This window comes from Cryptomeria japonica, chromosome 1 (genome assembly GCF_030272615.1).
Source record: "Cryptomeria japonica chromosome 1, Sugi_1.0, whole genome shotgun sequence".
In the NCBI taxonomy this organism is placed as follows: Eukaryota; Viridiplantae; Streptophyta; class Pinopsida; order Cupressales; family Cupressaceae; genus Cryptomeria; species Cryptomeria japonica.
The window spans coordinates 344,930,646-345,002,734 of record NC_081405.1 but is presented as its reverse complement, the minus strand read 5'-3'; the positions used below and the strand labels follow the sequence as shown (position 1 = coordinate 345,002,734).

General features: G+C 35.7%; 1 protein-coding gene across 1 annotated transcript; it reads left to right on the top strand.

The window, feature by feature from the left end:
* The first annotated feature begins 17,433 nt into the window (after nt 1-17,433).
* Nucleotides 17,434-60,212, top strand: LOC131043591 (uncharacterized). The gene is made up of 10 exons (XM_057976822.2): nt 17,434-17,916; nt 18,318-18,374; nt 18,484-18,543; nt 19,017-19,085; nt 19,253-19,345; nt 43,810-43,914; nt 44,267-44,344; nt 59,071-59,202; nt 59,341-59,446; nt 59,527-60,212. Exons 1-10 carry the CDS (start codon nt 17,773-17,775, stop codon nt 59,712-59,714), a joined length of 1,032 nt encoding a protein of 343 aa, XP_057832805.2. The 5' UTR covers nt 17,434-17,772; the 3' UTR covers nt 59,715-60,212.
* The last annotated feature ends 11,877 nt before the right edge of the window (nt 60,213-72,089 follow it).

The following is a 72,089-nucleotide window of genomic DNA, read 5'->3' as shown; positions in this document are numbered from 1 at the left end:
ATTTCTATTGTAAGATTAATTGTACTTTTGCATACCTTCTCATGCCATTTTTCACAATAGTAATTATTCTTTCTTTCCATAATCAACTTAACACAAACTTTTGAAGTACAAAGAAAGAGAGACACAATATAAGAATAGTGCGGTCTAAGAAGGCAAATAATATGTTCAACAAAGGTTACAAAGAAAAAAATTGTTCAAAAGGGCAAAAAAGGAAAGAAGACAAGGTAGAGAGAGGAGAGTATAATTTTAAAATTGGGTAGAGATCTAGTTAGAAGAGAGCCAATGAACCATATAATGCTCTTAAACAATGTAAAATGCAAGTTATTTTTTTGTGACATGGGATGGCTGGACTATTTTAAAAGAAATGACAAATTACAGTCAGAAGGATAATGTTGCCATGGTAAAGGGCCTTCTTATAGATGTTACAGTAGTAGCTATTATCAAGGTTACAAGATTGTCAGTGGTAAGGGAATATTTTTAAGAGCATCATGATGTGATTTATGCTCATGCAAAATTCAAAAGGCTAGATGACCCTTCATCAGAATCTTCCTCTTAGGGCATACAATGTACTTCCCTATTGTGGAGATGGACATGTGCCACTACACATTATCAAGTATTTAACTTGTTAACGGGGGCTTTATTTATTGTATTTAACCCATTTCAAATTAATATTTCACCTTTGACACAATCACCATGTCAATGTTATAAACTACCTTTGTCACCTTCTACCTCACATGGTTGTGCAATTCCAAAAAGGTAAGGAAACTGATTTTTCCCATCATTATCTAATTCAATTTTTAGTCAAAAGAGGTTTGAATCCTCAATTTTGTGACATGTCATTTTCTCTAGTCACCCCAAATGTTTCTTTTAGTATTTTCCAAACATCAACTTCAAAATCAGAAAACATCATTAGTAGTTAAATCTTAAGGTAGAATCAAGAAGTCTATATACCAAATACTAAACACTTGTTTTACAATTATTGGGGAACTTGATAGTCTAGGACAAATTGTGGCAGTGAAATGGTCAGTCAAATAATGTTTGGGAAATAGGCAAAAATTATGGGTAGAGAGGTTTTTGGATTCTTTGAAACATAGTGAAATAAATTGATTGTTGATTTGAAGAGAAATGAACCACATTCATTGTATAATTAGCATGCAACCATTCAAAGGGCACAAATGCATATCCAATTAGCTAGAGAACATGATGAATTGCGGTTGCCTCTTATGTTTCAACCACCAATGTTATGGTGACCTATTCCACATTGGAAAGGGAGGTGTACCATATGATGAGGAATTCAAGGCATATAGATATAATAGAATAAAACATCTAAAAGGATTCTCTTGAAACTTAGAGTCATAACACAATGGCAAATTGCTACCATGAGAAACTTTTAAGAGTTGGCATTGATGCATAATCAATTGCCTCCTCTTGTTTCAAGAAAGGAAAGGTGTTAAACTAAGGGAAATTATAGGCCTTTTTAATTAATTTATTTATCTCTTAATCCTCCAAAGACTATTAAACTTTTTTAATGTTTCTCCAAAAAAGTTAACTACTATTAAGAATTATATCATATTTTTTAATGAAATAATGAATACTTACATGTATATGTGTTTATTAGTAAAAATGTGTTATGTATTTTGATTTATTTTGATGTTGAACAAGTGAAAAAGCTAACGTGTTTCACAAATAAGACGTATGATGTGGAATCCCTATAGATCAATGTTCATAAAGAGCAATGGCCTTATAGTTGTGTATACCATGGGTCTACAATGATAAGCATGATGAGTGATGAGGTTTCCACCTATTAGGGTTTAGGTAGAATGAATAAATAAATAATATTAAATATAATATAAAATAAAAGAAGAAAAAATAATAATTCACAATAACACAAAGATTTAATATGCTTCATGCAATGTGGGCTACATCCATAAAAAAATAGTTGTCCACTTTCTTTTATTATCCAACAAAGAGCAAATTGCAATCTAATAATTTTTCACATTCCACATCCATTTATTTATCAAGCCTTTTTAGCAGTTTATTAAGGTCGGTTTACATGCCAAAATAATGGCCAACTCCTTTATTAAATAATGTGCAATTTTTCCTTAAGAGAATTGCCCTCAAGTTCCCAAATGGGAGGGAGTTTCCCCCTATACTCCCTCCTAATTGATTTTGAAAGAAAACATGGTTGAAAAGGTCACCAAAATGTAATCTCGACAACATGATCAGTTTCCACATACCAATAATATCTCACTTGGGAATTGATCAAGCTCCACACTAAATAATCTCCCACTTGGAGACTGTTCCTAAGCAACATCACTGCATCGGTAGCTCCCACTAGATTGATGCATGTGTTCTTGGCTTGTTTCTCATTTTCATTATTATTATTCATGAAGGCCAACAACAACTAAGTAGGAAATTAGTTTCTCCTTACTTACTACCTTTGTTAACATATCTACTATGTTTTGGCTAGCGTGCATCTTTTCTAGCTTCAACTATCCTGTTAGTTCTGATGCCAATTGTTAATAAGATGAGAGGGGGGGGGGGTGAATCATACAAACTTAATCTTCAATATATTCAACAGATTCAACCTCGGTAGCTTTAATAGATATATGTAACCAAAACTGTAAAACATGCAAACTTAAGAACACATAATCATAACAACACTCATAACACCAGATTTAACATGGAAACCCAAATAGGGAAAAACCACTATGGGATTTCGGACCCACTAAGAAATATACTCTTCTAGAGTATGCTCGGTTAAAAGCAAATCCCATTAAAGATTACAAACACATTGCTAGATGTGACCCGGTTAAGGGATTTCCCTCATATATGTTAGGATCTTCACCTTGTTAGAGGTGACCTTGTTAAAGGGTTTCAAACACTCAATCAAAATGTCACCTTGCTAGAGGATTTACAAATAAGACTGTTAAGTCCACTCGGTTAAGAGATTTTCTGTCACTTACAAATAAATAACAGTAATGAGTATGTCTGCAACTTTGCATCTAAAATGCTAAAGCAAATTCTTATTTGCTCAATACAATCTAGTCATAGGACTTATCTTGTCCCTCTATTGGGCTCCTTACTCTATTATTCAAACAGGTCTTCAATCTTCTGTGCTTGGTAATCACTATGTAGCATCCTCGTGCTTACACTTGCCCACATACATTGTTTATCAATAGTTCCTTATTTATAAACAATTTGCTAACCGCTTAATCTCTTTGATCACATTTCCCATGATCAATAATAGCCATCAGATCTTCAATCTTGACCAAGTTCAATGTATCCTTCGATCTGAAAATGTTTTACCTCGCCTTGGAACTTGCATACATTTCTTGGAACTTGTGCTAGGGTATTGCGGTTCAATCTGAGCTGTAGATCTTCCTGCCGATCTTCCATTGCCATAGATCCTTAACAAACTTCATACACGTTGTATCAATCATTTAATCATAACCAGCTCATCAGCTTCCATCATTAAATAATGCATGTATTCATCCATTGCATTTTGTTATTACTCGGTTGCAACTCGATAGATACTAAACTTCACTCGGTAGACATTTCGCCTTCATTAACCGATAGCGATAACCTTAGGGTTTACCGACTAGGTTCCTTGCTTGGTAACATAGTATAGCATTAACCTTACAAACAATAGCATATGTAGGATATCAAAACAATCTAAACAACATGATCTCATCATTGTCTAACTCGGTAATAGTTGCCCATTGAATAACTTATTCCTCCCCTTATTCATCACATTCTTTCTATCTTTTACCAATGTCTTAATTCTCTTCAAAACATACTTCTTAAGATATGGCAACATCATACTAAATCAAAAAATCAATTTCTTGACATCAATGACAAAATAATATTGTGAAGACAGTAAACATCCTTAATCAGTTATATCCATAATTATCAACAACCTTCTCAATATCCTAATTGAAATGCCAACAATCTCTTATTGTCTGTTATAATGCCAACATATCCATCTTCTAAAATTGATTGTATGAAATGGTACATGCGATGTATATGTAAAGTCTTAGAATGAAGGGTTGAGTCCTTGGAAAGATGAATGACACTTTGAATATCACTATACAATTTACTATTCTCTTGTTATTTCTTCAATTCCAACATAAACCATCCTAACCAAATCATCTCTTTACTGGGGAATAACATACTCTGCTTCTATTGTTGAAAGTGCATCAACATTTTTCAAGCATAGAATTCAACTAATTATTATTTCATTTATACTAAATACATACCATGTGGTGCTCATCCTATTGTCAATATCACCTACCAAATCTGAATCAACATAACCCTATAGAGTAGAGTTTGAACCTCCAAAAAATAATGTCTAAGTAGTAGTATCTCTCAAATACCTAAGAATCCAATTTACTTCATTGCAATTCTCTTTTTCAAGATTGTTCATATAACTACTCACAACTCCTATTGCATGTGCAATACGTGGTCTTGTACAAACTATAGAATACATCAAGCTACTAACTTCTTTAAGAGTATGAAAAATTAGACATGCATTCCATCTCCTCTCATGTCTTGGGACACCTCTTCTAAGTCAATTTAAAATTACTAGGGAAAGGTGTACTGACTGTTTTTTTGCATCTTGCATCTAAAATATTTTCAACATCTTCTCTATGTAATCACTTTGAGACAATGTTAATGCATTATTTTTTCTATCTCTTGTTATTCTCCAAACTAAGGATTTGTTTTCTGCACCCAAATTCTTCTTAGAAAATGAATTTTCTAATTTCTACTTAAGCTCGTATCTATGTCGCATATTAGATCCAATGTAACAAGAAATTAATCAACATATAATAATAAAATAATATAGATACAATTATCCAGTCTCTTAAAATAAACATAATGATGAAAATAAAATATATTGTAATCTTGTTCAGGCATAAAAATATTAAATTTAAAATACTATTTCTTGATTGCTTGCTTTAGGACATACAAACTCTTCTTTAAATTGCACACTTAGTCTTCCTTACTTTTGACCTCATATCCATGTGATTGTTGCATGCAAATTTCTTCCTCCAAATATCCATAAGAAAAGATTATTTTACATCTAGTTATTTAAGATGTAAGTCTTCTATAGTCACAAGTCTTAAAATAATCTTGATTGAAGTTGTTTTTATAAACGAGAAAAATATTTCATCAAAATCAATACATTTTTTTGTGCAAAACCTTTTTCCATAAGTTTGGCCCTTTATCATTTCTTGCATCCATGTTCTTCTTTCTATTAATCCTATGAAGATCTAGTTAATACTGAGAGGGGGGTGGGGGGGGTGAATTAGTATTAACACCAACTAAAACTTTGAACTCAAATCAAACTTAAATCAGATATGAAACCTCTTAACTAATATATCTCAACTCCTATAATCAGATCTAACAATCTCTTAATCAGATTTGCTTAAAACATTAATCACAACCATCAATACTTTTGTCTCTTAAGCAGTCATACCAATTTGATCGTACACCAACTAATCAATCTTATCAATATGATCAAATGCTTTCTCTAACTTTTTCTTATCAGTATCGGTAATCTTTGATAAACTTTAAATAAAATAACATAACCGGTGTCTCAAAAATAATGCATGAAAATATAGACAATATGAAAAGATATTCCACACATGAACACCAAGATTTTTGACGTGGAAACCCAAATGGGAAAAACCACAGTGGGAATTGGTACCCACAACAATTTGTACTCTCTTGAAGTGCACCTTGTTAGGAGCTTAGCCCAGTTAGGAGCTTCTAATACACCCGGTTAAGAGTAGACCCTGTTAGGAGTCACCCGGTTAAGGGATTTGCCTGTCACTCCTGCTAGGAGCTTAATGATCTGTTAGGATCAACCTTGTGAGAGGATTTTAACACCCTTTTTGAGAGTTGCCCTGTTAGGGGACTTAAGTGACAAAGGCTTGTTAGGACCTACCCAGTTAAGGGATTTATGTTGTTGTAACTGTTAGGGAACAATAGTGAAAAGTGATATGTTACTTTGCACTTTCAACTTGCAAAATCAGATCCCGTTATGCTTCATAGTCTACAACACTCAAGCAAATCTCTATCTTCTCTGGGATAGCTTAACTCATTCTCCTAATACTACCGACACATAAAACATTAGTTGTGTCATCCTAAATAGCCATCACAACTAAGTCGGCCACAAAACCTAATTACATCTTGAATTTAAAATACTAATCATATCAGATCATTATCCAGATCATTACAACAATTTGCAATGCAATATCAACCATTGATTGATCACAACTCATCACAAAATCTGATTTGTACAGAAGTCAAACTCTTAGAACATTCCGCTAAGCGCTTTGCACATTCCCAAGAAATTCCACCATCAATCGCGCCAAAACATAATTCAAATCATTCATGCGGGTTGTGCCATGTTACCACCTTCATGTATACTTGCCACCGATCACCGACATAACAAAATTCTTTACCAATTAAGTGAATTCATCACCGGTCCTAAAACCCTACTAAAACCCTAACACATCTTCATCAGAAATTCAAAACATGCCTTCCGATAATCAACACAAGATGCGGTTCCGGTCACATACACAAATCCATCATAAAAGCTTATGTTTCAAACCACAAGTCTCCAACCATCACCGATTTCCTGATTCCATCAAAATCTCTGCTTTACCGGTTGAAGTCCTAATTCTCAGTCTAGTCGGTAGACCCTATCATACTTACAAAGTCTAACTCTGGTAGACCAAATCACTTATCAAACATGTCAGACATCAAAATCCATCTGTAAGCATCATCAAACATTAATTGACACCGATTGCCATCAATGACAACACAAGTAACTGATCATGTCTTCTTTCCTCTATCGGTACAATCATCAACTCATCTGCATCAGTTATGCCAATCATGCCAACACTTTCAACCTATAAACCCATTTATTTGGTTTAATTCTCTTTTACCTTCGGGAAGTTGATCTAAGTCCCACCACTAGTTTTGTATCAAAAAGTCTATCTTTTGCTTCATTTCTTGCTCCCACCTCTTTCTAGTTTCTACCTACATTTCTTTTTCATAACTTTTTGGTTAGCTAAAATTAGTCAATAATACATAATATAATAAAGGAGAGTATCTTTCAGGGGGTCTACTTATTCTGGTAGATCTTTTTTTAGGAGTTTAAGGTACACATTATTGTTGTGGTTGTTGAATGTTTTGATTTTCTAGCACCTTTGGAACTACATTTTTTGGGATTTTATCAAGCATCATATATTTAGTGTTTTCATTTTCATTTTTCTTTCACTGCAACCAATCTATGTATATGACCTTCTCATTGAATATGACATCTCTACTCCTAATGATTTTGTGATTTTCACAATCTCATAAAAGTACACTTCTTGGATTTTGCCTCAAGCTTTGTTCTATTTACTATCTCAATATGAACAAATAATTCACAATCAAGAGTTTTTAGAAAAGAGTAGTTTACATTTTTAATTGTCCATGCCTCTTTTGTAATACCACCATCTAAGGAACTTGAAGGACCTCTATTTATTAAATACTAGTATCCACAAAATTTGTCCAAAGTTGTAATGGCAATCCTACATGCAATCTCATACTCCTTGCATGCTCCATGATTATTCTATTCATCCTTTTAGACACACCATTTTGTTGTAGTGTTCTTGGAATTGTATTTTGTCTATGAATCCCATGGTATGAATGGTAACTATCAAACTCTTTGCTAAAGGATTCACCTCCATCATCTGATCAAAGACACTTCAACTTATTTCCTATCTCATTCTCAACCAAAGCTTCCCATTTATTTTCTTTTTTTATTGTTTTTTTATTTATTGGTAAAGCTTCCCATTTCTTATAAGTATAAAATACACCATATTTACTGGGAATGAAATAAACCCAACTTTTTCTAGTTGCATCATTAATAAAAGTAAAATAATAATAAGAGCCACTAAGGGATGATACTCAAGTTGTTCCCCATACATCTAAACGCACAAGTTCTAACTTTTCACTCTTCTTTTCTTTCCCAACTCTGAGAAATTTGTTTTTCTTTTATTTTCCATAAACATAGTTTTCACAAAAACCAAATCAGCTTTCTTCATATAAGGTAAACAATTCTTGAAATGTAGAATCCTCATTCCGTTCTCACTCATGTACCAAAGCCTATTGTGTCATAATATTGTATCTATTCCTATGAAAGCTAAATAAATAGAAAAATCAAAATTACCCGTACATAAACACAATGTACCTACATTTTCTCCTTTTACTGTTATAAATGAGTCTTTAGTGACCTTCCATGAATTATCTATAGATGTAATTGTACAACCTTCACTTCCCATTTGTCCTATTAAAATTAGATTTTTTCCATTCCCCACCTCTTTTAGCAATAATTGTTTTTTGTTTGGTAATTTTATCTTACTTTTCAACAATTTTGCGTGGTTCATCATCACCCAAAAAACCTTTCAAAAATCGCCTTAAATATATTCTAGAAAATATTTCTTATGGGTTGCGACATGAAATGAAGCCCTCGAATCTAACACACAAGAAATAGTAATATTATCAAAAGAAAGAATTAAATCATCTTGTAACACATCACCTACTACATTAGCTTCCTTGTTATTTTCTTGTTATCCATATCCTTGTTTTCCCTTTTGAGACCAACAATCTTTCTTTAGGTGTCCTTTCTTCCTACAATGACAACACTCTAGTCGTACGCTAGATTTGGAAATTTTTTTCTAGATGTTCGATGATTTGTTAGGCTCTTTCCTACTCCCTTCATCTTTCCCTATTTTCCATAGGCAAAAAATTACATAATGTCTCACCTATGTTTTATCTCACATTTACTTGCTAAGGATAACACCAACAAAATCGTCAAACTTTATAATGTTTGAACTAGAGACATAATTACTTAAAGCCACAACTAAGCTATTCTATCTTTTTGGAAAATAACCATAAAATCAAGAGAGCCCCAAACCACATCATCATACATTATTTTTTAGAGCTTAATTGACTAATTACCATATTAAAATCATTTAAATGATCAACAATAGTCCCACCTTCTGATATCTTCATATTAAATAAACATCTCATAAGAAATTGCATGTTAGAAGTTGAGGGTTTTTCATACATTGTATCAATGTCAACATTAGGTATGTTATCATTTCTTTTGTTATACTAAAATCCACCGGCGTTGCAAGGCACAACCATATTGTTCCTATTGCCTTTTTATTAAGAATCCCCCATTTTGGATTTGTTATATTTGTCATCTTCTTTGGTTTTTCACCCAATGATAAGAAAATATCCTTTTGATATAGATATTCTTCCATTTGCATTTTCCATAACTAGTAGTTTTGGCCATTGAACTTTTCAACCTTAATTTTGTCTTCTTTTGTCATTGCTCCTACTGGAATCTAAAATCTCCTACCAAATGAATAAAATACACAACCATGATACAAGTTGTTAGGGTTCAGCCAGACTCTAGACCAACAAACAATGTTAAATTTAATGCAAGATAAAATGAGAAAAATAATATCTCATAGTAACATAAATATTCAATGCAGTTCACCCAATGTGGGTTACATCCACAAATAAATAGCCATCCACTTTTATTTATTGTGTAGTGAAGAGAAAATTACAATTTGATCATTTTTCACATTCCAAAACCACTTGTTTCTCAAAAAAATTTAGTGGTTTACAAAGGTCATTTTACATACCAAAATAATGGTCGACCCATTTATTGAATAATGGTAAATTTTTGCTTCAAGCGTGTTTCTCGTAAGCCCCCAACTACACTCCCCCATAATTGATTTGGGAGAAAACATAGTTGAAAAAGTCACCAAAATTTAAGCCTGGCAACATGACCAATCACTACATACCAACACCAATAATGCAATATTGTCAAACTTCTATTACCACTAGATAACTTCAACATTTAAGATTATTTTGTTATTAATGTTGTTTTGTTATGCATTCATCTTAGTCATCAAACCTTCTTTATGATAAATGCATAACTTTGCTAAGACTCTATTTTTATTTTATAGTTATGCCTCTAGCAAATAACCCTCTTCCTAATCATTGGAAATGACTGACATATTAGTCTTAGGTAGTAAGAGTTGTTAAGCTTATAAATGTGATGAAAGAAATAATGAATTAGATCAATAATATTGTCTTAAATTTGTTTTGGACAATATTGATAGTTGAATTTTTGTAGTTGATACTCCCAAGAATGAATACATATATAAAGCATCAATGAAGAAGGAACTATATTTGATCATTTCAATTAGCGAGTGTAGTTACCCAAGTCAGGGCCTACTTGAGATAATGTGTCACTTATAATTAGTCTAGTAGGATTAATATGATTTTATTGATGTTTATTTTATTCAATAGTATACGTTTATCGTTCTTGTAGCAATTAATTAATTGTGCACTGGTGTATACCTTCAACTTGTTGGAAAGATTATGAACTCATCATGAAGCTGGCTACACTTTAAGGGATCAACTGGTAAGAAACTATCCAACTACATGAGAATGTTGCAAATTGAGTAAGAATTAATAATGGAGATCGAAATGAAATTCTAGGCAAGAACTTGCTATGAATTGATATATTACAATGTACAAATGAGCTTTCTCATGTAGACAAGAGATGATGATGTAGTTATAATTGCCCTTGAGACAAAATTAAATGTATGATGCTCCGTGAGACTAATATTAAATAATGATCTATGACTCATCTCTATCCATAATGACACCTAAGATAACTAACATGGACAGTATTAAATGAGTGTTCCATGTGACAACTAGGCTATCCAAAGCAAGCTTAACATGTGTGAATAGGTGCTAACTAAGAACTAGTTAGGATATGTCCTTATTCACACCAAGGTCCTTCCTCAAGTGCAACTTAGGGAGAAAAATTATTATGCAAATGATCCAACACTAATATGAAGATGCAATATATGAGTCCCAACAACTTAGGTCATGTTAGGTACCCATGTAAAATTAATCATGCAACTAACTTCTCACAAATGAAGAAAGGGAGAAAACCTTGTGGGACAAAACTCCTCTCCAAAAAAAAGATAATGAAAATGAGGATAAGTGATAAGATGAGTGATGAATGGAGGTATCAACACTGATACCCCCCAAGAAATACATCCATCACAAGGATACAATTGATGTCCCCCCAACCCCCCACCTTGCCCATAAGAGGGAAAGAGAGAGACTAGGTAGCCCCCCATAGTGAATAATCTCCTATAAGAATTGTAAGTGATTGAAGACAAAACATAATCCAATACGTACAAACCACTTGTCTCCCATTAGGAAGAGATAAAACCATGTATAGATGTAGGGTTGCTTCCCATTTTGGATATGCAATGAAAGCGGGAAGCATAAAGAATGAAGATGATGACATCTTGGAGTCTATTGTTGATTTTGAGTACTATTATTTACCTTTTTCTTACTTTATTATTTTTATCTATAATTGTCATTGTTGATAACTGTGAATTGTTGTTTATGATTTTAGTCATTTACTAGTTTAGTAATGTTTAGAACTAGATTAATGAATTTTAATAATTTTAAATATAAAAGAAAATCGAGTAGCTCCTAGTGTATTCTATCCACATAATTCATCTTAAATTTATGATCATGTTCGATAATTAAATGTACCATGTGCAACTAATGGTTGCTTAGTTTAGGACAACCTTATCCCTAACTTGCAGAGCAAGAATATACAACCCTAAATCATTAGTTGATATAGGAGAGCAAACATCATGTTTGTTATAAGCTATATCGTAGGACCTACAAAGGTCAATCACCTTGAACTAATATGATGGCACATCTTATCTATGTTTTTTGGTTGTATCCACATGTACCCCCCAAGGGCATTAAACACCTTGATAATGCTATAGTAGCCTAGTGTTTATTATCTGTTTGAGTATCAATCCATGCATTGGATACATTGTCACCTTGGTCTTCTATACCTTGGCGTATAACATCCATTACTATATCAAAATAATGTTTCTCTTCGTATGCCAACATGATAAGGATTCATTATCTTCATTTCATCCATTCACTTTTCTTACATCTATCTCTTCATAATCTTCATTATTATCACTTCATCATTCATCATTTAAGAGCTCGTTCATCTAGCTTTTGGCATGATTTACCTCCTAGGGGGCGTATCATCATCCTATCATTCCCTCTACTTGACTGGCGAAATATTATTAGTTTCTTCATATCTCATCTATCTCATCTTAGCTAGTTTTCTTTTCTTTGAGACAATGTTACTTTGAACATCTTAAAAAGGGGCAAAATGTAGACACCTAAAAATGTCACTTTCACCTAATTACTTGTTTCATCCCATCATATCACCTAATTCATTTTTTTCATCTAATTACTTGATTCATCCATTATGATTTTGTCATTTGTCAATCTATTAGGTCTTAATTCCACTAATCATTCATTTCATTTAATCACTCTCTAACCTAGGGTATACATTATCACCTAACACCTAATAAATTAATTATCCACAATTATTATATGGCATTTATCTACAATTATCCACATATTTATCCACCTAATTAATAAATTATCCACACATTATCCATTAGTAAAGTAATTTAATAAATTAATTCAATATTAATTTCTACCTCATGTGCATTATAATTCAATTAATTAATTCTACCTCATCCAGTTGACTCCCTAGTCTAATAACTTCACTTAGTGTCACTCCTAGTTCACTCATCAATCAAATCCACTTCACTTACCCATGCAATTAGTTAAATCATCCATGTAACAATCAACTCCCCTCAATTCTCCCATGCACTTAGTTGAATCAATCATATCTAGTCACATTGAGCTAGTTATTTAATGGAAAGTCAAAATAATGTGCAACTATCTTATGCATGCCACTTCTCCCCATTAGCCCTCAAAATTATGGGTTAGATATAAAGTTCTAGATTTAATCCTAGCCACTTATCAAATCCTCTTGCAAATATGTAAATTAAACCATCACTCATCAAATATTCATTCTTTGTCCAAATCGTATCAATTTTTTTTCAAGGAATGCTAATGTTACATAATTGGTGAATTGATCAATCCACATATCAAACTATCCAACCATACAGAAGATCAATGAAGCAACATTAGACTTTGTGGAGGTATTGTTGTTGTTGTTGTTGTTGTTGTTGTTGTTGTTGTTGTTGTTGTTGTTGTTGTTATTGTTATTGTTATTGTTATTGTTATTGTTATTGTTATTGTTATTGTTATTGTTATTTGATGTAGTGTTCTCATGCTTTATTGTAAGTGATTGTTGAAGTTGAAATTTGGTACTTGCATGGTATTATCCTTATTTTGCACGTTCACATTTCATCACAAAAATTGTTTAATCATTTTCAATTATCTTGGATTCACGATTAACTTGTTAGTTGGACATTTACTTTGGTTAATTGTTTCACTAATGATTCAGTTGTGGGAGAACCTAAGAGTCACGCTTGCTTATTTTTGTGTCTTTAGATAAGTTACTAATAATTAATAGAATAAATGATTGAAAATTATTCCAGAATTCTAGAGTAATAAATGACAAATGAAATGAATTTAGACCAATATGTGTTTGTACTTTTTAATTTGCAAGTAATTGTCAGTTAATCTAATGATAAATAATAAACTAATTATGAATACAAACTAGCATCTTGTTAGGTTTTTCACAATCTTAAGAAATTGCACAATTAGGTAAATCTAAACTAAAATAGAGGAATGCAAAAAAATCTCAAGATACCTTTTATTTTTCTTTGATTTATAATTATTTAAAAAAAATATATTCAAAGAGATAACTTTTTTTTTTTTTTGCATTTGTCTATAAGCCAAACATTTTCTTGCTATTGTTTTGTATAATTTTGATCTTTGAATCAACTTGGTGTTGTTTGCTTGAAGGTAGGTGTTTGGTTTTGTTAATCTCCACTTGATAAATGTGTTATTTAAATATAAACATCTACATCTAAATTACTAATCCAATTTTGATTTCTATACCAAATCTAGAGATGGTAATTGGATCTTGCAATTCTAAAGCAATGCGAAGATCTACCTATCTCAATCATTATATATAAGATATGAAAAGGAACTTTTGCATGATCACAAATAAAAATTAGGGAGTCCCACATCTAGATTGTAAGTAGTATAATATATTGTGGTATATGTCTGTAGGGGCACAACTTGGCAACTTTATTCTCTTTGAAGTTTCCTCTTGATGGAAAGAAAATGGGAAGCACAAAACTAAGGAAAATGAGATGCACAAAACTAAGGATAAAGGAGAAAAGGCCTAAAAGAAAATGTTGTTGTAGTGGCTAGTTATAGAGCATATAAGTTGGCAAATGATACATTGAGAAGCTTAGGGATTTTATTTTAAGAAGACGTATGAAAAAGAGTTGGAATTTTGATTTAGTTCCTTGAAATAAACACTATGCATGGAGAAGAAAAAGTACACTTATAAGAGAAGTAATAAAAAAGACCCATGCAAATCTATTTGGGGAATTATTAACAAGGTTAGATCCTTAATTAGGTATGCAAACAAGGAGTCTTCTCTCTTAGGAGCCATCACAAGTGAACTGGACTTTAGTTTGGAAGCTAATTGTGATACATGAATGATATATGCAAAGAAATCACAACGATAAGATTCAAATGTCGAATCACCCACTTCATTACTAGAAATTATCAAGGCGATTACATAATCATCGAGATAATTGTTGTGATTTGACTCTAAAAGGGATGATTTTTTCACTGTAAGTGTTCAAACTTGTATGGACCAACATGGAAATTCAATAATGAAATGATGATCCAACGTATGATCCATAAAGGTTTAAATTACACTTTCTCTCAATAATTATAGGCTTGATGTCACTTTCCCTAACTAGAGGGTCACTTAAGAGAGACCTCCCCTTAAGTTGTAAGTTGTAAGGTTGATATTTAGATAAAGATTTCAAATATTTCAATTAATTAAAATAATTTAAAAAATAAGATAAGATTTTAAGGATTTTATTTAGGTTACATTTAGAATTAAAGAATCATCCATAAGAGTTTAACTACAATTAAGGTCTGATTAGGGTTACGATTATGGTTCAACTAGGGTTACAATTGAAATTCAATAAAATTTAGGGCTAGATTTATTGTTAGCGTTAATGTTTAAAAATGGTTACAATTCAATTAGGGTTATATATAGTGTAGACACCTAAAATTAATTAAATTAATATTTAATTAATTTAAGCCTATCAACATAATTAACCAGTTTAATTGTGTTAATTCCCTTCTTCTTAAGGTTAATTAAATCAAATTTAATCAATCTTATCACTATAGTCCAATAATTAATTTATGAATAGATTAATTATTTTCCCATTCTTCTAAAGTCACCTCAACCATTATTTCCTCTAAAATCCACCTAGTTAATTAATCTGAGTTAATTAACCTAACTAAAGTGATTCCTACAAATCACTTCTTATAATCTTCACTTAGCCTAATTAATTCTTCTTTAATCATGCTTATCATTATTCTCCAATTTCATATTCCTCCACTCATTCTCTCTCCTCATGTCACATCCTCTTAACTTTCTCTAATCACTCATTAAGCCACCTAATCAATCCCCTTAATCATTTGCACATCCCTAATCACCTTGATCCTTTCAAGGAAATTCAAATTCTTTGAATCTCCCCATGCATCCTCTTCCCAAGGAAATTTTAATTCCTTTATCCATTTAGTCTTCCCACACATACTCTTATTTTGGATTTTTTAATTCCTTCTTCCTTCCCCCAAGGAATTTTATATTCTTTTTTCTCTTCCCAATGTACTTGGGAGCTCTTCCCCATGAACCTTGAGAGGCATTGAGATAAGAAATGCCTTTATGACATATCTCTTGAATCCCACACCTTGTCCTCTCAATCCATGTCTTCCCTCTCAAATCGATCTCAACCCTTCATCCCAAAATCAATCTTGGCCCTCCATTTTGGCCTCCTCCAATTTATAAATTGGAGTCTCCTCTCCTCACAAATCGTGCACTCCCATCATACTCTCATGATGTCCATTTGAAGATGAAAATCACCTATCATGCCATCATAATGACAAAATCTCTCCATAGTCAATCCATATCCATCATCATTCAAATCCAAATCTATTCCAAATCCACTAATCTTGTTGTGTGTGGAGAGCAATCCACATCCCATCTTAGAGTCAATCCAAACAAGCTAAGGAGGGGCGTATCTTTGGCTTCATCAAAGGGTCTATCAGAGGAACAAGAGAGAACCCTCTCTTGCAAGGTATATGATTTGTTGGTTTAATGTCTTCACTTGATTTCTTATGTTTATTTGGACTTAAACTAACAATCTAACCTTGCAAGTGGTTTTCCCTTGCTTCATATAGGATTCATATAGTACAAGTATAGGTTAATCAGGTCATAAAGTACACAAATAGTAAGATCAATCTTTGTGTCTCAACATTTTTATGGTGTACAAGTTTAATCTACATAAAACTTTAAAATAACTCTTGCAATAAAAATGAAGTAAATAAATAAAGAACAATATAAATATATAAAAATAGGTGTCTCCATACGAATGTTCCTTAATGTCTTAACATAGATTTTTCTAAATATAAGTATGCTAGTTTCTAATGTACTCATGCAAATATATGCCTAAGCCAACAAAGTGGCACAAGAGGTGCAATATCTCCAAACTTTGCTTGATTGGTGGGTAAGTGCCCCTTGCATCATGGCTAGGGGTTTGATTACTTTGTTTGATTGTGTCAGGTCACCTTATTGGGATCACCAATGTGACTAAGTTTTGAGTCCTCTTAGTGTGATCTCTCAAGTCCTCTCAATGTCACTATCACAATTGTATGAGAGGCTCCACTCCACCTTTGCCAGCATCGACCAAGCAACCTTTTGATTAGACTCTATTGCTTGACTGCTAAGGTGGGTGGTCACCATCTCCTTATCACTCTGGTCCATCCTTTCAACAATGTGGATGGTCCCTTGTTGGATTAGGGTAATTTCCTTCACTTGTCTCTTGTTATACATCTACTAAGGATTATGTAGAATCAACCAAAGGATGATCCTAAGGAGGGAGAAGAAGAGACTCTTATTGGTTGGAGGCCTATGGATGATGCAATAGTTGGATAGTAGAATAACCCTGACAAGCAATACCCCAAACCGATACTACAATTTGTTTTACTACTAAATACATTTGTCTCCTATTTTTGTTACTTGCTTTGTGAACATATTTTATTCTTAGGAAAGTTTTTAATTTTTGAAACCATATATTTATTTTCTGACCAAAATAATATTATTTTGAAATATGTTCCCATAAGACCAACATTTTTATTATTGAAGATTATAATTTTACATTTTAACTAGCTATTAAATATATAGTCCTTTTTATTAAAAATATAAAAATCATAGACCATTTTGCTCCTCAAATCAGTTAAAAAGTAATCCCAAAATTTTTACCCAGCGCCTGCTAAATTAAAATGGGATCTCTGGTATTGGTTGCCAATTCGAATGGGAGTGAAAGCCGAAGCTGTGAGTAATGATGGCTAGGCGACAAGTACCTATTACTTGCAGTGTTACAAGTTAACAAATTGCACGAACAAATTTGAAGAGCAGAAGCAGTTCTTTCCATTGCAGGGCTATCTTAGCTGCTTCGTTCAGATACCACTAGAAGTAACATTAAATCAACGAAAATAGTTTGTTGATTTGTTAGAAAAGTTGTCCCAGAGAGTTGGCGTTACTAGGGTTTAGGGTTTATGGCGGAAAGTGAGATTCCTGAATCAGCCGAAGGGCTTAATGGTGAATTAGCGGAGCCTCTCAAACATATGCCGCCTGTTGAATTTGCGTTTGCATATGGATCTGGAGTTTTTCCTCAGCCAGGTCGTGTTGTCAAAGATGAGGTTAGAAATCAATATCTATGCAATGGATAAAATGCATGAAAAACTCAGTGTACAATGACATCTTTATGGTTTTCTAATTTAGTTTTTATTTGTATTTGGTAAATTCTTTGGTTATATTACCTACATTCTAGGGTATATCTTCCCTCAAATTCATCTGCGCAGTTGCATATCCTGCAGCTAGATAGTTGGATGATGCATCTTGTCCAGTTTCAAACATCTAATCCATATAGTGTTTTTAGCCATTTCAAACAACTTATCCAGGGTCTTTGGATTTGACACGGGCGCTCTTAACTGAAGGCCAATAGTTTTGTTGTTTGAGCTCATCCCATTTCACATTGGATATCATCGTCAAGCTTTTAAAATCCTCTTTTTCTTATGAATTTTGCCGGTTTTCATAGCAGGAGCCAATGGTGGACTATATCTTGGGCGTTGCAGATCCGATACAATGGCATACAGAGGTAACTAATTATCATAATTATCATTTTCTGGCTAATTTTATTTTTTCTATGTAAAGGATTACTTAATTCATTACTATAGAGTCTTATTACATACGCATGTGCTTTTCAGAACCTCCAAAGAAATAGAGATCATTACTCATTCATAATGGCTCATTTTGGTTCCAAAACAGTGAGTTCTTCTTTCCTTGATAACTGATGTTATTTATTTTACAATTAATTATTTTAATTTATTTTAGGGGCAATGGTTTTTCAAGAAAGCAGGTGAATCTGTGACAAAGATTTAAGAAAAAAATTGTTTTTGACCCATCACCAGAATGCAAGATTCTTTTAAGTTATTAGTAAAGTGTGATTTGAATTGTCAATTTTCTTAAAAAAATTCATGTCTTATACAGAAACCTATTTTCAAGATTAAGAACTAGAATTAGAATTTTGTGATTTTAATATTATAGGAGAAATCCATGCGTTTTGAAAGGAAAATTGACATAACTTTCAATGAAATTTGTTTTATTTTGAGAGCACAAAGGCAATATATTATTCAATAGTAAATTATAGGGAAAAAGACGTGAAACATAGCCCAATTATAGATAGTACCATGCTTTTCTCTGAATTGATCATTAATTGCACCTTTTCCCTGTTTGCCAGGTTACAGAAGTTGCAGAGAAAATTGGAGTCGGAGTTCATTTTAATGCATTTGTGCCTTGGAAAGATAAGGTTGGTTAACATTTCACATATTTTGTTGCATATTTCTGATTTTTATTTGTCTTATATTTGGCTTTGGTCATTTGGTTTATCCATTCCATGGCCCACGTTCATGTCAACTTTAGGAATGATTTGTCTACACTCTGAACTTATACTTTGTCTGTTTTTCATGATTCCAGAAAATCAAGTATGGTGTAATTCGCATGCATTGGTTGATAAGAGATGTGCTGAATTGGGACAGTTTATATATAAGCGGTCGTCTTCAGAAGCCTGTACGTGTAGTTCGCAGGTGTGGCTAGATTGAGATAGGAAAGTGCATCATTTTATGTAAAGTTAAACAGATTTCTTTACAAAGTGCTGTTGTTATCTTACTATCTAATATAATTACAACATTTAGCATTTAGATGTAATATATTTGCATCATTCTCACATGTTAGAAAAATTCATCTCGAGAAGTAGGTTGACTGTTGGACAACATGTCCTAAATCTCTGCATTGAACTCTACCTCAACCGTGTGTGCGTTTTCTGTGAACCTATACTGTTTTTGGGATCAAAATTGTAAATTTGAACCGACTCACAAAAGATTGAAATGCTTTGTTTAGAAATATGGCATATGCTAATAAACATTCTACAAGAAGTATGCCTCTCCATTACATGTCCCCCCACATCTCCTGGTAACTATGCTTTCAATGAAGCTGAAGCAGGAAGACAACTAATTCTCACAAACTGTGAGAGCTGCAGTAAAATGCTTCTAAAGGATGTTCTGCAATGCCATCCTGCTCATTTTGGTGAAGTTTTTTCAAGCAACTCTTCCCAGATCAAAAGTTACGAGTTTAATATGTATCCCATTGGAAAAACTCTAAGCCTAAAGTGCACCATAACTGTACAAAAACAATTAAAAATGGCGAATTGTAAGAATTGAAGCGAAATACATCTGGGGGATTTTTCTTACAAAAGTATTTTCCCATGTTGGCAAACTTTCATGCCAGACAGCCCATCAGATAAAAAGATACAAAATTAGTTTGATCTTTCTGCATCAACCAAAATATTTAAGTTTAGAGTATACAACTGTTTTAGAAATATCTTAAAAAGGTGAACTCTAAAATATATTAAACAAACATATAGAAATGCTGGGCTGTTTTAACACGTTTTTACTATCAGAAACATGCTATCTGATCTCTGCAGTACTGGGTACTAGTGAACAGAAAGGATCCAGGATTCTGTGAACCATGAAAGGCTTTATATTAAAAAACATACCAAACTTAATATAAAGGCTGCTGTTGCATGCTGCTCCTCATGCCGCTGCAATCTCTTTGTTACTGCTGCTACATGCGGCACACTTGTTGACAAACTTGTGGCAGAAGGCTTCACTGTGGTTCTCAATTATCTGCAGAATGCCACACACCATTTTAAAATTCGTACAGATTTGTCTCCAAACAAAGATCTGGATCATCATAGATGTTAAAAAAAGAACAAAATATGGAGAGTGCAGTTAAAACTAATACCGAAGCCTTCTATATGCAAGCAACAACATATAAAGCTAGTGCCAAATTTTTTAATAACTACTTTAATGTGCAAAAGTACACAGAGTCTTCTAATGCCAAGAAGAGCTGGTGTATGAAAGCAACCACCACATTAATTTAACTAGATTATCAATGAAGTAAAGACTGTACAGCTGCAATAGTTTCACCCTTATACCACCTGAGATTTATTTCTACAATGTTCTCGTCCAACTGAAGCTTGTTTGAGGTTATGTCCACATCAGCTGTGTTAATCTTAACAAGTGCCTCTTACAAAGGTCTACCACCTTCATGCTTATTCCATGCTCTCATTGAATCTGTAGCACTGAAATGGCTCTGATACTAAATGATAAGGATCAATAGAACCCATATCAGAATGCTGTTGTTAATTTTCCAGTGATGGATAAACTTTTTACACATGAAATCTTCTTATTTTTAGACCTAACAACTTTATCACCTAAGATGCCACATCACTTACTATTATAATGAGAATAGTAAACAACTAACTTTTTGTTGAAAACACGAATGCGAGCAGTTCTAACCTCCCTTTATTCTATCAAACCTTATTGATGTAACAAATCCTAACATGAGTGAGGTATGAATGCCCAAAAAATGAATGAGAGGCTCCACTTGGAAAGTGTGAAATGCCCAATAAAAGTATTAAGAGCTCACATTTCTTTATAACTGATATTGGAAACTTTTAGCATTTGTTTTCATTCATTTTTCTATTCTTAGCTAAATTTCCTTGTTGTCCCATTGTGGTTTGGACTTACGAAAGAGAAGAAACAGTGTAAAGTGTTACCAATTTGAGTAGTCTAGTAAGAATGGAACATAGACAGCTAATCGGAGCTGAAACTGATTCTTTCTGACACAGTGGGGATTGAACTGACACTCAATTAATGTTCACTATATGGTCGAGCCCTCTTTCATTTGGCATAAATGTTCTCTTTCAATTGAGTGCACTCCTCTCTGTTTATAAAATCTGAGAGCTTGTATTCCATTAGAGGACTGTCAACTTTGTCCATGACCACCTTCTGCTTTGTATCAGGCTTCTTTCCTCATTCTAAAAACGTTTGCAATCTCTAGAGTTTATCTGCTCTCCCTAGAACTCACCACCTATCTTCTGCACTACCAAATAGGAGAGGAAATGATCACCATCCATGTAACGTCCTGTTCTAGAACATTTCTTATTTTTGCCTTAAAACAATAATTCTAGCTCAAGATGTTAGTTGCATTATATTTATAAATATTAATTTATCTAAAATTATAGTTTTTATTATAATATTCAAACTTAAAGCTTATGAAACATTTCTAAAACTATGACTTATCCTTATTTTCTGCTGTTGTTTTTCCTTCAATTTGCAGCAATTTTCTTTTTACGAATGTCTGTAATTTCTGGTCAAGTTATGGATTTTCATCCTTAAAATTTGTCCAACCTTGGAGGGGTTTCGTCCTCTTTGGCTGTATGATCCATGTGGAATATGTCATAATATTTCTTCACAATTGATTGATACTTCTCTTTTTTGGATTTCTTTATATGCCTTTTTTCCTTAAATGGGCATGATTCTTCACATGCCCCTTGACTTTTGATTAAATTAAACTTTAACTTTATATTTGATAATTGTATTATATTTTTTATACTTTAATTTATTATTATTATAATCTCATTTCAAAAAGGGCCATTACAGTCTGCCTTTCCCAAAATTGGTTATCCTAAGCAATCGCAAACTAAGGTGCTCCAAAAAATTCTTCAATTGACTAAGTCTTTCTTGGAGATATGAAACTCAAATCAATGTTGGAAGTATTATGAATCTCTCTAATGATAGTGTACTTTGTTAACTGCATATCTGTTGCTAAGTTTTGTTGAACAAATTTGTCTCTCATGCCTTCAAACAATTTTGTCTGATGACTCATATTCTCCTGCAAAATTTCCGGAGTCATACACAACTCTACTGATTTCTCTATCCCTGCAACCACTAACTTTCTCAGGGGCTGTTCTTTATGAAGAACCAGTCACCATTCATCTTTCATTGCCCTACTTTGATATCTTCACAAGTTGTGGAACTTGAACCAAGATATTTATTTGCCTTTATTTCATAAAGTGGATTATCTTCCTTGATCTTCGTCTTTTTCACAAGCCATTGCCCCATTGTTAAATCTTCATCAACAGAAATTGTCTTTTGCTCCTCCCTTTTTAGATACTCTTCAAATTTTGTCATAGGTTTCTCCAAAGATTCTATATGTGTCTTAGCATGTTTCTTCTCTATATTTCTTTGTTAAAATTCCTTTTCAATGGCCATATTTGAAGAATTTTTCAACAAAAAATCCATCATTTGCATATGCTTGAATCTAGTTTCTCTTCCATCTCTTTAATACCAACCATAGTTGCAAGACTCGGACTCGGCTCAAACGCGGCAAGCTGATTTCTGATTCGGACTCAGACTCAGACTTGGCAAATTGAAAAACCCAAGAAATTCAAAGGTTTTAAAGGATTTAAAACTTGTTTCATTCATCCTTTAATAAATAATCCTTAAAGACATAATCATCTCATCAAATAGAAGCTACTTTGAACACATACACAGGTTTACATTGATCACATAAGTATAAATGCCAATTTTAGGCTTGAGCTGAAGGAAATGAGTTAAACTAAATAGCACATTAGAAATATAAATAGTGTCAAATGTCTACAAAATTCATGAAATATGAAATCCATGGCATCAAAAGTTCAAAACATTATTAAATTAAAAGCTAGAGCCTAGAAGTCTAAGGCTCAAAGTAGCCAATATCAGTGATCACTCGACCCCGCAACCCTCCTACATGTGCGCCTAAGATAGGCCCCGGATAGTTCTTCAACCATGATATCTGCCTGCGTCTTAGGCTCAGCCTTAGTGACATCCACATCCTCATCCACATCATCCTTGGGGTCCTCCAATGGGTCTCCTCGTTCTCTAGCCTCCTCCTTTACCATAGCTATTGCCTTTGCCTCTTGATCCACCTAATCAACCCATTCGAAGTCTTCATCATTGAAGGAGTGTGGCAAGAAACACCATTGGAATATTTGTATTGACTCTGTATTTGTGCGAGGTAAATATGAATGTCCCACCCAGAATTCTCATAGAGGCTTGCACTATCAAACTACGAGAATGAATCAACACCTCCTTCATTCTCCTATCCTTAATCTGTCCTATGAATGCCATTTGCCTCTTACTTGCCACCAGACAGATGGGAGATTCTATATTAAAACCCTCTAGAACTCCTCACTCCTCAAATATATACCTGCTCGACTTGAAAGACCAAGGCCAAGCTCTGGTAAATAATGCCAAAGAAAAGCCTGAGGAATGATTTATAGAAAAGGACTCTCTGCCCTGCCAAATCTTAGATATCATAATAGCCAAATAAATGCGGAGCATATAAAACTCCTTGAAAATCGGAATCAAATCATTCACAAAGAGTAATCTTGTCATTCCTTAGGCTATCGTAGCCCAACTGTCTATCAGCATTGGTACAGGAGCACCTGGGCTATAATGATGCCTTACAAAGGTTTTTATCATGTCATTTTGTTTTTGTGTTGAGTCAAGTTGTAATAGGGTCCTATGGACCATTTGATGTCATTTCAAACCATTTGTAATCATTTCATATCAAGTTATAAGTCCTTTGATGCCATTTGTGTCACGTAGTCCTACAAAGTCTTGATTGGGTCAAGGATGGTCAAACCACTCAAAATGTATCCACATGATGTGGAAATGATGTAATTTGTGTCTTGAAGTCATTTTTGACATGTTTCAGAGGTTAGAACCAAGTTTGAAGTCAATTTGATAAGTTATGTAAAAATTGTCAGAAAGTTGTAAAGTTGTCATGACACCTTTACAACTTTCTTATGTCACTAATGTATATTTCGAATCCCAACGGTCCAATGTAGTTGGGGACAGTTGGGACAGGTCCATGCAAGTTTAAATAGCCTCTTTTGGGCAGAGGCATGGTTGTTGGTGAGTTTTTGGTTGAAGAGAAGAAGAATAATACAAAATTAAAGCCTTGTTTGTAGAATTTTCTGTGTTTTTTGCTGCTATAACGTTCATAACTCTCTTGTATGATCTAATCAAGATGTGAGACTGGTGCCATTTGAAAGCTGGTTGAATCACCTTTCTAAGGACGCAAATTTGATAAGATTTCATTAAGATTTGAGTATTTTGTGAACTTTTTTCTAAAATATGTCCTGAAACCCTACTTCCAAGGGTTTGATCAAAGAAATGTAAAAATCTCTCCATTCCACTGAGGGATATTCATCAAACTTGGTGGAATGGTAAGGATAGGTCTTGTACAGATGAGTTTTTCTTCATTTTTGCAGGGGCCAAGGTTGGATACATCTTTGAAGCAATGAATGTCTAACATCTCTATGTGTTAGGCCAAGGAAGTGTGGGTTTGAGTGAACATGTGTTAAATCTGATTGTTTGGGTGCCCAAAACCTATTGAATTGGTGGTTTGGGGTTGTGTGACATCTATCCATATCATTGTTTGAGTTGTGGAGTGTAAAAATAAGGTACTTACTTTGTAAAATAGGGCTAACTGGGGCTCTAGAACAACGGTAAAAGTCAATTTTTGATGCATACCCTCCATAACACCTGTTGATGTGTTTTTTATGCACATGTGAACACAGAATAAAATACCAAGGTATCTTATCCTCTCTTGAACAAAGTTATTCGAATGCTGAAGATTTGTCCAAGGATCAATCGAAATAACTCCAAGGTTCTTATATGTAGGGTCTCTACGTGTGGATAAGCTTTGTTGGTGTGATGTGATTATGCTGGAATCACAAGGGGACTTTCATTCGAATGCCTGAATGCTTGATTAGCTGGAACTTAAGTCCTAACTACTGACTGCGAAATAAAGAAATATCAAAATCATAAGGTTTAGAGAATCTATTCTAGGACCTAGAATGTAAGAATATAGATGAACGACTAGGCGGAGTCCTACTAGGCTAGGTCTCACCATCAAACCGAACAATTCAACACCAGCTCAGTGCAATCTTCTAAGGGAATTTTGAAGATGTTCAAATCATCACCATCAAACACTGATCACTATTCAAGTTAATGCATAAACAATGGACGCATAACAATTTGAAGTTAAGCTCATTCAATGCCAGTTGACCATGTAGGGCACACTTACAATTAGTAGGAGGCTAGTGGTATGGACTAGGCATTTCCACACGAGTGCATTCAACAATTTTCTCCATTCAATCTAATTATCTACCATCTAATATGAAGATTCAACAAGAAACCATGCACATTGCAAAGGGACAACATATTTCACCATATCTTCAATGAAAATGGAATCTTTTACAATTAAGGCAACAATTTCTTGCCTTCTCCTCCTACTCTACTCTAACTTCTATTCTATTGACATTAACTTATTGACTATTGGCTGTTCTAACCACTATTAATTAACTATTAACCTTTACAAATGAAGAGCCAAAGCTTTATTTAGAGAGCTCTTTACATTTCAATGGCTCTGATTGATTTACAATCAATGGCTAGGATTTCAAGATGAAAACCCTAATTAGGGTTTGTTACAACAAACTCCTCTAGCCAATGATAAAATTACATTCAATGCATGAGAACCAATAGGAAACAGGGGTAGGTACATCAGAGTTTGTGCCTTCGTGCATAAGCGTGATTCACTGAATTTGGACATACTGATGTGGACCTTTCTCACTGGAGGAGTAGTGACTGGGATGCCACCTTGTTTGGTACTTGCTCTGTGATGACCTTGGTCGATCCTCCATTCTTTGATGTACTTGATGAATGATGTACCCTTCCTTGACTCTCTTGTATTTGCCTATGAGATCCTCTTGAAGAGGTCTTCCTTTGACCTTGATGTCGAAATATCCTTCTTGAGATCCTCGTTCCGATCTCCCTCCAACCTGGTCCTTCTGATTTCTTTCTTTTCCTTGATGAACTTCAGCTTGTGGAGATTGTTGTCTTGTAATTGACAAATCTGGAACTCACTCCTTTAATTGTTGGTGGATCTCGTTCTTTAAGTTCACTTTTTTGAATCAGGTCTAAGTTGGAGACATGTTAATCCTTTCTTGAGAATTCGCCTCTTGACTGTTGAAGTTCGCTCTTCAAATCTGATCTTGTTGGATTTAGCTCCTTCTAAAATTCGCTCATTCTAAAATTTACTCCACATCAGCTGATGAAAATTCGCTTCTTGATCTGCTTTTTAAATTCGATCTAAAGAAGAAAGATTGGATGAATGATGAAATGACTAATGTGTGATCTTCCTTTATAGGCACCTACATAGGGGTTTGCACCTTCTTGATGACAACCGACTTGTCCTAATGAATAAAATTAATTGCATCCCTTCCAAAGCTGGCCGACTTTCTCATATGGAATTCAAAATTGTTCTTGGCGCCAAAAAGGTGAAATCAGTTTTATCAATGCATCAAATGTTTTGTAGGCCGACTTGCTTGCTTAGTCTTTCCTCCATTCTTTCAGCTTATATCATGAAGCACTATACCCTCTTCATAACTTTTCTCTTGTACCTTCAAGAGGTACATGTCCTTGATAGCATTTCGCCTCGGTACCTTAGATAGGGACACAAGCGATTTTTGAAAAATGATGAAGTTTTGTTATCATTTGGTTATTTAATGGAGGCATGCGTAGTTGTTATGATCTTTAGGACGTTTGGGCACTTGAAATTACCTTGAAGAAATCCTTTAACATGCCTTTATTAGCAAATCATTCACCATTAATGCATTTCACTTTGATACCTTAGAGAGGGACACAAGCGAATTTTGTTCCCAGCTGAATTCACACTCAATCCCTCCTTTATCTTGCCTTAGACTTGATTTCTTAATTCCTTTCTCACCATGATCAAGTCAATTCACCTCCATCTTAGCTTAAAACCAGATCTTCTTAGTGCATTAAGTGAGATAGGGGGTCCTTCTAAGAAGTTTGCTCTTGTACCTTTGGAAGGGTCAGGAGCAAAATTCCTCCTTTTTTGATTCAATTCATCCCCCATTCAACTTTTGAATCCCTTTTTTACCATGATCAAGTCAATTTGCTCCCTAACTTTGCTCAGGATGATATCCATTCAATGCCTTAGGTGAGATGGGAGGTCCTCTAAGAGATTCGCTCCTGTACCCTTGGAGGGGTCAGGAGCGAATTTCTTCTTTTGACTGAATTCGCCTTAGACTTTAGCTTTTAGATCCTTCTTCCACCACAATCAAGGCAGTTTGCCCTCAACTTCACTTAGGATAAGATTCGTCCAATTGCTTGAGTGAGGAATTAGGAGATTTCAAGGATTTCGCTCCTGTACCCTTGGAAGGGTCAGGAGCGAATTAGAGGTATTAGGCTTGGATATCTATTAAACGTTCTCTTCTCACCTCCATTCACGTTGCCTTGGCCTTAGAACATGCTAGCAAATCACCTTACGGGGTCCCCTTGTTCAAAATGTTGGATCAAAGGCAAATCTTAACAATTTCGCTTATGTACCTTAGAGAGGTACGGGATCCACTAGGAAATTCGCTCCTGTACCTTTGGAAGGGACAGGAGCGAATTAGGCAAACTTGCACAAATTCCTCACTTTGTGTCAGTCAACTTGGTTTGAATTCATTCCCAAGGGCATGTATAAGTCAATTCCTTCTCTTTGTCCATTCTTTCTCCAATCCAGTCTTCCTGATCTTAGCAAGGTACATGAGCTTGAATAACTTCGCTCCTGTCCCTTTGGAAGGTACAGGAGCGAATTAGGAAATTCACTCAAGTGTTCAAATGAAGTTGAAATCCAAACTTGAAATTTAATACATCCTTTGCCCACTCCTTTCATTTCATCCATTCAAGTGCCTACATCGCTCCCAACTATGAGCAATGGAAGCAGATTTTACTCCAATCAGGGAGCACTTCCTTTCAACCTGCTTCTCAATGTAAGTGTAATCAGATCTCTTGAATGGTGGAGGAAGTTATTTCTGAATAACTATCTTTTAGATTGATGTTGTCGTGACTTGTCCTCCATGCTTCCTTAGGTGCTCATATTTCTCTTTTCTTCTATCTTCATATCAAACATCAAATCAGAACCTTGGAAAATGATCTAGAATTCCTTTGAAATCTGCCCTTTGCCTTTGTATCAAACTCCAATTCTGTTTAAGGTGTTGAATATCCTGCATTCAGCTCTGTAAGTGCATAGTAATGGTCTGATCCATCTTCTTCATGTGATTGAATTTTGATATTGTCCCTTTTCAAATGTGGATATTGATGTGTGAGTCCTTGAATTCAATTTGCCTGAGTGTAGTCTGAAACCATCTCTTTATCAGCTTCCGATCCTCCTATCAAAACCTGAAAGACATATAATGAATCAAGAAACATGCAAACAAAACAATTCTTCACACCCTTAATGCATCATTAATTCAAATCTGGGAAATAACAATGAGTTCTGATCTGAATCTTGATCCTCAAATTTGTAGCTCTGCCTCTCTGTCTGCTGCAACTTGCCTTAAACTCAAATTTGTTCCAATTCTCCTTGTCAATGTATGTTTGATCAATGAAATGATCAATCATTTTATCCAGAGCAGATTGTATAAATTGCTTTGATCGATGCCTTAGAATGAGGATGAGTGTCTTCTTATATAGCCGGTGGATGTTAAAGGGTCTGTTTTCTTCTATCTTCACTAAAGTGACACATCTTCATTAAGGGCCAGCTCCTTATTTTGTGTTACCACACCTTGCAAAGACTGATGAGGTGGATACCTTTTTTTTAATTTTTTAATTTTTTTGGATTTGTTGGAATAAGAGAGATCTTGAATATCTCAGATTCAACTTGAAAGCTCAACTGGTTCCAACCTGCTTCCTTCTTTTTGCAAGTCCAACTGACGACTCGGCGATCACCTCCTTTCTTTGTACCACTTCTGCTGAGCATTGAGAAAACGCTCTCCACTGATCTTCCTTGGATTCAAGAGTTCGCATTAGCTATCATGTTCCTCTAATTCTGCTTCAATTCTGTTGAGCGTGAAGAAGAGGGTAAAAGTTTTGAATAACTCTTGATAAGTTCCACTAATCACGGCTTGGCAATGATCAACCCTTCTAACACCAATTCTGTTGATGTGTATTTTATGCACATGCGAACACAGAATAAAATACCAAGGTATCTTATCCTCTCTTGAACAAATTTATTCGAATGCTGAAGATTTGCCCAAGGATCAATCGAAATAACTCCAAGGTTCTTATATGTAGGGTCTCTATGTATGGATAAGCTTTGTTGGTGTGATGTGATTATGCTGGAATCACAAGGGGACTTACGTTTGTATGCCTGAATGTTTAATCTGCTGGAACTTGAGTCCTAACTACTCACCAGGATAATAAAGAAATAACAAAAGGTTTAGGGTTTAGAGAATCTAATCTAAGACCTAGAATGTAAGAAGGTAGATGAATGACTAGGTGGAGTCCTATTGGGTTGGGTCTCACCATCAGGTTGAACAATCCGACACCAACTCAGTGCAATCTTCTAAGGGATGCTTCGAATATGTTCAAATCGTTACACCATCAGACACTGATCACCATTCAAGTTAATGCATGAACAATAGACGCATAACAATTTGAGATTAAGCTCATTCAATGCCAGTTGACCACACAGGGCGCCCTTACAATCAGCAAGAGGCTAGTGGTATGGACTAGGCGGATTTCACGTGAGTGCATTCAGTAACTTCCTTCATTCATTCTAATTATCCATCATCTAAAATGAAGATTCAACAAGAAACCATGCATATTGCAAAGAAACGACACGCTTCACCATAACTTCAATGAAAATGTTCATTTACAATTTAGGTAACAATTTCTTGCCTTTTCTTCCTACTCTACTCTAATTTCTATTCTATTTGCTATTCTATTCTACTTACTATTAGCTATTAACTATTAACCTTTACAAATGAAGAGCCAGAGCTTTATATAGAGAGCTCTTTTTACTTCAATGGCTCAGATTGATTTACAATGAATGGCTAGGGTTTCAGGATGAAAACCCTAATTAGGGTTTGTTACAACAAACTTCCCTTAGCCAATGAGAAAATTACATTCAATGCTTGCGAACCAATAGATGTTAGGGGAAGGTGCCTCGAAGTTTGTGCCATCACTGGCGAGTCAAGTACATTGAATCTGGACATGCTAATGTGGACCTATCTGTCTGGAGGAATAGTGACTAGGATGCCACCCCGTCTTGCGTTTGTGCCTGGTCAAGGAACTTTGTATTTTTTGATATTCAATGTGATGATGATGAGAAGTTAACTTTGATTAACTCTTCTAAAACTATCTGCTTCTTCAACGTACCCTTGCACTGACTTTGGTTGATCCTCTTCCGTCTTTGATGTACTTGATGAATGATGTACCTCTCCTTGGCTCTCCTGTGTTTGATGAAGCTTCTTCATGGTCAAGTCACTCCTTCTTTGGTATCATATCTCTCTTTGAAGTGTTTGTAAGATCATTCTTCTGATATCTTGTGAAGTCCTTTGAGGATAGTTCTAACACTTGAAGTCCTTAATGTGAATGAAGCTTGAAGAAGTCCTTCTTGTCCTCATTTGATCTTCCTTGAGCTTAGTCTTGTTGATCTGCAAAACAAACAAAAGATGATTAAGTATACATAATATATTCATTCTAACATAGCATTTCTTACCTTAAATCATCAACAAGAAGGCATTAGGATTAATTTCACTCTGGACCCTCTGCAAGGACAAGACCTATAATGAAATTCGCTCTGGACCCTCTCCAAGGACAGGCCCTATAATGAAATTCGCTTTGGACCCTCTTCAAGGACATGCCCTATAATGAAATTCGCTCTGGACCCTCTGAGAGGTACAGGAGTGAATTTAGCAATTTCACTTAATTCTCTAATCGTAACTCATTCTTCAAGGCATTAGACTTCATAATTGCGCTCCTTCTAGGTATAGATAAGTCGTTTGCTCCCAAAAATTGCTTAGGAACAGGGTCATTCAAGTGCTAAGGCAAGGTACAATGTCCATTGAAGAAGTTCGCTTTGGACCCTTTGGAAGGGTCAAGAGCGAATTTCTTCCTTTAGGTCGAATTCTTCCTTCTTCTTACTTCAATTTGCATTGATCTTCACCTTTCAATCCTTCTCTCGTGAAGACATCATTTATTTGACCCCCAGGAAGGCCTATAAAAGATCTCGCTTGGGTACCTTTGGAAGGTACATATCCTCAAGAGGAATTCGCTCTAGACCCTTTGGAAGGGTTAGGAGAGAAATTTTGCATTTGCTCAATTTTCCTTCATAGAACTTTATTTCTCATTCTTTTCTCATCAAAAACAAATCTTATGCCCTAAAAAATGCTAGGAATAGGTTTAGGCAAGGTACAAGACTTCTAAGAAAATTTCGCTTTGGACCCTTTGGAAGGGTCAGGAGCAATTTTTGTCTTTTAGTCTCAAATTCATCATTTCCTTTGCTTCAAATCACTTCTCAAGGCAAGTATACATCAATCTTCTCTCAACCATGCCTTAGGAACCAAGATTTCGACCCCAAACAAAGAGCAAATAGAAGTTTAGGAAATTTCGCTCTGGACCCTTTGTAAGGGTCAGGAGCGAAATTCTTCCTTTGATGCCATTCATCTTCCATTCATCATTATTTTGCCTTGAACTTAACTTATCAAACCTCCTCTTATCATGATCAAGTCAATTTGCCATTGATTTAGCTTAAAACAAGGTCCTTTTAGTGCATTAGGCGAAATAGGGAGACCTTCTAGGAATTTCGCTCTGGACCCTTTGGAAGGGTCAGGAGCTTAGATGAATTTCGCTTTGGACCCTTTAGAAGGGTCAGGAGCGAAATTTGCTTTTCTAGACTCTATTCACACTCAACTTGACTTGGACTTGTCTTTTCCACCTTTACCTTATCATAGTCAAGCCAATTTGCTCTCAAAGTGATGTCTTTTGGAGGATTTCGCTCTGGACCCTTCAAAAGGGTCAGGAGCTTAAGTGAAATTTGCTCTAGACCCTTTGGAAGGGTCAGGAGCGAATTTTGCCTCTTAGCTCAAATTCTTCTCACTTTCCTCATCTCACTTGGTTGCAACTCACTTCAAAGGTATGTATGAATCAACCTTGCCTCAATCACGCCAAAGATTTTGACCCAAATAAGGAGATCAAAGGAAATTCGCTCTGGACCCTTTGGAAGGGTCAGGAGCAAATTTGGCCATCTTGGTCAAATTCCTAACATTTTCATCATCCAATCTTGTTTGAATACGCTCACAAGGCATAAATAGGTCATTCCTCATTCAGTCAAGGCATAGGAGCAAGCCTTTTTGACCTAAGTTAGGAGATCCAAGGAAATTCTCTCTAGACCCTTTGGAAGGGTCAGGAGCGAATTCTGCAATAATGCTCAAATTCATGACCTTTTCTTCAAATTACCAGGTCCAAGTTTGTTCAAAGGCATCCAAAGGGTGAATTCAAGCTAATTTCCTCCCAATCTACACCTTAAAGTGAAGGTTTTGTCCAGAATAGGAGTCAAAAGGGAGCTAAGGAGGATTTCGCTCCTGTCCCTTTGGAAGGGTCAGGAGCGAAGTTAACAATCTAGCTCAAATTCTTCACCTTTTGTTCAAACTTTTAAGTCTAGACTTAATCATTAGGTGCTTTGTAAGGGCAAAATAGGTCAATTTTATACCAATCAATGCCTAGAGTACAAGAACTCATCATCTATTGACTTGACCAACTCAAACCTTCAAAGGGAAAATCCTTGATTACACTTACTCACATATCTTCATTCACTTCCTCGACTAAATGACATAGGTCTTAAAGGCAAGACTCCTGGACTTAACACAAAGACTTCCTTAAACTCAATCAAGACTCTACCCTAGAAACAAGACCCAGACCTAACCAAGGGGAGGCTTTCAAAGAGACCTTGACCTGGACCACCTACTGACCCACTTCAATTCAAGCAGACCCCACTATCCTAATGATCTCTCCGGCAACTCTCCAATGCAAAGATTATAGCCAAGAGCCAAACAACTAAGCCAAGAAAACTAACTCTAGAAAGCAAAAAGCAAGGGTCCCCATTTGCAATGGGGTGATGTTGTGAATACGTCACAACACCCTAGGCTCATTTTGAGATATGTTTTAGAACTCCAAAAAGGGTATCCAAAAATCATTTCACAGTCTTTATATCTGGTCTATAACAAAAGATATTCATGACAGTCCTAAAAGGGGGGGCTACTAGGAATTTGGGGTGGTTGTGAAGCATGTCATTATTCCACATGTCAAAGAACTTTACCAATGCATGGGAAGGGTCTGTACCAATGTCCTAAGGTGTTCTAAATGGCTGCCCTTGAGAATCCAAGTGTTTTGTGAGCCCTCACTAAGTTAGTTCAGTTTTGAGTAGGTCTAGGGAACCTAGTGTGTTGGATGAGTTGGGAGAAAGAACTCCCTAATTGTGTATCGTCCTTATTGACTTGTAAAACTCAGTTGCAGACTTCTCCAAGCCTCCTCCCACCACTACATCAAGCATGCTGCCATTGTCTAGAAACATCATTACTTGAGCCTTTCTATTAATATATATGTATGTTGTTTTTAAAGCTTTTATGACACCCCTGCAAGCTATATATTACCTCGAGAGGAAGAGGACTAACAACTTCGAAGCATGATTATGCCACATCGTCAAAACACCGTGGATGGGTGAGTTGTCCACCTCACCATCTAATCCTCATTTTAAATTTGAAATGCCTTCACGCTCACAATATCCACCTTGTGGAAATGTATTATAAAATAACACTTAACTGCTCCTAGACAACATCTACCCAACAAAGCAAAATCTGACTATGTTGGCATACCAAAATCCTCGACCACCTCCTTGTCTGCTCCCAAATTCACTAAATGGTCAGCTGCCAATTTTGCCTCCCTATATATATGATTGATAGTGAATGCCTTGAAATATTTGAGCAATACCAAGGCTCTACCTAACGGGGCATTAAGTCTCCAGATCAGGGTAGAGCTGGTTCTAACTACTTTGACAACCAATGCTGAATCTCCTTTGATTTCAATCTTCCTGATCCTGAGATGAAGGCAAAACAGAAAACCTTCTATAAGAGCTTTAAACTTTGCCATGTTATTAGTATCCTCCTCTAGAGGTTTAGCCAATCTAGCCAACACCAAACCATCCCAATGATGAACCACACACACCGCTCCTGAAGCCACAGGATTTCCCCTAGAAGCTCCATCAAAATTCAATTTATACCATCCATCTTTAGGGGGAGCCCAAACACTATTCTCTCTCATCTTCTTGTTGTCTTTCCCACCTTTTCCATAGAAAGGTGGAATTCTTAGCCCAATCCATTGCCCCCTGATAATCCCATCCCAATTAGTGAATTGGGAATCTTTAATGAAATGCTCTTCAATCCTACAATTTACCACTTCCACAATACCTGCCTCCCCCACTCCATCTTCTTGTCTCTAAAAAGTATGCGATTCCTCTCTTTCCAAATCTCCCATATAGTTAGAGAGGGACTTACCACCCAAATCCCGCCGTATAAACAATTCTTGTTTAATCTAAGCCAACACTTCAACAGACTTAAGATATCATTGGGAAGAACCGTAGTCCAAATTTAGCGCATAGCCACCTCCAACATTTCTAAGAAAAGGGATAGTGTAACAGGATATGATTAACTATTTCTTCATCTTGTTCACATAGAACACACCTCGAAGGACTTTCAAAGCCAATCTTCCTAAATCTCTCAATCGTGAGAATTCTACCTTGTATAGTTGCCCACGAGAAATTATCTGCTTTGAGACAATTTATTCTAACATAATTTAGTGGGAATGTCCGATTGTGGGAAATGTTGTTTCTTAATAATAGTGTTGGATCCATCTTTGGAACTATAATTGCTAGACTTTGCTCCCACCCAAACAAGTTTATCTTGACCATTGCAAAATGTTAAAATCCTACCCTTCAAAATGTCCTTTAGTTGTCGAACTTCTCCATCCCACAAAAGATGCTCATAAGGTTTCCATTTCCAACCCAATGAGGGATCTCCATCAACAAACTCCACATAATCTCTGACATTGGTCCCCAAGCCTTTTCCAAAATATTTCTCATCCTCTCCACATCCATAAGAGAAGTAATGCATGGATAGCCTCCCCAAGAATCCTCCCAAAATAACATTTCTACCATCAACAATATCCCAACATAAATTCTCAGTAATGATATCCCTACATTTTAGCTTAAAGCTCCATACTCTAGACCCCTTAGGTGGGTTAGGCCCTTCATAATTCAAACCCATTTGAGATGAGGATCCTTATACATCTTTCACACTAATTTTGCTCCTAGTGCTTTGTTCTGCCATAATTGATTTCTCAATCCTACACCCCCAATCTCTTTTGGTTTGCATATCTTATCCTAGGCTATCATCGCTATCTTCTTTATCTCTGTCAATCCTTGCCAAAAGAAATTTTTTATTTTTTGAATTAGTTTTGAATGAGCTTGCCGAGAGAGAGGCAAGACATCAAATAGATAGGCATTGTTGAGAGGACAGCTTTGAGCATTGTTACTCTACTTGCCCAGGATAACCGTTTCCCTTTCCAAGAATTCATCTTTCGGTCCATCTTCTCCCCCATAGGTTCCCACACTTTAGTGGACTTAATTACCTTATCAAGGGGAAGGCCTAAGTAAGTGCATGGTAATTTTCCTAGTCTAAACCCCAAAATGTTCAAAATGTCTCTTTCCTCCCTTGGTTTAATGAAGAAGAAAAAGATTTCTGACTTCTCTTGATTAATTAGCTAACTAGAGGGTTTCGAATAAAGACTAAGAATCTTCTTAAGCTGTCGTACCTCCAACTTATTCCCATCTCCAAAAAGCATAGTATCATCCACGAACTATCGATGAGAGATAGCTGGTTGCGCATTTGTAACCCGAATACCTTTGATCAATCCCACCTCTTGAGCCTTCATGATGGATTTGCCTAGAGCTTCTGCCATAATGATGAAAAGAAATGGGAGATAGGATCTCCTTGCCTTAGGCCTCTGGAGGACTCAAAAAAACCTTCTAGGGAACCATTAACCAAGATTGAAAATCTAGGACTTGAGATGCAATAAAATATCAAGTTAATCCATTGCCTACAGAAACCAAAGGCTTCAACATTTACTTAGGAATCTCCAATCCACTTTATCGTAAGCTTTCTTTATATCAAGCTTTATTAGCATGCTTGGCTGTTTATTGTTGTGGATGGAGTGAAGAGCCTCTTGAGCTATAATCACTCCATCAAGAATTGATCTTCCTAGCACAAAACCTGTTTGTTTTTTAGCTATGATTGTTGGAAGGATATTTTTTAGTTTATTGGCCAATGCCTTAGCCAAAATTTTATGCAAGGTATTGCATAAGGAAATCGATCTAAAGTCATCTAGACTTATAGCATTTTCTTTCTTCGGAATTAACACTACAAAGGTGTTATTTATCTCTCTTACAAACCTTCCTACTGCTCTAGCAACTTCTAGAGCTTCAACCAACTCCTCCTTGTAAATATACCAACATTTTTGGAAAAAGTCTTTTGGGAAGCCATTTGGACCAGGGATAACTGTATGCAGTTACCTTAGAGACATTTCAATCTCTGCCACCGAGAATTTTCCTGTTAGCATCTTGTTTTGGTCCTCTGAGACCAATTTAGGAATATCACCCAATAATGCTGACTAAGTTGTCAAATCTAAACCTTCCCAATTATTCAAAATGTTTTTGAAGAGGATACTGCCTCTCTTGCAATACTCCCCGGGTCTTCAATGGGATTGCCATCATCTTCTCTCCGTCTGAAAATCCTATTAATGCTCCTCCTCATCTTAGTGTTATTATGAAAAAACTTAGACATTTTACCTTCTTCTGCTAGTCATATCTCCCTAGATTTTTGCCTCCAATAAATTTCCTCCCTTGCCAATACTTCCTCATAATCTCACAAAACCTACTTCTCTTTAAGGAATCTCTCTTCATCCATGCCTACACTAGTTACTTCTAAATTCAACATTTGCAAAGCTTCCTCAATGCTAATCTTTGTTTCAAAAATATTCTTGAAATGTTCCCTATTCCATTTTAGGAGCTTTTGTTTGATCGATTATAATTTAGAAACAAAGCAAAAGAGCTTTGAACCCTCAAATTGTTCCCCATCCCACCAAGTCTCGATTAGCTCAAAAAACTGCTTGTCCTTCATCCACATCTTTTCAAATTTGAAAGGGCAATTCAAGGGTCTTTTATCCCCTACCAAAGTTAATTCCACGGGATGATGATCCGATCCTCAATAGGCTAAAATCAAAGAATTCATCTTCCACGGCAAGGATGTCATATCACCTTTAAAGAAAAATCTATCTGACCTCTCTTCTATATAGCTAAAACTCATTCTTCTATTATGCCAGTTAAAGGTGTCATTCTCCAAGGCCACCTCCAGTAAATAATTTCTAAAGACCCATTCCTTAAAATCTTTCTAAGGTTGCAATTCCTTCTGGATCCCCCCTCTTTTCTCTGATAACTGCAGAATAGCATTAAAGTCCCCCAATTATAAAATGTGCTGAAGGAAGCCAATTTAAAAATCCATTTAACTCTGACCACACCTCCTTTTTCTCACTGGTGGCAATAGGTCCATATACATTAATAAGTACAAATCTCAGATTGCTAACCACACTTCTAATCACCCCCCCATCCAGTGCTTACTTTCTACAATGGGTTCAAAGGAAACCCTAGTTGAATTCCAAAGGATAGCTAACCCTCCTGAAGCTCCCTTCGCCTGAACATCTGCTCCTCCCCACAACCCTATTATCTTCTGACAACCAACCATTTCCTCTTTGCTCAATTTTGTTTCTTGTAGAAAAATTACCTCTGCTTTGGCCAAGGATATTCCATGTTTGACCAAACGCTTTTTTTAGGAGCATTAAAGCCTCTAACATTCCATGATAGGAGCCTCGTATCTCCTTGGGAAGGAACTTTCCCTTCCCTGCTTTTAATAAACTAGTGATTTTAGTTTGATCCACAACAGATCCATCCATTAGTCTAAGCTCTACCAAAGATTTCCTACCTCTCCTCTTGTTTGTAGATTTCCCAGAGTCTGGTTTGCCCTTATTGGGGCAATATTGACAAATGCCTAATATTTCTTGCCCTTTAGCCCCTTCCTCAGAGTCCTGATTGAATTCTTTTGCATAAATTATTTCCTGATCTGCCTCCTCATCCGCCTCTTAACTCCAATATTTTTTGAATCAACATTTGTTTTTCTTTCAGCTGTTCTTCATTTTCTTCTATTTGCAGCTGAGATATGCCTAAAACGTCACAAACTGCTTCCAATTCAGGGGAAAGATTGCTGCACTGATTGCTGCACTCTCTGCCATTCAAGCCCTTCTCTCCCCCGTTTTGCTTATCTCCTTCTATAGTTAAACAAGAATCCTTCAATGCCTCCTTATGTTCTCCGTCTTTGTAGTGAGTATCTTCTTCAGAAGACCTAATATATGGCATCTCTGCATTAGAACTTTCCATCTGTCTCTCTGGTGTTTTGATTAATGACAATTGTCGATTGATATCCTGACTAAGAGCCTCAGCCTCAATCCTTAGTTTGGAAAGCTTCTCTGTTAAAATCATCAGATTCTAACTACTTCACATTCTCCTCTCCCCTTCCAAAAGTTCAATCATTTAAGAACCTGCATCTACCCCAGAGATAGTATCATCCTTTGACGCTACTGCCTTAACTCCACCTACTCCATCTTTAGTTTGATCAGTTGGAAATACTGTTAATGTGTAGCTAGGTCGGATCCCTTCTAGGGCTGACCTAGCACATACAAATGCTATTTGGCGTTTTGGCCTTATCATTTTATCATCATTCCGTGTTGCATTGATCAGATTGAGGCTGGTCCTATTTGGGTGGATTATGTAACTTGTGGTTAAGTCCTGATCCAAAATGTATCTTTTTGTAAGCTGGCGGTTATTTGTAATTATAGGTCAAGACCTATTCAAGAAACTTGTAAAGAACTTGAATTTACTGTTACTTGGTGCCAAAATTGTATAAGGCTGACCAAGATTATTTATTGTATGATTTCCTATAAATGTAAGGTGACTTGTAATCGCAAGTCAATCAAGTCATAAGAAAAATACATCTATCTCTGCTATGTACGAACTATCTAATAGCAATGTGCATCAAACATCAGCGAATCTGATCTGCAACCTTCAGAGAACTTGTTTCTTGGTGAAGCGAATCTGATCTAGATTGAGCGAATCTGTTCCAGGCTAAGTGAATATCATTCTAGGTCTGCTGAAGATTGTCTAAGGCTGGCAAACCTGCTTCACACTGCCAAATCCCTGTGGTTGTGGTGCGATCACTTTCAAAGAGCAAGCGAACTTCAATCTAGGATCAGCAAACTATATTCTGAGCTTCATTGTCAAGTTTGGATTTCTGATCAGTATCATATATCAGATAAGTTGCATTGTATGCCCTAGAAGGGTAATGTTGTAATTTGCTGTTGTTCCTAATCTAATCGGATCTGAGATTTTCTTGCTGGGTTTTTCACCTCCAAGAGGGAGGTTTTCCCAGGGTATTACTGTGTTATGTGCTGCATTTATGTTTTCTGTTATCTACTTTCAGTCTGATTGCTAAAATCAACAAATACAAAGGCAGACCTATTAATACCCTCTCCATTCAGAGGAGATTTGCCTTTTGCATCTGCCACTCAGTCCCCAGACTCTTTAGGAATTGAATAAGTTGTCTCACCTACATCCATACATTCTCTATTCTGCTCCTCTGCCAAAACTCTGGTTCCTGAATACTCTGTTATCATTTTTTCCCTTAGGAGGCATTTACCTAGTTGTTGATCCCTTAAAACTTGCACTTTCTGGTGCCATCTTCCCAAATTTGAAAGAATCTCTAATTCTCTATAGACTCCTAGATCTATATCTATCTCAACATTAATGTTTGCCACATCCCCTTTTTTCTCATTGAGGAAATCGTCTTCCACCCCCAAAAATGAACCTAATGCATCTCCTATCCTCAATAGGGCTTCCCCATTCCAAAATTCTGCTGGGAAGCCTATCGGACTAATCCACATTGGGGATTTCTTGAACTTATATTGTAATGGATTGAAGTTGGGATTCCAATTGATTCTATGAAAACTTGATCCTTTGAAGAATATGGATTTTCCATACAATATTTATGCTTTCAAATTTGAATCTATACATTCAATGAGGAAAAAATTGTTTTGTAAGGTGCTTATACTTAACTTACCAGGAAAAGATTCTCTCCACCATTCCATGATCTCGGCCTCACTCCCTCCATCTCCACACCACTTCACCAAAAGGGCTCTTTCTTTTAGTCGTTGAGCATTCAGAACTACTAGGTTTGAAGGCATGACAAACAGTTTACTTCCCAGGTTCTTTCTCGGCCTATTACCTTCATCTTTATTGGATTCCTTAGGATTCAATATTCTTCGATTAGTCCACCCTATTCCCTGGCTCCTTCTCCAGAACCCATGCTTAGCTTGAATCATCAAGCTTCTTTATCTATCCGCTCCTTCCCTGCCTACTTCTGATCGATTATATTGAATGGATGATCTCTTGAATGACTCCCGAGGCTTTGAGTCGAAAGCCTTCCCCCTTTCCCAAGAGGAATTCTGTTCGAGCCTGTTACGAATGAGGGCAAATTTTGATCTGATACAAATCCATTAAAATTTCTAGAACCACCTCAATGTTGAACCTGGGATTCCTTTTCTGGATTCCATGTAGAAAAACCCCCGATCTTCCATGGTCTCCTTTGCCGAGAGCGAAAAGTTGCAGAGCTCTTCTTTTTTTATATTTTTCATTTAATAAACTTGTTATTTATTAAGTTTAATATAATTTAGTATTAATTTTATTTTTACGTGTATTTAGTAATTTATTATTTGTAAATTTATAATATTTAGTTATAAAATAACAAATTATATTTAATATATAACTATATAGCAATATATTTTTATTCTATTCTGATATTTTTAAATTTGCATTTATTCTATTTTTATTATATGTAGTTCCATATCCATATTTGGGGTCTTGAATCCATCTCCATGCAACTCTATTCATAAATAAAACTATTAAAACTTTGATAAGGAAAGAGTTTAGAGTTGTTCAGCTAGCAAAAAATATTACTAAATGGTGTGCATTAACAAGCATGAGATCTTCCATAAGATTAACCACTGGTGGATTTTGGAATGGACTGTAATTCTCATTTCTACCACACTTAGTGTTGACAATTCTTATATAGACTTATCTTAATTTTTCTTTTTAATGTGAAGAAATAACCAGTCATCCTCTGCGGTTGAAGACCCAAAACAAAGTTTTACATTTTATAAGAATGGATTTTATCTTCTTCTATCACATTTTGCAAAGTAGATTGTAATTGAAAATTTGAAAATTATTAGCATCAAGTTATCATTTGTGCATCACGAAGTGTGCATAGTGTAATCAACAATATGAACATAAATGAAAAAAATCTATATTTCACAATTCATGGGCTAAACTCTTATTTTATTTGCTTTCTATATCTCTCTGTGATTATAATGCCTTTAAACTTTAAAAAACCAGGTTTATCTCTTTTTTCTTTTTCTACATTTTCTGAAAACCTGATTTTTTCCTGATTAACTCCCATTTTTTGAAAAAAACTTCTACTTTTGGTTTGTTAATTTGGTTTGTTAATTTCTTCCCCAAAAGATTTTTGTGCTATTCTGAGAACCAAGAGTTATTTACCACCTCCAAGACTAAATCCATCCTAATAAGTTTAAAACCAAATTCTATGAGAAGCTTTTATGTAAAAGACCATCTTACATTATCATTAACCTATTGTGTCCAATTTAATAGCTATCATATTCTGTGTAATGCCCCCGCCTAAACCCCAAAACCCAAAGTTAAAATCTGTGCACATCTATTCCTATAGGTCTTGTGAGATTGATGAGCACTGATCATAAAATGCAAGTAGATGCTGGGCAGCAACAAATCCTTTAAAATTAATATGTCAGCTGATTTAATATTCGGAGTTTAACATGTTGTGCTGATTCACATATTCAATGATTAATATTTATAGTATGGAGAATCCCAGCAAAGTCATGTGATTTACTCTTGCATCTCTGATTTCCTTAAAAAGGGATTAAATGATAAGAAACTAAAATTAATTTAAAGTCTTGTCTTAATAAAAGTCAAAGGGCATGTGAAGGCTTATGACTATTGGATAGAAAAGGAATATTAGGAAATCCAAAAAGGAGAAGGAAGGATCATCACGGTGCTATATTCAAGAAACAATGAGAATGTTAGAAACAAGTGATGGTGGATTCCAACTTGTAAATTTTTGAACAGTTGGATATAGATCAACAGTTCCAACACTAGTGATAGCGATTTCACTTGTCTACAACATCTCTTATTGAATTGCCAATCCTTGTTTGTGTCTTTAATATTTGCTTCACCCATAGCTGACTCCCACTTAACAATCACTTAATATTACTTTGCTTTCTCTTCATCTGCTCATGGTCATGCCTTCACTAATTATCCGTTTTTCTTTCTTATTTTTGAATGTGGTGAAACAATTGGAGATGTTATTGTCTTTTTCCTAGTCTCTTCTTTTCAGATGTACTTGAATTTCTGCCATAATTGAAGCCACTAACTTTCTATTTAAATTTGCATGGACTGCAATAATTGTCTCAATATTTTTCATAGAAGGTCGGCAAGGTCTCTGCCAAAATTAAGAGTTTTTGAGCTTGTTCTAATAATTCTTTCCCCTGTATATCCAAAGGGTTGAAATTCCGAGTCCTTTTAATGCTATAGTTTCTTATGCCGTTCCTTCAATATTTTTTCTGTGGACCAGATCCATTTCTTCATTTGCCTCATTTTCTTCTATAATTTCTGTTTGACTTATTGGTCATGCCACTGATGTTATCTTAGTTTGTATTGTGAATATAACATAAACATTCTTCTTTAGCCTACTCAGCAGGCATTCACATGTTTTCTGCTTTTGTAGATTTGATTAGTTGGGTTCATGTTATTTGCCAGGGAGTCTGCTTTCCGAGCTCCCTGCTATTATATTTAGCAACAGCCAAATGTCCAAGATATGCTTGGTAGTTATCAAAGATAAAGCAAACATGATATTTTTGTTGGGCAGGAACTTGATTATTTATCCGTATCAATACAAAGAATGCAAGTCTAAAGAGCTAAGCACAATAGTATACGGGAAATTTAATTTTGATCTAACAGGCCTTACTTGTTTCACTTTCTAGGTTCATATTCTTAGAGATAACTTGAATCTAGAAAATGTGAATGCGGCAAATCTCAAGGGAGCTACTGCAGCTGCACTTCTGCTTTTGCCACCTGAATTTTCAGAGGTGATTTCCCTAAGCATTTGATCTTTAATTAACTTTTTTCAATCTTGTTAGGCTTACTAATCATTCTTGCTTTCTCCATATTCAATTGAATCATTCAACTTGTTAAGCTTACTAATCATTCATGCTTTCTCCAGATTCAGTTGAATGATATATTTTTTAAGATTTCTTCTTTTTTTGTTTTTATGATTTTTACCTCAAAATCAAATAGTTTGTACTTTATGGTAATATTTTTTGGACTTTTTCTAACAGAGTGGAAGCAATTGCTCTTTATGATTAGGCATAAATTTGGGGCCTGTTAAGATGTTTTAGATTGATAACTTATTTCTTTTGATATAATATTATCTCAATACAGGAAGATCTTTTTGTCAAAATATGTGGTCTCTCGTACATGGGTGATTTGCGCATGTTCTTTGCAGAAGACATACACAAAGTAAGCCATTTAGACACACATTCATACTCATTTCCTTAATCTTTTCTCAGTCTAATTGTTACTGTTGTTAAGACTTATTTATGAGAGAATATCATTGAATGGTACTACTGTTTAACAAAGTTGAAAATGAATTATACAAGATTATTTGTTGTTTGTTGTTTCTCTAAGTGGATGCAACATATTATACCTGTTTTTCTAAATTCTAGTATTCTCATAGGCACAACATGTTTGGCAGACTGGTTGCTTAAGGTCTATGCAAGCTCTTATCAACCTCATGTGATAACAGTTATTTGCATGGTTTTGATTGCTGATAGACACATTATATTCATGAGAACGAGGGATAGGTGGAGAGTTTAATTTGTATGATGGTTCCTATAGTGTTTTTCATTGAAATTCAAAGGGTCATTTTGGGGAGAGTATAAAAGAATCAATATTATTGCTGTATTTCTCAGTTCCAGTGTGTTTTAAAATTCCATTCTATGTTTTAGATATCATTAGGGTAGTTTAAGTACCCAAGCTCATGCTCATATACATGTAAGTACATGTTTTTTATGGAATAGCTGTGAGTTTTATTGGGGCCTGTACCCTTAGAGAGAGCTTACAATAAATCAAAATGGCAACAAATACTGCAAAGCAGCACTGCCAAAAACTAAAATAACTTACAATAAATCAAATGGCAACAAATACTGCAAAGCAGCACAGCCAAAAACAAAATTATAACAGAACAATGCAGACCATATTATATCTAATTATATATTAGAGAATACAGCAGCTGCATCATAATCATTTTCAATGATTTGGACACCTTGTTCAAGAGAATACTTCAATTGTGTTCAGAGGAGACCAACATCTGAAAGATTTGGGGTGTTGAATTTTCTTGTAATATACAAATAGCTATGAAGTGTAAACTCTCAAATAATCAGTCATCAATGCTATGTCTTTGTGGAAATCCTTAACTTGGTAAATTCTATTATTCACATTTTTAATACCTCTTTCCAGAGCCTCTATCCATTGCAGCTCTATCAATGATGGCAGAGCTTCTACAATGCCATAATGATCGCTTGCTGATACTTAATTTGGCACTTTTGGGGTGAGAAGTGCAGAATCCGCCTACAGATCTCCTTGTCCTTGACCCTCAAGTGAATGTTTGCTTCAAACGTTTAAACAATGGAATCCCTGCTACATACTTTTGCTACATATGCAGACACAACCCAAAATGGATCATATAAACTGAAGTGTAGGCTTGTCCTGCACAGTAAAGGCATTCTTTGAATCCATCTATCACTGGCCTCTTCTCCCCATGCATCTTGCAAACACCTTTCCTGTTTGAAGGGATTCATTACATCTTCATTCTGAACACTATGCACCCCAACTTTTATCAAAGATCTTGAAAATTATTGCAATTACTGTCTCCATGCTAAGCTGTATAGATTGGACCACCCATTACCATTCTCACATGCCCTTTCAAGTCAAGCAAACAGGCTTTCAACTCCTTTTTACTAACCATAATTACCTTGAATGATTTGATGGCAATCTGAAATTTGGTGGTCATGATGGGGGGATCTATCGCATGTCATGTAAGATTAAGACATCAATTGGCCAATTCTTGGCTTCCCTACTTACCTTATCAGCAAAAAGGATTTTGATTCACCACACGATTTGCTAGAAAATCTACTTCTCTGTTACTTTCTCTTAGGCAAAAAGAAAATTCAATGCTATCAGAACTTTTAGTAATAGTCATGACTTCATTTTCTATATTCTTGATGTTTCTATCTTGAATCTCATCTTTCTTGCACTCGTTTATTATGATTTGAGAGTCTCCTTTCACTTGAAGCTTAAGACAATTGACAACTTTAGCCATTTTAAGGCCTTTCTGAAGTGCTTCCACCTTTGCTGCATTATTTGTTTTTATATTAAGACAAAATCAGCTACTATATCAAATGTGCCCAATTCAGATCTTATCACAGCTCCTACCCTTGCCAGACTTGGATTACCTCATGCAGCTCCATTGAGATTTGAAGTTAATTTGCCAAAAACAAACCCTTGGTTTCTACACTATTATTTCTTCTATTAATTTTATCCATTATATCTCATGACATTAATATATTTTTATCAAGATCCAAATGAGGAGGTTTAATTTTCTGCATAAATTGCATGAAACTAATTATTGAAATTCTTATTTTCTCTTCACATCTTTCCCTAATCAAGTTTTCAGCTCCAAAAATCCTATGGTTTCTATCTACCCACAACCCCTACAAACTACAACTGCACAGAATTTTCCAAAAGCTAATCTAAATTATATATATATGTGTGTGTGTGTGTGTGTGAAAGATCCCCAACCCAATTCTAACCATATCTGATCCAAATTTTAAGGTTATGTGCATTGTTTTTTTGCATCTAAATCTTTGGCCAATGTATTTTGAAAGGGGTTTGACTGGTTTTTTGTTTTGTTTTTGTTTTGATTGGTTTCGAAGTTTTATGCAAGATTCTTGAATATGATATAAAGAGATTGCTGATTTAATCTAGCATAATGCATAACACACAAGGAATGTAATTAAGAAATTGTCATTTGCTTAAAAGAGCAGAGTACATACCATTAACATGAACTCATAAGTCTGATGCAAGTTTCCAGACAATAGAAATATAGAAATCAGCTCTAAATACACTCTAGGGTTTGAAACCCTTCTACCCAAAATGGAGCAGCTAGCTGAAATAGAGCTGAAAAAAGATGTGGAAATGACCTTTAGAAGGTCAGCCCTGCAACTGATTGAAGAAAACCTGCCCTCTAACTGATAGATCTGCTAAAAAATCCCCAAAGAAGGCTGCCATATGCACCCTAAAGCTGATTTCTGATGGAAACTGACACCTGGAGAGATGGGTTTTCATCCAAATCCCCCAATTCTTCCAGAAGTTGGCATTCCTGGAAGCCCAAAGCTGCTGAAACCCTCATGCGAGCTGCTGATTTGAAAATGGAGATGTAAGAATAAGAGTAATTGTTATGAAAGTTACTTTTTATAACTCTCCAAGAAGTTCGATCCACGAGGGAGTCACTTTTTGGCCTTTAAAAACTTAAAATGAGCTTGAGGGTCTATTTTCTCATTGACAATTTGGCCCCTTTTTAAAAACAATTTGAATTACTAGGTTGGGGTCACTTTTCACTATTCATCCTTATGTTTTTCAATTACTATTCACTTTCCACTATTCACATAAGGCCAACATTAGAATTTCAATTTTAACCGTAAATATAACTCCCCAAAACCAACTGAAAGACCTGTGAAGCTCCCAAACTAAATCCCACAACCTCAGGTTGGGTCCCAAACCACCCTACTGACCTACGGGACCCCAATAGTGGGTCAACCTCCACCTAAAATCTGAGAGGACTAAGGAGGGGACATTACAATCCTCCCTTCCAGGAATTGCTTGCCCTCAAACAATTGTAGGGCTGGATGTTGAAGTATCCTCTCACTTTCCCACGTGGCATCCTCCAATGGCAAGTCCTTCCAACGTACTAAATACTCCTTGATGACTCTGTTCCTTAGCTGCCTCTCCCTCATGTCAAGAATCTCTGCAGGAATTAGTATCAACTGACCTTCTTCATCCAAAGGAGGCAAATCTAGTGATGAAGTAACATGTTGTCCCAGAGTCTTCTTCAAACAAGACACATGGAAGCCATTATGTTTCTTGCTCTCAGAAGGTAGCTTAAGCTCGTAAGCAACCTCTCCAACCCTCCGAAGATCTCTATATGGTCCATAAAATCTAGGCGTGAGCTTTTCAGCCCCACTCTTGAGTGTACTCTACTTGTAGGGTTGTAGACGTAGGAAAACCATATCACCTACCTCAAAGGTCCTCTCAATCCGGTGCTGATCAGCGTAAAGCTTTTGCTGATTTTGTGCCTACTGGATGTTATCCTCAAGTACCTTAAGGATATCCTGACTTTCCTAAAGTCATTCACGGGCTCTAGGTGCTCTACTATCACCCAGTGCCAAATCCACAAATGACAGGGCATCATAACTATATAATGCTCGGAAGGGAGTCATGCCAATGGACATATGATGCGTAGTATTATAACAATACTCGCCCAAGAATAACCATCACACCCATGCTCTATGCTGGCTCGACACAATTACGTAAATATCCCTCAACCCACTTGTTGACAATCTTTGTATGCCCATCAATCTGAGGGTGGTAATTGGTACTAGGGGTCAACTCGATACCTATAAGTCAAAATAGCTCCTGCCATAATATACTCATAAATTTGCTATCTCGATCACTGACAATGGTCCTTGGAAGTCTATGGAGACGAAATACCTCACGAAAGAATAACTCTGCCACTTGTGAAGCTGTGAAGCTTGCTGCAATAGGAAAGAAGTGTGCATATTTTCTCAATCTATCAACAACCACATATATGCAGTCCTTCCCTTGAACTCTCGAAAGACGTGTAATAAAATCCATCGATATACCTTCCCACTTCTGCTCTGGAATAGGCGATGGCTGTGGAAGTCCAGCTAGGAAAGTATGCTCTGACTTGTTTTGCTAACAAGTCACACACTTGTGAACATAGTGTAGGGCATCATCCCTGAGCCCTTTCCATGAAAATCTCTTGCGAACCTGCCTGTATGTTTTGAAGTACCTAGGATGTCCTACTAGTGGAGTATCATGAATGACACGAAGGATCTTTTCCTTTAGTTTCAATCCAGGAACTAAGTAGATTCTATTCTTGTAGTATATCATATCATCAATCACCGCATACCTGTCATCTTGGACCTGTCCATCTATAATCTCACATGCAAACTGATTTTTGGAATACTCAACCGAAAGTAGAGATTCCAATCAACTGAAATCTCACTTATAGAACAAAGGGCAGCAATTGAAGATCTCTTGTAAAGTGCATTAGCAACAAAAATTTTCTTCCCCTTGACAAACCCAATGTTGAAATCATATGCTTGAATCTTGCTGACCCATTTTTGTTGGCGCTCATTAAGCTCTTTTTGTTCCAGGAAGTATTTCAAATTGTTATGGTCGGCTCTCACCACAAACTTCCCACCCACTAAGTATTGCCGAAACTTCGCCAAAGCATGCATGATGGCGAGCATATCCTTATCGTAGGTGGAGTACAATCTCTCATTACCCCTCAATTTCTTGCTCTCGTATGCAATGGGATGGCGGTTCTGCATAAGTACTGCCCCTATACCACCTCTTGAAGCATCACACTCTAGAACGAAGGGCTGAGAGAAATCTGGAAGAGCTAGGATGGGACATGTGCTCATAACTTGCTTAAGCTTTCCAAATACCTTCTGAGCCTCATCTATCCAGCAAAAAGCACCCTTCTATGTAAGATTTGTCAAAGGGGCCGCTAGTTGTGAATACCCCTTCACAAACCTCCTGTAGTATGCACATAATCCTAGGAAACCCTGCAAATCTGAAACATTCCTAGGTGGCAGCCAATCTAGCATTGCATGTATCTTTTCCTAGTGAACCTTCACTCCATCTGCACAAATCGTGTGACCCAAGTATAATATCTCTGTAAGTCCAGATTCACATTTGGACATCTTGGCAAACAGAGATTGAGCCTCCATAATACCAAAGAACCTCATCCAAATGCCTCATGTGCTCCTCCCAGGTTCTACTATATATCAAGATGTCATCAAAGAATACAAGCACATACTTATGCAATTGCTTATTGAACACATGATTCATGCATGACTGAAATGTATCGGGTCCGTTAGTGAGACCAAATGGCATCACTAAAAATTCATAATGTCCATAGTGGCATCTGAATGCGGTCTTATGGATGTCCTCCTCATGAATACGGATCTGATGGTACCCTAATCGAAGATCAATCTTTGAAAAATACACTGCCCCATGGAGCTCATCAAGTAACTCATCAATGCGCAGAATTAGATACCCATTCTTAATTCTTTTCTTGTTGAGTGCTCATTAGTCAATGCACATGTGCATGGTGCCATCTTTCTTCTTCACCAACACCACAAAAGAAGCGAAGGGGATAGAACTAGGCCTAATGAATCCCATGCCCAATAACTCCCGGATGGTCCTCTCTATCTCATCCTTAAATGCCTTAGGATGACAGTAAGGAACTGTAATCACGAGTTTGGCTCCCTCCTCTAGCTCTATCACATGCTCAAACCCACGATCAGGAGGTCTACCGGTAGGAAGGTCTCCAAACACTATGCCGTGTTTGTCCAATATCATCTGGATATCTCCATGCAATGTTGGTCTATCATCTGAAGGTGACTTGGACGAGATGAAACACCGTGTCGCCCAAGCAACATCCCCATGCTTGAAAATAGACTCCATCTGGTGCGTTGAAACTACAATAGGTCCACCATCAGAGAGAGCCTTCAACACAACCTTCCTACCATCTGCTACAAACCCCAACTCCATTTGCCTAAAATCCTGAACATATCTGCCAAGCGACTGAAGTCATTGGATACCAAGCATTGTGTCAATCTCACCAAGACCCACAACATAGAAGTCATCGGTCAAAGTGTAATCACCCATCTGAATACTGAGTTGTGGGACCCTCCTAGTGCAACGCATAGAAAATCCATCTGCATCTGTCACACTAAAACTTGAAAAATCCTCTACTTGTAGACCACGCTTAACAACCAAGCCCTCATCAACAAAGTTATGCGTGGCACCATTGTCCACTAGGCAAATCACACGCTGTCCCTTAATCACTCCCTTTAGCCAAAAAGGATGGATCCTAGGGACTCCTGAAAGTGTGGCAATAGTGACCTTGGACGCATCCAAAGTCTCATCCCCTCCAAGCTCTGCATGTGGAACCTCCTATTCATCCTCACTATGGCTGCCCTCAGATGTTGTATCTTGTGCGTGCTCATTCTCTACATCTGAAAAGACCTCAATGATTTGTGCTTTGCCTTTCCCAAGGCATCTGTGACCTGGCTCCCAAGGTTCCTTACATGAGAAGCAAAGCTTCTTTCTCCTCAACTCGTTTCGCGTCTGCTGATCCATCCTAGGAGGTGGTGTGTACTCCTGTGCAGAGTAGAAGACCGCTGATTAGGCTTAAAGCCTCTAGGAAACTTCCTATTTGAGTGATAAGAAGTGGGTGGTGGTGTGGTGTCTAGATCCAAAGTAATTTGTATAGCCTCCTAAAGGGTACTAGGATTAAGAGCCTTGACTAGTCCATGTAGCCTGTCATGTAATCCCTGCACAAATAACATCACCAATCGTCTAACTGGCATCTCAGGAACCATCACTGCAATACGTTGAAACTCATTGATTTAAGTTTCAACGTGGCTTGTCAGTCTCAATAGTGCTAGATCCCTGTGATATAACTCCACATCCTTGTGGTCAAATCTCGCAATCAGCCACTCGGTAAACTCAATATAGGAGTGTATAAGTCCATGGTTTTGGGTGACCAAACCATGGTGCCACCAATCGTAGGCCACACCCCTCTAGATGCAACATTGCAAACTATATAGCCTCGTCCTTGGGCATAGGCTTCAATGACAAGTATACTTACAACTTGTGCACCCAAGCTCGTGCACTCATTGTCCCACTGCCATCAAAAGTAGACAAAGAGAGCTTATTGGTAGCCCTCTGTAGGTCATTGTTACCTTGTTGACGGGGGCGTCTATCATCCCTCCTCATGCTGTCTCTGCGCTATGAACAATACTGGGGAAGAGGGAATGCCTCTCTCATATGAGTAGGTAGGCGGGTCCACTCATCACTGGCCGCCATCACCACATCCTGAAATGTAATGCCCTCCTGTGGGTCATCTGGGTCATCTGGAAGTGACTCATCTCTAGGAGGGAACTGAGGCTGCAGGGGTCTATTTACTGTCTGAGTGTGAGCCCTCTCATGTCTATGAGAACCACGTGCACTGTCAAACAATGATTTGGCTCTACTACTGCCACGGCTGCCAGCTGCAAATACCGATCTGTCATGCCTGTCACGCCTATCCCTATGGCGCCCCAAGTCCAATCTCTCCAATGTGTCCTGTAACCTGTCAAGTGCCTACACAATCCTAGGTTGAGACTCCACAAGAGTTCTAAGTAACTCATCGGGGTTTGGAAGATTTTGTCTGTGATTAGGGCTCCTACTACCCTTTTGATGATCACCCATGTCTACACCTACTGGGACACCGAAATTAATGGCCAAATGACGGGGTCCTCTTCTACGGGTGTAGTATCTGTAAGACCCAAACAGTTTGCGATGCATGTAAGAAGCCACAAGACCCTCAGGCTGGCCAGGGTCATGGTTTTGATACCACTAAAAGATCCCCAACTCAATTCGAACCAAATCTGATCCAAATTATAAGGTTATGTGCATTGTTTGTTTGCTGATAAATTTTTGGCCAGTGTATTTTTGAAAGGGGTTTGACTGTTTTTTGTTTTTTTTGTTTTGATTGGTTTTGAAGTTTTATGCAAGATTCTTGAATATGACATAAAGAGATTGTTGATTTAATCTAGCATAATGCATAACACACAAGGAATGTAATTAAGAAACTGTCATTTGCTTAAAAGAGCAGAGTACATACCATTTACAAGTCTGATGCAAGTTTCCAGCCAATAGAAATATAGAAATCAACTCCAATTAATGTCAAAACCCTAAATACACTCTAGGGTTTGAAACCCTTCTACCCAAAATGGAGTGGCTAGCTGAAATAGAGCTGGAAAAAGATGGAAATGACCTTTAGAAGGTCAGCTTTACAACTGATTGAAAAAAACCTACCCTCTAACTGATAGATCTGCTCAAAAATCCTCAAAGAAGGCTGCCATATGCACCCTGAAGCTGAATTCTGATGGAAACTGACACTCGGAGAGATGGGTTTTCGTCCAAATCCCCCAATTTTTCCAAAAATTGGTGTTCTTGGAAGCCCAAAGTTGCTGAAACTCTCATGCAACTTGCTGATCTGAAAATGGAGATGTAAGAATAAGAGTAATTGTTATGAAAGTTACTTTTTATAACTCTCCAAGAAGTTCAATCCATGAGGGAGTCACTTTTTGGCCTTTAAAAACTTAAAATGAGCTTGAGGGTCTATTTTTTCATTGACAATTTGACCCCTTTTTAAAAACAACTTGAGTTACTAGGTAGGGGGTCCCTTTTCACTATTCATCCTTATGTTTTTCAGTTACTATTCACTTTCCACTATTCACATAAGACCAACATTAGAATTTCAATTTTAACCATAAATATAACTCCCCAAAACCAACCGAAAGACCTACGAAGCTCCCAAACTGAATCCCACAACCCCGGGTTGGGTCCCAAACCACCCTGTTGACCTACGGGACCCTAACAATAGGTCAACCTCCACCTAAAATCTGAGAGGACTAAGGAGGGGACATTACAGTGTGTGTGTGTTGCATCAATAACCAACCACACTACATTGGAACAATTAACTCTTCAATGGTATCTCTCAAAATGTAAAACTAGAAAACATAAGAAAGTAAGGGCCTTCCTTACATGTAACTATGATATTTATGAATGGGTGATGTGTAATGTCTGTCCAGCCCGTGATATCCATGTGGTTGTCATCTCCTCCTTCAGTAATTTAACCCTAGAATAATTTTTTTCCAGGTTTGTGGTCCTCAACTTGGCCTTACCAGGGAGGAGGCACATACAATGCACCAGCTTTGTCTACGCCTTGTAATAAGGAGCGGAATCAACATGAAGGGGAATATCCATGGCAAACAAGAATCAGCAATGGCCTCATCTGCTTCCTCTCTATCCTATACATGGAAGTTTGGTACATACCTATAGTTGGGTTATATGATGCAGACCCATGTCTTATTTCCCCCATGATTTCATTTCACTCACTTTAAAAGTGGAAACTAAGAGGGTGTCCTTGCTTGTCTAGAAACCCTGGAGGAAATAATAGATGGTACAGTGATATCCCTATTGTATAATTTGATTTTTTTTTTCCCTTCTCCTCAAGTGTGATCTTGGTAAAAAGTTTGCATTATCCCTCATAAGGGTACCCATTGATTCAAAGGCTTAAATGTTGCATCTGCAATGTCAACTTTCTCCAGAATTATGCAGCATGTTAATGCCGAGTGTCACTACAAGTTAGCACAAAGGATTTTATTTGTTGAATGGCCTCATGGCAAATTTTGCCAATATTTCTGAAGGGCAATCATATTGCAAACTACACAAAGGGCTGGTCCCACCTTTTTCTCCTATGTTCCTTACCTTCCATCATCCAATTTGAATTCCTCACTATAATTCAGATAAATTAATATTTCATCTTGACCCTGCAAAGAAATACAACTATATGAATTGAAAAACACCAATCTTTTGTGATATTTAGCACGTTGCAAGTTTAAAAATAAACAGCAGTGTTCACAAGCTTTTTAGGGAATTATAAATGCAAAGAAAGAGCAGGCTTCAAGAAATTTGTAACACATTTGAAGTGGAAAGAAAAATACGACACTTTTTTAATATTTTTAGGGCATTGGAGTGAGAAAAAAGGAACTTGCTTTTTGGGCATTGTATGTCATGCCCCGCCTATCAAGAGCCTCTTACCCACTTTCTAGCAGGAATAAAACAGAAATAAATAAATCAAGAAACACTGTTAATCAGAATATCCTCTCATTTATGAGACTTTACGATTTTCTAAGGAGCTAATGCTTCAGGCAATAGACGTTTTCTTAAAGTAGACCTGAAAGGCTAGCATTATCAAGGACATTGATGCAAACGCCTGGGGGATACAACGATCCACATGCAAAATAGAGATGAAGCGAATGATGCAATACCCACATTAGTACAGGCTGCTAATCCAGGATTAAAGGTGATAACAATAATAGATAATTACCATGGTTAGAGGAAATACAATAAAAGTCAATTAATCAAAAGCCAAAGTCATTAAACTAAAGGATGCCACCCGTGCAAGGGAGATGACTGGTTGGGAAGGACATAACCCTCTGTTCACATTAAGAGATATATATGCAGCCCATCATGGACTAAGAAGAAAACAAAAAAATCAGGATCGAATCATTCAAACAGATCCAATCCTTCAAGCAGATCGAACAGCAATAGGATGCCACCCATGCAAGGGAGATGACCGGTTGGGAAGGACATAAACCTTTGTCCACATTAAGAGACATATATGCAGCCCATCATGGACTAAGAAGAAAACACAAAAATCAGTATCGAATCATTCAAACAGATCCAATCCTTAAAGCAGATCGAACAGCAAGAGGAATCATATCCATAAGATGGAAGGCATCAATCAAGAGGAGGATATAGAATACGTCCGCCTTAGCAAGTAATCAGATCGGACTATAATCTGTCAATATTCCAATTTCTCGTGGTAATGTAGAGATTACTGCTTAGTTTTTAATTTATAAATTTATATGCACATCTCTATTATATACTAATAAGTATTAAAATATACATAACAGCACTACAACAGTCTGTCACATAGGGAAAGGTAGGAACCACATTAAGGGAGAACAGCTTGTAGGCGCCCTGCTATAGTTACAAGTAGGGAGAACAGCTATTAGGGCACCCCATTGCACTGTGAGAGGGAGAACTGCTAAGGGCACCCTATTGCAATTCCCCTTCCAACCCCTATGTTGATGGACTGTTGATGAACCCAAAGATCTCCGTCCATGGAAGAATCGAAGAGGATTGCATGGAGGGAGAACCGCCGTCTTGGGCACCCTGCCATGCCTTCTTAATCCATATGACTGAGATCCCACATACAAATCAGAAATGCTGCATATTGGTGAATATATGATTTCACTGCTCTAATAATAGATTTATTTCATGAACACTGTCTGCAATATTGCCAAACTTGATTACAGGTTCCAGAACAGGCTTAGCTCATCTTATTCTTAAGTAAAAAATGTACTCCAAACTGTATTGTATGCTTTCTTTCATTTGGTTTTGTGAATTTAGGGCGAAATAGAGAGTGGTCCAGAAAGGGGACATTACATTGGATCACGTTTTAACTGCAAAAATTGAACATCAATGTTTATAAGCTAAAAAATAAAAATAAAAAAGGTTTGAATACACAAACATTAAGACACATCAGTTTATTCAAAATCGCAAGACAATATAAATATAAAAAATATAAAAATCTATGTTATACATTGTGATTGATTGTTGAACTTTATTTTAACATTTATTGTTAGACCAGAAAAATTATTCATTACTTTGTATGATACCGAACATAACCAAAAAAATGATTAATTGATATATTTGGTTATTGCTGGATTATGTGCAAATTTGCTGCCCTCTCTCTATTTTTCCAGTTTTCCTCTTCTTGCAAATGTAATCGTAAAGTGTGAGTGGGTTAGGCTTTAGTGTAGTTGTGAGGTGTCAATCCATTAACATTCAGGTTTTTTTAAAAACCTTCCAGAGTTTCTTTTTGTGTAGTTTGAGAGAATTTTTTTTTAAAAACCATCAGGAATTCCCGATGTCCCTAGGATAGTCAAGGGACCCTAGGAAAACTAGGGCCTCCCTACAGAGTGCTTAGAAAGGGGGACATGTCTAGAAAAATTCCCCAAAATTGAGGGGACTTATCATTTCTTTTAAAAGAAATTTGGGGATGGGACTGGGATTTTGTCCATGTTCCTGAGTCCCTGAAACGCCCTGTTTCCAGGGATGGGTCAAAACACGTGGAGCTGCATCCCCAGGGTACATTGCATTTATGGGTGCTTTTGGATACAGGAGAATCATGATTGGCAGCAATTTTTTCCAAAATTTATATTAGAGCTTATACCCTTAAGATTATATCAAATGTCCATGGAAAATTATGTATATCCTCATATTTGTGAGAAAATTGATACATTAGCTTAATTTCACAAAGCATTCCAGCTCTTGAACGACCAATACCATTCTAGAGTTGTGTGCAGGCCTACACAAGGAGGATCCCACTCATGAGACAACCATTTATTTTCAGATAAGCTGTCACAAGATTGTGACAAGGCTGAACCTTAAGTTATGAGCGGCTTGCTTAGAAATTAAACATGTCTTGGAAATAGGCCCAACCTTTTGAAACTTTGTAACCAAGGAGTTTCAAGGTCTAACTTGCCACCATCCTAACCATTGAACCACAATATTGTATGCACTTGAAAAATCAAAGGAAATCATGGATCGTAATACATTAATGATTAATGCCAAGCAACCACTAAACCTATCTCTATCACAAAATTCCAAGGTGCAAACCAACAGGAATATGCTACTAAAATCAACAATAGAAAAACATTCAAGCAAACTCCATTGTTGATCACGAGCATTGGGACTCCTATTGTTCTTCTGCTCCTTGCAGGAAATTGGCTCTTGAAGTTGCACTACGAAAACCTGCAATATGTTGACACAAGAATTCGAAGATAGTGGTTATTGATAATGAAAATTGATGCTGAATTTATAGATTCCAAAAGGATTGATTGAATGATTGAGATTGACTTGAAGACAGAATTGATCAACAGTCAAGATTCAATGCGACGAGTTGGTGGGGGAGAATTGCTCGTTTTGATTGTATTTGATTGAAAGATCAACTGGATTGATTGTGTTAAATAGAATTGATTGAAAGTTAATTGATTTGATTGGGAATTGAACATGATTGATTGATTAGTTAAGAAATTTGATTGAGTAGTTAATTGACTTGACTGACTAGAAGATTGAATTGATTGAATAGTTAGAAAAAGTTGATTGAGAGTTGACTAGAAGTCAGTGGTAGTTAGGAATTTTGCCATGTGATGTAGGAAATTAGACTGAAATGTCATTTGATTTAAATTTAAGTTTTTGAAAATATTAAATGAAATGGAATTTAATAGGAAATTTAATGGATTTGAATTTAGGAGAGGATTTGATTAATTCAAAATTAGATAATTAGAGAACATAATTAGATAATTAAATAATTTAATGAATTAATTTAATTATGGGAAAATAGAAATTGAATTTAATTAAACAATAAAGATCATTTAATTAAAGTGAATAATCGAGTTCAATTAAATAATAAAACTATTTAATTAATCTTAAAAGGGAAAGGGTTGATTGATTAAATGATTAAAGGGGAGTTGAATGATTAACGTAAAATGAAAGGGGGATATTAATTTAGAAGAATATGATTAAATTAATTAAATTATTTAATTAATATAGAGGAATAATTAGTAAAATTGGTGTTTGCAGCTGTGGGACAATTCTAGTTGTCTACAAATACCATTGGAAATAAGCACTCTTTAATCTTTGCCAGTCTCATTGTTTATCCTCCAGAGTTTTGTAAGGAAAAATGGATCATACTCAAAATTGTTCTAGATGCAGCCAATGACACGAGTTCTAGCTCCTATCGTGTTCATCAATCCAATGTGCTCTCCAGTGCAAACCTTGCAAAAGCTCTGCCCAATTCAAATGCAAGCTTGGAAATGAGACAGCAGAGAAAAAAAAACTTTCCTTTCATAGTTTTGATAAATGTTTTGTTTTGTTAGGATGCTGGCTGATCAAATATGGTCACACTTCGAACTTTAAAGAAGTTCAGCAAGTCATTGCCACACTAACAAAATCAAGCAAAAATTGATGAGCAATAAGTACGGGCAATTTTTTTGTCTGGATACAAGTTCAAATTGAGGCTCATGTGTTTGGGGAATTATGTTGCTTACAGGGGATACTTTTTGCATATTATATATGTGAATATTTTCTTGGCTTTTTTTTTTTGGTATTTGTGCAAGCCAGTGTTTGTTTTGATTCCTTTTATAAACTCAGGTATAACTGGGAACTAAAGCCTTCAATTTTCGCAGGTGAAAAAGATAGTACATGGAAATATTAATAGTTTCCATACACTTTATAAAGATCAAATCTACCACGTTGCAGAAACAGGATTGTTGAAATTACCTTCATCTGCTGGTGACCTTCAGAAAAAAATTATTCAGGTTCTAATTTTGATGAGAGCTAATAAAGACAATTATCTTATTTGAGGCTATAAAATGATGGAAAATATTGTCATTTAATATATGATTATTGTGAGTCTTTCCTGTTCAATATATTATGCCGTGCCATGAATTGTCCAGGATTTTAGTGTTTCAACAACTCGTTCCCTCGTTTCAGCTCTTCCTCCTGCTATAAGGAGTAGAATGGGTGCAGAATTAGGAGAGAAGATAACGATAAACAATTTTGGTATGTGCAGAAACTATATTTTTTTCAACTTCGTAATTTGATAAATGCTAGGAATTTAATTTAACAACTGCTTATTGCAGGTAGGGAGGTATCTGAAGTGCTCGTCAAAACAAGAGAAGATGCTGCAAATTCAATGCAAAGAGCAATTAAGAGCATAGTCCGGGTCTCTAGCCTAAGGCAGGCTTTGTCAGGCTGTCTAGCTGCAGGTGGAGTAAATGCGGCATCCTATTTGGCAAAGAAGGTGTTAAAAGCATGGCGGTCAAGGTAGTAACTAGTAACCACTCTCAACAGCTACAGCCATATATCAATGCCAGCAGATTTAATCTGGCAGTTAGAGATGTCATGATTCTGGTTAACTTATGCAGTTCATTGGAGGGACTTGTTTTGACTGATCCTCATTCATTTTGTTTGGTTGCGATTCTTGAACCTGCTTCTAATGTAAAGTTCCATTCATTTGCTACATCCTACATCAGAGTCTGGACCTAATTTGTCCCAGAAGTATTTTTCTGCCGTTTCTAGCTTCAAACGTTTTCCCATATGGAGATTAGTTGAAAGGCCAGAATTAAAGAGGCAAACCGCCCATGGTTGTCAAGGTCCATGGAAGCATGGCATGCCAGTTTGCAGGCATGTCTGTAACGGGGAAAGTATTTTAACTTTGCAAAATCGAGGATTCATTTAATTTTTATAGAAGGTACCCACTGACAGCTTTGAGGAAATATTTATTTATTTATAACTGTTACAGCTAATATTATCTCATTAAAAGGCATGTTGTAGATGCATCGATTTTTGCAAATTTCATAATTGGTTGTTAAAATCTCTTGCCAAATAAATCATCTAGTATTATCCATAGGAATATCTTTATTCCAGTTAGATTTTAGCATTTGCTGATCCAGAGTTCTCATTCCCCCTAATAGTGTAAATGTTACAACATAGAATTCGTGGAGAAACTATGTGAATTGTAACACGTTTGACATGTAAGAGCATAGGCGTTTGGTCAATGCTAGTTTGTATCAATATAATAATTGGAACATTCTAGACCATTTACCCAATATATACATTTTTGGATATTATGCTTATGTGATCCATCCAAAATGTACTCATTCCTTCTATATACAACCATCAAGATGACAAATTCAGCTATTAATAATTGTCTTGTCACATTATAGTTGAGAGTATTGAGAGAGTTGCAGTTATTCACCAGGAAGTAATACTGATATTAAATTCCATGACTTTCAGTACTCCTCCATTCCCTCGGAGACAAGTGTACCCTTCAACCTTTAGTGTGATCTTTATCCATTAATCGTTGTAGTATTCAATTGGTGAGAGTGCCCCTGGATGCCAAGCTTTGTCTTATCAAACATTAGTTTCATCTATTGATATGGGTCCCCGTGCACAAAGGCAATTCCGATAGAGAAGATGGTTAATAGATTAATACTTCTCGAGGATTGATTTGCATGTTTACGGGGGCTTTGTTCTTTCGTCAAAAACCTTGGTGTCTTGGGTATAGGATCAATGTAAATTAATGGCCTTGTAAACATCTTAATGATGCTGAGGTCTACTTTGTGGTCATATTTTTCAAACTGAAAAGGAAAATATTCCAAGGGGGTCCATGGTTCACAGACATAGTAGGGTTATTCATTAAACCTTGGTTGTCAACGTTCACTCTCCCTAAGGATCTTCTAATCACAACGCATATAGGGATGGATATGCTACTACTTTGTTGGTAATTTTTGAAAGAGAGCATAACGATGAATACATGTATTCAGTAGCTGAATATATTGTTGCATCAAAGCTATTTCTGGATATGATTTGGATGACATTAGATGTTTTGTTAGCAATTTAACTGCCAGTCAATTTTTAATTGAATTTTCACTGGTTTTATGTTATACAATGGAAGTTTGACAAACATAACCAACCTTAAGACAAAACATATTATAGAGTTCATGTTGGATATTCTATCCAATGCAACCGTTACTTGTTTGTAAAGGGTGAGCAAATGAAAAGCAATCCCCTTTGATTGACTCTACCCCTTTCATCATAACCTTTTACACACAATACATAAGGGCTTTTTATAGTTATTCTCTTTTAAAATAAAATAAAATAAAATATTTTACTGATCTAAGTGTGCAAATAATTATATTGATTTTAAATCTTAGAGGTGTGGATAGTTATATTTATATTGAATATTATGAGTGAATATGCATGAATATTTTCATTTATATCAAACTCCAATGTTTACATACTATATTTTAGTGTTAGATTAAAGCTCCTGATTTACACAAACTTGTTTACATACATAGAATTTGCAAAACATGGTAAATCCAACAAGCTTATAGATTCAATAAAAATGATATTGAAAACAATTTGTTTTTAATATGTGAAGAAGATACCTTTAAATAGAAGATAAAGTTAGAATTTATTTCAATGGAGAATAGCATTGAAGCCAACAAATTAGATTTTAACTATGTTACAAGAGATTCCTCGGTTGATAATCTATTCAACAAGTACTTTAGTTTGCATGGTAGATTGACTTGTGTAGCTTTGTGTGCAACACGAGTGTCATTTAGATTTGAATGGGGATGAAAAGAAAGTATCAAATTGATTATAAGACATTGATTAGAAAAGAGGAAAACTGTACAATTTATATTTCCATGTCTTAATTTATTAATTTATTAGTCCTTGTTGGAGGTAGGATTACTATTACATTTATTGGATGCTATTTTTTGAATTGTGTAGGTAATCATTTCATAAAATTTAACATTAAAGCAATAGTGCTATAGCTAAGCATATATTCTTTTATATTGTTATTTAAAAATATAGAAAATGTAAGCTTGAAGAACTTTATTGATTTCAATTGAGCTTTAAAAGAATATGGATATGTGCTCAAGAGGGTTGGTGGAGAACTCTACAAACAAGGGACACAATGCGTTAAGTCCTTGCCAATAATGTAGTTATTAGTTTAGAGAGAAGAGATGAAGATAGAGAGGGAGATGAAGAGGGAGAGGGTGAGGAATAAGATAGAGAGATAGAGAGCAGGAAGAGAGAGAGAACAAAAAAGGAATAACATTTGGCATGATGTTTTTTTTAATAGAAAACCTATTTACTTGCATAAAAAATCTAAATTATTATTAATTATAAAATAATTTTAAATATATTGTGACAATAGATATTTGTATAAAAAAAGTTGAAGATGAGCAAATAAATATTCAAAAACAATAAAGTAAAATTGTTTTATTATATTAAATTTGATTGTTTTGTAAATTTTTCTAGCAATGCTAAAATACACTAAAACCAAAGTTCTTAATTTAGGTTCCATGTGTATCAAGTGCTTAAAAACTTGTGTGCAATTTTTTTTTTTAATCAAATTTCAAATAACTAATTAATCAACTTTACAATTATTTGTAGGGATCTGAAAGCTAGTTCAAAGTCAAAAATAGCAAGTTGATGACGAGTTGTTTCCTCATATCACGCACTAGAAATCAGGAAAATGTGTTTGGAGTGTTTTGTTGATGACGAGTTGTTTCCTCAGTCTCCTTAATATTTTTTCTTCTAGAATCTCTAAACTACATTAACTTTCATGTGCTATCTCATTTTTTATGAAGAATTCAAAATTTCATAAAGTATCGAGTGATTTTGTTTAGTTTTTAGTTTGATGACTTGTTCTTTATGTTTTTAACTAATCATTTAATGCACCTTCTCCTTTTTCATGTTGTTGCCATCCTTTTGTCCTACCATAATTGCATCATTACTTATTTAATGACTTTGTTCTTCTATCAATAAATAAATTGAAAAGTTTATGTATTTGATTCATGTGTCATTCCTTTAAATCAATTTATTAATTAAATATTTATTATTTAAATAAATTTTATCATTTCTTCTAAAGTTCATCTTGATTAAATAATTTTAAAGTATTTAACTACTTATTCAACATATGTCTTCAATCTAAATTCCACATCATTTCTCTTCCATGTCATCATGCCATCTCAATAATCAAGGGGCTAAGTAAATTAAATATTTTTAATATTTAATTCTCTAATTATCCTCAACATCCATTCCTAGTCAATAGGAGGAGGAGACTTAGGTGTCCACCTACTTACTATATTCTCTCTTTTACCCCAACATCCTAGGTGGTGTTTTGTGCACATTAACCTGGTCAAGGTCCACTTGTCCTATAATGCCTAAATTCTCTCCAACATCCTTACATTGTTGATTCCACTTGTCTTGGGAAGCCTAGATTATCTCCAACCACCCTATATTCTTGGGTCTTCATCCTTGGTCAAGGTGAGAATCATGCCATGTGGCTTCTCCTTCCACTTTGTCCTCCACCTTGTCATCACAGGAGGAACATCTTCCCCCTTTCTCTCTTGCATCCAAACCAATTCTTCTCAGCCCTTCCTCCTATCAAAATTCACTCTCAATCGTTGATCTTTGCCACATAGGAATTTGTTCTTGCAAAATCTATAGAAGGAAGCCATTTTCCAGCATTTGAAGCTAGTCATTATCAAACAATCAAGCATTTTAGAGCAATCAAGCAATCAAAAGTGTGCCTTTGTCTTAATATCATTGTAGCAACATCATATCATTCATCCACCATTGCTTTGCATAGTATCTTCATTTAGTTGCATTATAGTTCATTGCATATCTCAGACCACAAAGTTCATTCAACTTTTGTCATCTTGAAGCAACAACCAAGTGCAATATGAGAACAAATACAACAAGAAGATTAGAAGTTGATAGAACACAAGGAGACTTATAGGGAGTTTTTCTTTATAGTTTACTCATTTAATTTCATTGGCGATTTCGATATATTGTAGGATTTTAAGAGTTTGTGGTAGCTTAGAGTAGTCTTGCATTTCAGTAAATTTTCCTAGTCACACTAGGTTATAAATAAAAGGACATTCTATGTCCACAAAAATGTACACTTACAATGTTATCCTATCTACAAATAAGGTTGCCAGCGCCATAATTTTTTATCCTTTTGGTTTACACCATTATAGTATCCATAGTCTCATAACGTCTTCATGTGCATAGATGTCCTAGGTTAGATAATCACTTATATATCCTATGTTTGCATACGTATATATTATTCTTTAATCTACAAATTACGCCAACACATTTATAAACATTTTTCTCCAAAGTTAAGACTACCATCATAGTATCCATAGTCACATAACATCTTCATAAAATCTTGATACACACATCCTCATAACATGTTCTAGTTTAGGTATCATAACATCCTAATACTCATTCATTATCATATGGACCATCATCTTATGTTAGGCCATGACAGTTTGCATCTACACCATAATTTCATATCATACCATTGCCATATCAAGAGTATCTATACATGGAATTGAGATATCTTGCTTCCACTTGCAAGTAAATATTGAACCAAACTTTCAATCATGGGATAATAAATTTATATGTTATTGAGAATATCATGGTATTTATATGATTTTGAAATAGTAAAATATTTTGTTGATGATATAATGATATCAATGTAGTTGTTCTTACATATGTGAACAAGATAGTGGGTTTTGGATTAAGGCAAAAACAGGTTTTGAGGGGCCCCCGAAACCCTTTACAAAATGATTCTAAGAGGATTAGAATCATAAAGCAACATCCAAAACAAAATGGGCTGCAAGGATAGGCATAAAAATCAATAGCCAAGGAGACAACAAAAGCCCAGTCGGGCACAAAAAGACAGCAGAAAGATAAAACCTAGACACAAAAAGAACCAGCAACAAAAAAAAAACCCAATTACATTAGGCTTCTGAGAGTCTCAATGACCTTAGCCTCTAGGGCATTCGTGGTATTAACAACAGCTCGCATAGCATTATGATCCAAGTTTTGAAAGGCCACCTTTTTCTTCATGTTCCCTCGATTTCTTTTGCGGGGTCCTTCACCACTTTGAGCCGCCTCAGCTTCCTCACCAATAACAACAACACCCTTATTCGATTGGTCTAGACTTTTCACCATGGTATACATAGCCATTGCAGACTATTTAACAATTTTATGACTGCTAACCATAATGGTCTTGAGGGTGTCCTGGATTTTTTTGTAGCCATCCTCAACCTGGGTGATGCGTTCCTCCAGTTTTTTCTTCAGCTGGTCAACCCCTTCCCTTGTTTTCTTGATACAATCCATGGCTGAATTCTTCTCAACCTCAGTCCAATTCCCTTCATTGTGCGGAATAAGAGAAGAACTAGCAGGGAGAGAATCCATTTTGCTACCCAAAGCTCTCTAGTTAATCCGGATCTCTTTAAGTTCATGAAATAGCCACTTGAACAAACTGAAGGTGTCGATTGCATGATCACGAACCATACCCATCACATTTTCATAATCCTCCCTCTTATCATTTAGCTCATCACTTTTAGGATTAAGGTCAGCAATACCAGCCACACCCACATCACCAATCTCCTTAAAGGAAAGAGGAGAGGTCGGGACATTAGGGTTATCAAGGTTTTTAACATCATCTGCCTTCTCAGTAGAAGAGGGGGAGCCAATCTCAGCCGAAGTAGAGGAGGATAACATAACAATGTTCTTATGACCTGTGTAACCCTTCCTCATTTTGGGTTTAGAGCTCAAAGTAATTTCCACTTTAGCTTTTTTCAGGGGAGGGGGAGTCTCCTGAGACCCAGACCCAAATGCATCATTCTCAGACTCTCCCACACTAGTCTCATAATTCTTAGAAGAAATATGGATAAAATCCTCATGGGGAGGAAGAGCACGAAAACGGGCATCAATAAGAACCAGTAGGCCTTCATGCACAATGGGAAACTTCATCATGCAGCCCAACAACACATAAAACATACAAGGAAAAAACATAGCTAAAAAGCGCAAAGGGCTTAAATCCATTATAATGCAAAATGAGCCTCCAAGTGGAAATCCATATCATATAAGAAATATTCCATCAATAAAATATATCAATTATGTTGTCTCCACAACAATATCACCTTGCTGTCTCCACAACATCAACATCTTGTTTTCTCCACAACAATAACATCTTGTTGTCTCCACAACAATACCATTTTTCCATTGCAACATCTCAATATAAGAAAAGACTCAAATCTTCAACAATAAATAAGCCAAGAATGTTTTAGCATATAAAACATAAAATTGCATCAAATTGATAAATAACAGCAGCTGGAAAATGTTTGCAAAAATCCCAAAAAGCCTCTGGAATGAAACCAAACTCGAGAATCCAAATCTGATTGGAAAAACAGTGAAAACACCAAAGACAGGCAGAACAACGCTTTTGCACATAGGTTTAGCGCTTATGCATTGCAGGTTAGCACCTGTGTTTAATAGTTTAGCGCCTGTGCAGTTAAAGACAATGCTTTTACCCAAAGGATCGCACATATACATCGAAGGACAGCGCAAATGCATGAAAGGACAGCGCAAATGAATGAAAGGACAACACAAATGCAACAAAAGACAATGCATATGCAGAGTCAGCGCTTTTGCATAAAAGAGATGGAAAAACTCAGAACTTTTAGCAGAGATTAAAAATTAAACTTGAAAACATTAAGCTTCGAAAAGTATATACATAGAGTCGCCCAGAACAATAGATTTAAGGGGCATAAATGAAATAAATAATAAACACTTAAAAACCAAGATTCAATAGAAACTCCATTCACAACACAGACTCAGAAAGACACCAGATAAAATCCAGAATATAAATATTTTCCACAAACTATAGAATAAGGTCTTGCAACATATTTATGCATTCACATATTTCTTTCCATACTATACAAACTATAGATTTATTTTCCAAAGCTCACACATTAAATCTGCAGACACAAATCATATAGGAAAACTGTAAAACAAAATACAAAAGGAGGAATACATCTCCAACCTGCAACCCGTGTGATGGAAGAAGCTGAAGAAGAGCTCCCCAAATCCAAAAGCCAAAACCCTCAAGCTCCAGCAACAATCCAAGCCAAAAACCAAAAGAAAATCTTGCAAAGAGATTTTTGCAAGAAGAAGCCAACTCCAAAAACTTCACGGGAAAGAAAATAAAAAGACAAACATTAACCAAAAACCCTAGCCTCAATCTCGGCCAATCAAAATATTCCAATCTATAATATATTTTACCAACCCCACCATATAATATAATTTTACCTCCCTTTTCAAATTCAACCAATAAAAGAAGAGGGTAGGTAAAATAAATATAAATCATGTTTTTACAATTAGGTGGGAACATTTTATTATTTTATTTTAAAGTGTGTTTATACAACCTACTTAATGTAAAAGTCAAACTAATAAATAAAACATGAGCCACAATTAAATAAATCAAATGGAGAAAATAAATTAAATAAACCAAAGGCTCATAAATGAATTAAAGAACCAGATAAATATTAATTACCAAATAAATATTAAACCATAGACGATTAAATAAATAAATAATTAAATAATTAAATACCAATAAAAGGTCAAATCACAAATAAATATAAAACCACAACATAAGCTAAACAATAAATGTTAAATAAATATTAAATCATCATTAAAATAAATAAATATTTAAATATCAAATAATTAAATACCCAGAAGGGCAAGAATCCAATAAATTAAATTAAACATTAGATAATCAAATCGCTACTAATCAAGATAATTAGAATAAACATTATTAACTATTTAATCTCGCATCAATCATCAATCAGTCTCAACATAATAGAACTAACCAACCAATACTAACATACTCACAACACAGAAGAAATCAAGCTTACTAACTAACATGGCGACTTGCGCCTAGACGCTGATGACTCACAGTGCACAACTTAGACCTAGAGTATGTGAGGGGAACCTGTGTCAACTCCGAACCACATACCATTGGGATTTAAAGACACGCTTAGACCTGTGGAGCTAGGTGGAGTCAGTGTCTGGTACCTGCAAATCCTGCATCCACAAAGCAACGATACGACATATATATATATATATATATATATATAAACAAACAAGGGTTAGAGAATCGCAACGACACATCCCGCTCGCAATGAGTGATGTGGAATTGTCTCTATCCCGAAGACAGCCATACAACAATCAAACACACCATAAGATCAACTCATCATAGATCATCATTAAATATGGTCAGTACATAAAAACATCATCAAGTGCATGATTAGTATAATTCATGATTATAGTAAGGCATGTAAAATCCATCAACACTTATGCTCATCAAATCACGTGATCAATATAATCTTTTGATAATCAATCACATAATAAGTATACAGTGTCTAATAAATCACACGATCAATAATGATAGTATCAACATCATATAAATCATCTAAAATAGCCTATGCCCAATAATGTCTATCATGCATGAATTAAAAGTCAACTCTAGTCAAAACAAGTCAAGTCAAGGGTGGACACTACATAACCACTAAGTTTGTGTAAATTACAAGATAATTAAACTTGTAAATGAAAAGTATGCAATAATTTTCAATGTAAAGCATGTAAGACGTCGAGTTCACCAAAATGTAACGCGGTGAAAAATGATGAGGGGAGATCAAGTGGAAAGCTTTACTCCCCTCAAAAGGATGAAAGTTTCACAAATGATTCCCTTCAATTTTTCACACACATTACATTTAAAAGAGGGGTTGAATTCACTAGATCCAATCCCTAATAATAAGAGATTAAATACTAAGTGAATTGCAGTAAATTTGGAAAGTATTGGGAAAGTAAATTAACCCTCTTTTATAAAAGACTAATTGAATTAAACAAATTGAGGCTAAGTGCAGAAATGACAAAGAAATGATTATATCTTGAGATAGAGATGCGGGATGAAGTTGTGCACCTGGAATTAGCAGTAGAATGTTGAGATGAACCTTCCCTACAAATTTGAGCAAAAGTTGCAAGGACCGTGTGTAAGTTGCACATGGTCCTCCGAAAAATCGGCGCGCCGAAATGGGTTTTTCCATCTCTGAAAATGAAGCCTAAACCTGCAATTACATCCGCACCCGCACACCTGCCACCTACACACAGAAAAGAGAGGGAAATGTTGTTGGGATTGGGGGTTGCCCTTCAGGTCAAACCCTATTTTGGAATTAAACAAGTGGTTGTAAAATGCTACAAGTAAATGAAAGGAAATGTTTGAAGTAAAATCCACCTCAAGATTGGGATGCAATTGAAATGTTGATACCTTTGTAGATGAATTTTCTTGAATGAATATGTGAAATAGGATGTCTTGAATGCTGATATAAATCTCCTCTTCAATAGTTGAATCCTTGACTTGAATGCAACACTTAGCCTTGAAAAGAGACTTGAAATTCTCAATGCTTGAATGGATGCTTGAATGCTTTGTAAATTCGCCTTATGCTTATGATCGACTTCGCTTGTCATCAACTTATCAACTTATGCAAATAGGAGGAGAAGTGCTCCTTATATAGTTGCCAATTAGGGGCGTTGAGGTAATTTCCCGTCTTAGGCTGACATAGAGAAATTGTTCCCACTTCACAATTGACAAACCCAATGCAACGGGGGACCAAAGGGGGCCCAAAATAGGGCTAGGACAAGGGCACCACGCCCTTGTCCTGCCCTAATTTAGGACATGAAGCAGCTAAAATATATTGTAAAGTGATGAAAAGATGGAAGTTTTTGATGGCATGAGCATGTTTCGGGTTTCCGATCAGGCTTAGGGATTCGTCCACTAACGCAAAGACCCAAATGCAATCGAAAATTGCAAGGGTCACAATTTTATGACGCTACAATTATGAGGAGACTTTTGCCCTTGTAATTAGAATTGAAGTTGTTAGATTATTTCTTGCCCATGTTGCTCATAAATCTTTCAAGGTTTATCAGATGGATGTCAAATCAGCCTTTCTTAATGGTGAGTTGGAAGAAGTCTACATTGGGCAATCAGATGGATTTAACTAATAGATGAAAATAACATGGTTTTCCGATTGAAGAAAGCATTGTATGGATTGAAGCAAGCCCCTAGAACCCGGTATGCCAGATTGGATATGTAATTGATGAAGCTTGGATTCAATAAAGGTACTGCTGGCAGTAAAAAAAATTCAAGGTTGATCAAAATAACATTTTGATTGTTGAAGTTTTTGTTGATGACATTATCTTAAGAGGAAATGATTGCCTATGGAAGAAATTTGTTGAAGAGATACATAATGAATTTGAGATGTTTATGATTAGTGAGATGAAATTCTTTCTGAGATTGCAAATTACTCAGTTGAATAAAGGTATTTTCATATCTTAGTCTAAGTATGTAAAGGAATTGTTGAAGAAATTTGGTTTTGAGGACTCTAAACCAGTGGGTACACCTATGGTGACCAGATGTAAGTTGACAAAGGATGATGATTCTTTGAAAACTAATCGGACTAGATATAGATCTATGATTGGTGGATTGTTATATTTGACTCAAACTAGACCTGATATAATGAATGTTGTGTGTCATGTTGCTAGATTTCAAACCGATCCTAAGAAATCTCATGTTACTGTTGTAAAAAGGATATTCAGATATTTGCAAGGGATAGTTGATTTTGGTTTGTGGTATTCTAAGAATGATGACTTTAGTTTGAGTTCTTTTATAGATGTTGATTGGGTAGGTGATGTTGATGACTGGAAGAGTACTACTGATGGTGCATTCTTTTTGGGTAAGAAGTTGGTCTCTTGGGCAAATAAGAAGCAATATGTTATTTATTTATCTACTGCAAAGGTTGAATACATTGTTGTTCCTAGCAAGTGTACTTAGGTAGTTTGGATGAAGAAAATGTTGAAGGATATAGGAATTATTTATGATGAGCCTATTGCTATATATTGTGATAATTCAAGTGCTATCAATATCAAATAATCTGGTGTTGCATTCCAAAATAAAACATATATCAATCAAGTTTTATTTCTTGAGAGAAAAGGTGAATGAGAAAGAAGTTAGATTGGAGTATGTACCTACAAAGGAACAAATTGCAAACATCTTTACAAAGGTTTTGCCTAAATATACTTTTGAGTATCTCATAGAGAAGTTGGTGGTAATTGCCCCTCCTGATGAGAACTAAGATGCATGGATTTGTGATCCAGATTGATGAGTGAGGTTGCTACTCAGGGGGAGTAGTCATTGTTCGTGTTCAGTGGTTCAAATATACAAATTTGTGAAGCTAATTATAAGGGGAAGAAAATCTTGATTCCTGAGCCTTTGTCATTGATGTCAAGGGGGAGAAGAGCATGTGAAAAAACCTAAAGCATTTTAAGATTTGTTATTTGATTTGTTTGTCTAAGGGGGAGTTGATCCTTGTGATTTTGAGGGAGATTGTTGTGAGTTCATTTCTTTCTTTGCATTGATTTTTTTTCACATTCATATGTTGTCATCAATGTCAAAGGGGGAGATTGTTGGACATTGGTTGATGTGTAATCATTGATATCAACATATTCTTTTGTGTATTCCAGTGTTATAGTTTGGTTGGATGAGTTGGATTAGCCTGTGTTATAGATGAGATGATACGGTTTAATGAGTTTTGAGGTTCTTATCTCTAGTTGATTTAGCAGAAGCTTTAGAGGTTTGCATGTTGATTTGATCAAAATATGAGATTCGGTAACAAGGATGTTATTTAGTTGTTCATGTTATTCGATATTTTGGTGTGTGCTCTGTATTTCTCCGGAATTGCAATATCTTTAGTTGTGGATGTGTGGAATGCAT

Excerpts from the sequence above, each read along its gene's own strand:
- LOC131043591 (XM_057976822.2), top strand. The coding sequence starts at position 17,773 with ATGGCGGAAAGTGAGATTCCTGAATCAGCCGAAGGGCTTAATGGTGAA. Across the intron at positions 59,203-59,340 it reads TTCAGAAAAAAATTATTCAG|GATTTTAGTGTTTCAACAAC; the intron begins GTTCTAATTTTG and ends TGAATTGTCCAG. Across the intron at positions 59,447-59,526 it reads GATAACGATAAACAATTTTG|GTAGGGAGGTATCTGAAGTG; the intron begins GTATGTGCAGAA and ends TGCTTATTGCAG.